The following is a 68,149-nucleotide window of genomic DNA, read 5'->3' as shown; positions in this document are numbered from 1 at the left end:
CATTAAGAACAATAACGATGCTTTACATCTCGTTAAACCTCTGCTTTCTTCTTTAGTGAATCAATAAAACTTTGGCTGGTTCAGGTAAGGATCCGGTCTTTTTTAGGATCGGTTCTTCTTTCCTAAACTCCTTAATACTATTCATTATGAGAAGAGGTTTTATTACGGTGATTTACCTAACATTGCTGGTGCTTCCGATATAGTAAACTACTATCTGTCTATTTCTTACTACAAAAGGGTAACTAACACAGGAATCGCTTAAGATAAGTACACTATCGACGAACTATGTAAATTTACTGGCGAGCACCCATTTGCTTACGCGTTGATATTAAAACCAAGTATTGAGCCCTAGGAGATTGACATTGTTTACCTTTTATTAATTTTTATTTCGGGGCTAGCTCGTCTCTACCCTACTATTAAGTTTCCAAATGCGGAGAATTCTTCTCTTAAAAACTAAATGACCTTAAAACCCACTTAGAAAGCTTACGATAGTTTTATATATATGCGAGATAACACAGAGTCTACAACTAAAAATGATAAGAAAAAGGAAAAAAATTTTTTTAACTCCTTTTATTTAAAGCAAGGGACCCAGGATAAATTAATAAATATAAAAAGGCTAAGTACATCACGTAACCCATTTGGCGCCCTATTATAATCACCTTAACTTTATAAGGAAAGCATCGATTGTAAAAACCTGATCTAGATCCGTCCTTACTAGCTAGGCAAGTATCTCACCGTTCGGAATATTTAAGAAACTCGGTAAATAAGAGCATAAACATGATATTTTACAAGTAAATAGCACTATATATGTGTCTAAATTTTTATTAAAATCCTTCCAGATAGTCAGTTTACTAGTAAACAAATTTTAGTACCTTTACTCGGGTCTAACTGAGATTTAGCTAACCTTCGTACTATTACTTCTGAAATGGGTTGAAGAAGGGCCATCTTAAACTCACTAAAAAATCCTAGTATTCCCTTATAATAACACTACTTCCCTCCTCAGAAGGGTGATTTGTAAAGTAAATAAAACTTTATTCACTAAATACATTCATGCAAACCCCAGTATTTACCATGAGAATGATAGCTCGCATGTAACCCCAATGCAGCCGTAATTTACCTGCCATTCCAAAAGTGCATTAGTGCTAAGCTTGCCTTTAATTAGGGACATATAGGGGAGATATATGAAGGAAGGAGATAGCGGTTAATGTTAATAGCAGTGGCAATTTATACTTAAGCCTTCGTCAGTGGATTTGGAATTTGTGCACGAACAGAGCTTTTAACTTTTACTTGACATGCTAGGTTTGTTCCAGGACTTTTCGGAAACATTAAAATTATATTCCGCGTAGGGAGTATATAAATCACTTTCTAATAGGGCAGAAGGCGAAATGAGAATTATTCCGGCAACGTAATAGGAGACTGTATCCCTGTTTATAATAAGTAAAATATGTAAGCCATCATACCGGGATCGAAACTTGTCGTCATAGTTCAGCAGATCATTGACGCGGTTACTCAAGGTCGTGGATTGAAGTACCACCGACGTTACCCTCTTTTTCGGGCATTAATGGTTTGCGTATTTAACCACGCCCTCGGGGACTATAGTAGGATTTTACCTCGTTGCCCACTGTGGGCGCCATAGTTAAAAATATTACGCGAAAGGCGTCGAGATAAACGAGAAATGAACCAAGTCGTTATGGACTTTATTCCCTGCCTTAGTTCAAACTGTTTTAAAAGAAGTAGATAAATAAATTATTCATATGTGAACAGTTTAGGCGTCTTCTTTAGTTTAAACCTTTTTCAAACTTTACCTTTTTCTTCGTTGTGTTCAGTTTTTTTAACTACTTTGTTTAATAAAGTTTTGTTTTCAGTTTTTTTTATTAATTAAACTAGTGTAAACTCGCATTATTCTATAATTCTACAATTAGAGTTTAAAAATTATACTGCTTTTTAAATTTAATCTATAAAATTGCTTCAGTTTTATTGGAAATGCCAGATTTTGCACACCTTTTTGAGAAAGTAAATCATTTTGTTGAACACGAAAACTATCAAACGGCATTACGTTATGCCTCCTTCGCTGTGGATAGAGCTCGCGAACTTTTGTATTCTATGCATTGGAAAAACTTATTGCTTCAGTACAGAAAGATTTATTCGTAAGTTTTAAGTGTGTTTGTAGACCAAACTAAAATACTTTTTAAAAGTTTTTCTAGTGTTTATTGCGGTATTTGCTATTTAGCTCTTTCTGATTACCAAAATTGCTTGCGCTTTTGCGACCTCTCTCTATTAATGGGGTGTCCTGAGTTCTCTGCTTCGGTTTTTTCTGCTCGAGTTACATTTGTAACCTTTAATTAGTTGTTATTTTATATGTTTCTTTAGTGTCTTCAGATTAACAGCTTAATCTCTTATGCTTATGAAAATATATGTGAGAAAAACTCAGCTGTTGAGAACTGCTTGTTTTTGGGGAAAAATTCACTCGAAAAAAATTCTACAAATATACAGCAATTGTCACGTGAAATTCTCCCTTCAAAGTCATTATGTAATTTCTCTTCCATTGAGAGAATTTCATGTCCTTCTCTGTCTTTCTTTTATAATGAAATATTAAATAAAAAGAAGCCAATTATTTTACTCGACTGCATTGATGTATTATTTTAACTATTCAAACTTTGTTAAAAAGTTTTTTATGTTATATATTATCATTGTAACCTTGTAAAGCATAGTTTAATTACTGTATATATGATATTCAGCATTGGCCAGCACTGTCCTTTCGAAGATGGAGTCTGGCATATTTAAAAGCGATTGCAGGTCATCGCACAGGTTTTTGCACTCATCGCATCCATAGTTTACATTCCTTTTTGCTCTCTTCTTTAGTGCCCATCGAAGTAGGAAATAAGTATACGGACGACAACTGGACCCAAAAGTTCGTGACAATTTCCGAGTTCATTGCCAATTTCATAGAAACAAGCGACGGCAAAGTAATATAACCGCAACGTTGTTTCACTTTTTTTTTTTATTTTTCACTATAGATCGGCTACCTTGCCCAGCATGCTTTGTTTGATCAAATTCCCGAACTTAAGAAGGATATTGAAGTACGATAATGCCGACTCCTTCAAAGAAACCAACTTCCTTACCTCGCAGATCCCTGAGTATTGTTACCTTTCGCACTCGGGGGAAACTGAAGGAGAACCCATAGTATCATAACTTCTTTGTGTGTATTAATATTATCCCGTCACCACTATTTAGGTGAATGCTTGGTTTGGCCCTGGTGGAACCGTTTCTCCCCTTCACCAAGATCCATATCATAACTTGTTCGCTCAGGTATGCAGATAATGTATTGCATGAGCCGCTACGTTGGTGAATCACCAGAATTAGGTAGTTGGTACTAAGTACTTACGAATTTATGACGAAAAGTTTAGTTTGTGTATGTACCCGTATGAGGCAAACTCTCTACTAAGCAACACCAGTCGTGTGAACCTTGAAGTTTTCGATGCCGGTACGTAATATCAATAGTTTGTAGTTCCGTGATATCTTCTATTTGCATTTTTCTATACTAACCATTCCAGCGGACTTTCCTTTGTTTCCAACGGCGCCTTTTCGCGATTGCATCCTAAAAGAGGGCGAGCTGCTTTATATACCGCCTCGCCACTGGCATTTCGTAAAGTCCCTTGAAACGAGTTTCTCTTGCAGTTTTTGGTGGGACGGCTAGCCTTTAGTTGAGTGAGAGGTCAAGCAGAATAAAGAAGAAACTCTGAGCAAACTTTTTTTATTCTTTAAAGGATGTAGTGGACGAAAGTAAAAATAAAATTTCGTAAATATCAGGCTTCCTGAGCGATTAAAATCAAAAAAAACTAATGCACAAACTCTACAGCGAATGAAGGCCGCTTAAATTGCTTTGATCAAGAGTATACTATTCAGATCTTTATCTGTTATGTTTGGTGAAAGGAGAAAAACTAAATTATGGCAGCTACTCTGTCTTTAACTTTTCTAATTTTTTCTAGTAACTGTTCAGTTTTTCTTTCAAATATTAGTTTTACGTCATAGACTTTAAAATATAAAGGGTGATATATTAAATTTGGTCAACAAAAGTTGGTGTTTTACTTAAAAAGAAGCGCAATTTTTAAAATTTAGAAAAATGTCTTCAATTAATTTTTTCACCTTAAAAAATTATTTGGAAATAACAAACCATCAAATAAAGCAATGACCGTACACATGGTAATACTTTTAGAAGTCATACAGTTGTAGAAATTTACTGTTGTCAGGGGAGCTAGTACGACCATCAATGCCCACGGCTTACGAGGTACTAACCCCCCGCCAGTTAGTCTCAAAAATTACACAATAAAAGAATAATCGGTAAGTCAGAATTTCGAAGGAATTAGGAGCTTGCATAATAATATTTGTTGGTTCTTAGGTATAAGGTATCTATAGTTAATTCATAGCCATATTTTCATTACTGTTTAGTAATATGCATTTTTCGCCGGGCATCTTTCTCTACTTTCTCTATGTAATTATCATACCCTATTATTACTCTTTTATTAACAAAAAGCATAATAAAATTGTTTTCTCCAGTTAGTTACTGGTATTTGACTATGATAAAAGCTTGGGTCGTAGCCTGCTTTGCCTTTCAAAATTTTAAACGAGAGTGTCGAAATGCGGTAAACACCAGTATCTATCACATCTGTGGAGCTAGTGACTTATGATTATTTGTCTCTGTTAAAGTGTGCTGCATTGTGATGTTTTTGAGTTTAAAACATTTTTTAGCATTATGACTAATTGTGTAAAATTGACATTTTCAATTAGGTGGGCATTAAAGAAGTATGTTTTAAAGGAAATAGGCTCAAGGAAAAGGAGCACAATAAACAAAGACAAGACATTCTTACTATTATTTATGCTTTACCTCACTAAGGTTGCTTGCAAGTCGCGTTGTTTATACTGGTGACTAACAATTCTGAGTGTAGAAATTTCTCTCTTTGTTTCAGAGATAACAGGTTTAATCTTTCGAAAAAGGAATTTTGCTCTAAAAGAGTATTTTTGAAATAGTTCATGAGTTTGTAATCTACTAAAAAGTAATAAATTTAACTCTTTTTACTTGTAACCTTAAAGGAATTTAACTAAGTTTCTCTTTCTTTTGTACTTTATTTATTCGTTTTTTATTATAATAGGAGGCTCATTTTTGAAAGCTATGCAATTTTTATTTAAATCATTTTTTTGCTTAGAAGATTAACTATTGTTGCTGGATTTTTGTTTAAATACCAAATTTAAACCTTTACCATACGCTCTTAGCATTAGTATAGCAGGGCTTCCCCGTTCTCACGTTGTGTACACGGTATTGTTCCCCTGATCTGCATACTGTTACACAGGCTTTTAAGATGTTAAGATCTTGTGAGGCTTATACTATTTTACATCCGTGAGCAACTGCGTAGTTATTTCCTTTAATACTGCAATCTATTGATGTAAGAATGTATGAATTTACTATCATATTTCTTCGCGAACTAAAGGTCCTCCAATTTCTAGGTGGATTTACCATCAGTGGTTTTTATTTCTATATCGACTTTTTCATGGCTTCTTCAGGGTATTTAGTGTCAATAATGACTTTTTGGAATGTTTAAAAAATTCTTCGATATTCTGATAATTCTCCTAGCCAGAGACACTTCCTTTTTTTTAATATATCGACTTTGGGAAAGAAAATTTTTAGATGTTAATTTTTATTATGATAGAGTTTAAATGTTTAACCTTATGTTATGGTTGCTAAAGTCTGATATAATCGCCTTTCATTGTAACTTAAATGTAAGCAGAAATTTAGCAAGATTTTAAAATGTTAAAAAGGTTTTTAATTCAAGTGTAAGTAAGTAAATATAAAAGTCAGAGAAGATAAGATATAAATTAATGAAATAACCTGGTGCTAATAACTTAGTTAAAGAAGTTGAATAAAAAGTCTAAAAACAAAAAAAAAAGCGATAAACTAAACGAAAGGGCTATACAGACAAGACAGTGAAGGCAAGATTTTAATTTAAGACAACAGCACTCGTCATTTATAACCAACTGGCATTCTATACTGTTTACTTCTCTTCGGGTCAAACTGCGCGTCGCACCTAATTAGGGGCATAATTTGCATTCAGCAGATACTTAAGATACTAACATTTAACAAATGAAATACATTTTCCATCAAAAAAATTATAAAACTGTTATATCTAAAGGGCTGATTGTTATAACGTTACTTGTAAAGGTATATATTGTACCAAATATGTGTATTGTAAAGTGTCATGTGCATAAGATATATATGTGAAGTAAAATATAATATTATACCTTAATAAAAGTTATGTATTAGCGAAGGTGTATATATATTTTAAATAAATATATGCACAAAAAGATATTTATTACTTAGGTTACAAGAACGATTTTTTGGCTGATTTATGATCAGTATTAGGACCTTTACAATATGATAAAATAGTTTAAATTATTGTGCAAATAATTTGTTTTTCTCAAAGACTTTTTGTTTAATGTATTTGTATCCACAGGATGTAGGTGAAATTTTTTTTTGTTATTTGGTTTTTCTCTTAGTTAAACATGAAAGCTGTTTTTTAAAGGTAAAGACTTTTAGCTATACATGGCTACTTTAGAATCCTTCTTTTATAGTTAGGAAATTTTGTGTTTTGTTTCATTGTGTTTTTTTATTATTAATAGTGATGAAGGTGGTGGCTTTTTAACCGATACTGATGCAGAAATTTTCTTACAACCGCAAGTGTCTTCATCAAGTTCCTTAACCACGTAATCCTTGTTAGCCCCTATGTTGTACAAGAACTTGAATAAAAACTACTCTAAGAATATGCTAGACAAAAGAGGGAATTAAATTACGATTTACCCGACTATGTACTGCTGGAAGTCCTTGGTGCCCAGTTGGTATACCATTAGTTTAATAGCTAACAACCGGTCTATGCCGACTTCATTACGCGTTAAGTTGTAGCAAGTGAACGAGTAAACAATTTTTACACCGCTTAATAACGTGCACTAGGATTATTCCATTAATGTAGGATCCTCAGGTTCAATAGTTATGTAATATAGTATAAAGTTGTTTTCTATATAAATGAGTACTGAGTACAATTTGCTTAGGCACATTAAAAATAACTACTAGTTATATTGGAGACACCACCGTGATAGCACTACCTTTTGGTAGTATCCATCTTGCCTATATTGGGAGGTACCGCAAATTATCCTCAGGGTGTTAGGTTACCAATGATAATCCTGTTGGCAGCTTTAATATAGCTAGCTATTGTATCAACTAAATTAAGATTAACATGAGAAATCATGATTACGCAAAACTTATTTGGTAGACCCCAAGGCCTTTTTCATTAAGGTCAAGCGACTGATGCTTTGCAAGTCTAATAAAAGGTAACAGTTCCGTAGTAAAAGGTTTAGCTCACTTTTGTTAGGCATACCATTCTAAAAAGTAAACAAGGGTTTGTGCTTAATTGGTAAAAAAATTAAGTATTCTTTCACTAAAGTTAATACTAATAACTTTATTTTAAGAAACATGTATACGAAATAGTAGTGGTGCTATATAATGTTACAGTTTGATATGTACTTAACAACTTATAAAACGAAAAATTAGTGAAAAATAATTTTAAGATATCAAGGTTTTATTTTTATATATACTGCTAAACCCTAAAATTTTTTTCTTTCCCAAGAAACTCTTTTATGTAAAAAATATATATAAAATGGCCAGAAGAGAATCACTTTAAACAGAAAATGGTGAAGGTATACAGTGTTGTTATTACAAACGCACAAACAGTAAAAGTTAGAATTTTAAGTATGCTTCAGCATCTGCAGGGTATGTAAGTCAGACGCATGGCTGTCTTGGTATTAACAGTATTTAGCCTTACAAAAAAGATGCGGTTTTTATCGTTATAACAATTAGCAATAACGTTATTGCATCTTTTAAAATTTTGAAAAATAAAATCCCCCGTCTATCCTTTTTTAACAACTCCTATTACTTAAAAAAAATTTATCTTGAAATTCAACAAGCGCCTAGAGGAGTTATGTTAGAAACAGAAAGGGAAAACTATGTTCTTTCAAATCGCCCTCTTTATGAATTAGGGTCAGATAAAAAAATGTCTCCTCCCTCTTTATTTAAACTTTACAATACTACTAACGAGTGACCATAGTTAACAAAAATAGTTTGTGAACCAGCCTTTAATCGTCCTTAATCCTTCTAATCTGGTCGTGGTAGCTGCATTAATGAAAATTAATTTTTAAAACTAAACAAAGGTGTCTTCTTTTTAAATGCATGGGTAATAAACTCTAACCAAATTTCTGGGCTCTGTCTTTATAATAATATAAAGGCTTAATTTATCAACATTTCTTGGCAAGCTCAATCAGTTTTACTTAAAAGTATTTAACATACCTTTTATGCCTAAAGTGTGAAGTCAACTTTTTAAAAAATTAACAATATAAACCGCTTTTAATTTACTTTTTTCCCGCCTCTTAAAAAAAAAAAGGAAGTAGCTCTATTGTTTTTGGCGATCTTGTAGTAAAATTTAATGAGGAAGTTCTCTAAGCGAGTAATTGTTCGTATGGCTGTTTTTAAAGTACACAGGTGATTATATATCATAATATATATATATGTGTGTGTTTTTGAAACTAATTGAACAAATATTTTATTATCAAGCTTTTACCTACTCCTTAACTAAAAAAATAATCCCTACTAATTGAGAGAAAAACTTTAAAAAAAATTCAAAACGTAATAATAAAGGGTATCTCACCTAACGAAGGAATTAGGTCAGAAGGAGTCACAAGGGATAAAAAGGGGACACTTTGACTGTTGAATGTTATTAAACGTATTGAAAGCATATTAATATCGTTAGTTTGTGGCCGATAGTTACAAGTAACATAGGATCTGGCCGTAAAACGTTCAACCTATTTTTCCAAATTGAATGTCTGGACAGTTTTTTTAATTATGCTCAATGTTAGACAAATTTCAGCTTATATATTTTTTTATTATAGTGCTTGTATCATATCCTTTGTTTAATTTTAATTCTTTAGAGAATATAATTAAACCTTTAAAGGAATTATAGAGCCAGTTAGGACTAGGGTCATCGTAAAAAAGTGTGCAAACCCTATTAGAGGTTTAAGTTTTGCGTTATTGTTCTATACATTAAATTAGCAAATAAATTTTGAGGGCCACAGCTAGAAAAGTTATGAGAACATCTTAAATTTAACATATATTCCCCGTTCAAGCTCTTAAGCAAACTCGTTGAGTATCTCTGTGTGTGCTTGCTCCTGTCTTGGTTAGTTTATTGCCTTGTCGTTTTTTTTTGGTCTAGTGTTATTGCTTTATTGTTAGTCTCCGTGAAGTGCATTTTCTTAACCTTCATTATTCTTCCTATATTTAGGTTTTTGTAAGAGTACTAGTACCACTTAATTCATGTCTCAAGACGCCTGTTGTCATTTAGTGATGAAATGATAACAACTGTTGTTATACTAATGTAAAGTATTACTCTCTGTTTATGCATAACACTTTTTTAACTTCTATGTCCCCTTGATATATTTCAGGTAGCGTGCGCAACCAGTGCATGAATCTAGGGACCTTCAGGGGAACGTCGTTGTGGTCTCCAAACGCGCTTGGTTACCTTAGTTAGTGAAAGATACGTTTTTACCGAATTCTCAAATGTGCTAAAGCGAATTGTCGTGCCAACTGGGCCTTAAGCAACAGAATTGAAACTTCTAATTTAAAGTTTCTTTAAATTTTTTAGAGATGAGCTTGGCTGAAGCAGAAATGATTATTGAAAAGTGGATGGAATAAAGATTGCTAAAAGAATGAAGGAGAATTATTTTTTAAGTAGTCCAGATTAACCTTATTCAATCCCGATACTTGGCCCTATACCCTCTATAAGCGTAAAAAATTCGTATAAAAACTCATAGGTCCCATTAACTTGCAAAATATTTACAAAGAAGGATCGCTATTGTGATCACTGAAGGGAATGTTGCTTACTAAAGTGTTTGTCCTCTTCCTTGCCCTTCTACTTGTTCCCCTTTGTACTTAAACAAATGTTACTAAGAAAGTGTAACTTTATTATTAATTTACTTTTAGATAACTATGTAGATCCCTAAAGATAAAACTCTCTATTTTGTTATATATAAGAAGCAAGGTTACCATTTATAGACAGTTTTTTTTCCACTGTTCATTCAAGGCTATTATACTATATCACGTGCAATTTAAAAGGATTTTTAAAGAGTTTTCAATAGTTATGATCTGTGGAGGGTGTCAAGAGTCGCAAAATAAATTAACACTGTCACTGGTCTAAATAGAAAGGGAGAAGAGACTTAAACTAAAAAATACTAAAACGTCTAATAAAAGGATGTATGCTAAAAATATTTCATGATAAAACAATAACTACTGAGAGTTACTGCTCTCTAACATACCGATGTGTAACTCATCGTTATCTGTATGTTCAAAGAGTAATTTTCTGATCCCTTAGAGTGGGCGTCCACTTTTAGGCGTGATGAGAAATTTAACACTGTATAAATTAAAAAATAAATTTAGCTTGAAGTGTTTGAAGTACATGCAGATGTGATCTATCAAGAAATGTTTACTTTTCGAGTTTCTGCCAAAACTTATTTTTGTTAAGTGTTGGCTTTATCTTTCTTGAGAAAAAACTAGTGTTAACTTTTTCTAGCATTTAACAAGAATTATTTTCTATTATTAGTTACTGCCACTATTATTTAGGAGGTGGAATGGAAAATGGAAAACTTTAAATATTGGTTTAAAGAATAGAGAAATAGGGATCGGTTATCTGAAGGGGTGTGGAAACGTTTATAATAATCTTAAAAGTATTACTTTAGCGAAACATGTTTCATTGCAGCAATTTATTACTTTTTTTTCGTATCTGTAAACTATTTTTAACCCCCTTGCAGCATTTTTAGAGTTAAAAAATAGTTTGTTAATTATTTAAATTTCATTTTTTTCAACCTTTAAACCATTTCTTTAGGTTTCTCTACATATTCTAAGACTATTTAGCTTCAGAACTTTCTTTAATTTTATAGGTCCGGGATTGCTGGTCTTCAATGCTTACTTAAATCAAGGAAATTTTAATATTATAAGAATATATACACTCATACACATAGTATTAGCGATATTAAAGCAGGAGCTTCTTTTAATTAAAGCATAATCTCTGTAATATTGTAAATTTTTTTTTTACGTGTCCGGTATTACTAAATGCTTTTGTGGCAAGGAAATTTTCTAAAGTTAAAGTGAAGTCCTCCTTGAACACTTTTTATGGGTTTATTATTTTCTCTCCTATTTAACAATTTTAGGCATGTTGTAGCGAAATATTAGCAGCGCGACTTGGGATAAGGTTGTATTAATATAATTTGAATTGCTTATAAAAATTAACCTTTCCAAGGAAAGCATTTAGCATTGACGTGCAGGGAAGAGTGAGGAAATCGCGCTTCCCTAACGATTTGTTTGTGACTTGTGTAAGAGGGTCCTGGCTATTTTTAACACCTTACTTTAAAAAAAATACTTCTTGCTTTGCTTTTTCTGAATTGCCGTGATTGCCTAGGACATCCCGGATATATAATTATTTTTATCCAAAATATGTCTGATAGGGTGTATGCTTAAGGTTGAGAGAAGTGCACTCGGTAGATGCTTTTACTCAAGAAGCCCCTTTGCTTGGTATTGTTTGTTTGATAAGCTATTGACTGTTTGCTAAATTTTTTCTTCTTTAGGGGTGCTGGTAGTGAGTCTAAAACACTTATATTTCTCGGCATTCAAAATTTAAATACACTATTACTAGAATAATAATTTTCAATTTTGATATTAATCTTTTAAGTTTCTGCGTATTTCATAAACCTAAAACTTTTTTTCTGTTCAGCTTCATCATTGGCTGCTTCTGCTTTTAAGCTTTCATCTCACCGGCCAAATTCGGAAAAAATTCTTAATTTAATTTCACTATCATAGATAACGGAGAAAGAATTGTTATTTAAATATAGCTTTGGAAACCTTTACCTTATTAGTATCTCTCCCAATTTAAGCACTTTATAAAAGAATTAAGGTCAATTATTTAAATAGATTTGTAAAATATGTAGTTTTGACAACGAATAGAATTTAATTACAACTATATGCTGTAATTCTGTTTTTTAACTCGTATGTACATTACTTCCTGGGTAATAAGCCCAACTGTTAATATTGTTCCCCACTATTATAAATAAGAATTAAAACACTCTCGCTTAATACTTAAGAGAGTACTAAATGTTACAAATTTAACGTATGCAAAAAATAATTTTGTATAAGATGGCGCAATTATTTTATTTGTAATGTGCCTTTTGTAGTGGAGCGGGTATAGCTTAATTACTTATTATACAAGTTAAGGTTTATTCTCGACTTAACAATTTTATTATACTATCTCTTAACACTAGCTGGTGATTTTGTTTACAGATACATAAATAGGAATTAAGGCGTTAAAAATGCCCATTTATTCAATAGATACCATTTTTATTATTAGTCTAATTACTTAAACCAACTGGATTAATGATCTAATCCTAGCAACGATAAACGTCAAACTTCCAATTAATTTTTTATCGTGGCCACGGGTTTGAATTTTCTATAAAATGGTTTTAAGAGCATTGCAAACAACCTTAATTAAAAAGACCAGCAAAGGAGTTCCAAGCTACCAGAGTAAGGAATTCTTACTATAAGCTTCTAGCAAATATCATTTATGAACATAAATGACTGGCTTAAATTGGTTTATAATAGAATGGTTCTATTATAAAGTGTCAAACTTCATTACTTAGTACTTACCTGTGGGGAAAAAATATATATACCCATTGAGATTAAAATTGAATTAAAAGGTAATAAGTTTGAATTTGCTAAATAGTGGAAGTTCCCCGATTTATTTTTTACCACAACCGCTTTAAATCAATATTTTGCGTTGGACTGTAACCATTATAAGATGTTTGTTAACTTACTATCCCAGTTTCAGCATTATAAAGAACGTAGCTTTACAATAGAGGTATAAAAATTTGGCTAAAGGATAGCTACAACAAGACCCAGCCTTTTTATAATTAAAAGCGAGTTACATTAATACTTACAACGCTTAAAATGAAAAACTGTCTATTTTTTCACTGTTCGGGGTTTTAAATTATAAAGATAATCTTTTATTTAAAATTACTTCTATATCAACCGTTTCTTAATTATTTCAGAAATGTTTATTTTTGCGTATCTATGTTCGTTGTGGGAGCTTGAGAACTTTAACCACCTATACTCTAATATAAAACATATAGCCTACTGCGAAGTATATATTTTTTAATAATAACTTTTGCGATTGCTCGCCATTCTAATGCGATAGCTGCTTGACACTAAGTATGTATAAAGGCAATAGAAGATCAGTGACGGTGCGCATTTTTCCAGGCCCACATATATTCTGTGTAGTGGTTTGCGTGTTACCGCATCATAAGTAGTAGCAGCTGCATTTTGGAAGAAATTTTCGTGTGGGCTATTTTGGTTTCGTTAAAATAGCGCATGTGGGTTATAACGCGTGACTGTCACGTATTTTCTCATCCCTTTGAAAATTAGGATTAAACTGCGACTATACCGGAATATATATATGCATTACTTTTAATAGAGAACTCGATATAGCCCTAAGCTTGTTACTTAATCCACCGCCTGAAGTGTCCCGGGACAACTAATTAAACAACTATTTTTGCAAAATTTAACATTATATTTCAATATAGTCCCGTTAAGGTCAATATAGTAAGTCCAGCACATTTCCGTCATACACCTTTTTTATAAAACAATTTGTCTTTGCCTTCAAAATAGGTCTCTGTTTTGGCGTTGGCTTTTTCGTTTGACCAAAGCTCTTTCCCTGGAACAGTTATTTGAGGTCTGCGGAGATAACAGCCGCCGGAAACCAAATCTAGGGGAGTACGGTGGGTGCGGAATTAAACCGGACTTCAGTTTATGGACTTTTGGCATCGTAACCATCTTGTGACACGGTGCATTGTTTTGATAATGGAGCACTTTTTTTTCGCCATTTGGGCTGTTTTCGTAATTACTTCCTTCAATCGAACTAATTGTGCTATATAGTATTCGCTCTTATGGTTTTTCCTTTTTTAAGGTAGCCGATAAGTATACCTTGCGCATCCCAAAATACAGAGGTCATAACCTTTTCTTTCAGACTGTGGCGCCTTTAATGGCTTTAAGTGGCTTTCACCCATTGCTTTCCACACAACTGACTGCCAATTTGACTTCGGAGTGTAGCAATGGATCCAGGATTCATCCAGCATTATATGTCGCATTAAAAATCCATTTTATTTAGCTTAAACAGCTCCTAACAGCATTCCAATAAACAATACGTTGTTGTTTTTGTTCAAACACGGTGCTCATTTGGACAGAGCTTTCTCACGCCCACGTTCCATTGGTATCTTTGCGATATCGGCTAACTCATGCAACTTCACTTTAAGGTCACCAACCACATCTTTGTGGAAATTTTGATGTTTTTCGGAGTAATTGACTTATTCTGGGCGTCCAGGGCGTTCAGCGTCGTTTAACTTATCATACCACCGATAAATCGTTGTTTTCAACGGATCAGATTCCATATAACACTTTTCAAGTCAGTGCTGATCTGGAAGGCCTTTTTCTCTTCAGGAGACAGTGCTTAAACAAAACACGTAATTCGTCGATAACATTAAAATTTCAATATCTCGGTAACTAGTGGACGAAAATCCATCAAATTTTGACACGTATCATTTGAAGGTTGGTACCAGCTGAGAATGGTATAATTTTTTTTCAGAAGGTACCTGTGGGTTAATCTCAGACCTTTTCAAAAAATGTTTATCATAACTTAATAAATACCTTATATGTAGTGGCGAAATTACCTTATTTACCAGTCGGTGATAAAAACTTAAAGGGCGTAGTGCTGGATGAATCTGTCTTTTCACACGAGACCGGCAAATGTGAAACCTGTCTACAAACGCACTGACGTTCCCCATAATTGATTCAATGCGTTGCTGCAATGCGATTTGTGCATTGTTCTCTTCGACCGAGCTTCCGCCATCTGGCCTAGCGTCAGTAAAAAACCAACACCACGGGCTCATACCCTCCAAGCCCTCCTTGGGACTTTTACTGTCAGCCAAGCCATTTGGCTGTTGAAGAGTTTTCAGTTTACCTCCATCCTTTCTTGTATTACTCTTTGGCTTAAATTTAATAATTTAAGTTTTTTTTTCCTATGCTGGCATTAAACTTTAATAATTGAAAATAATGAAGATTTTGACAAGATGTCAACATTGGTCCGGCACAACGTTTTGCCGAGGACTGAAGGAGTTTATAAAGGCTGGCCCTGGGTTACAACACTTCCTCTCTGGCACAGCCGTCTTGAATTCTTCTAAGTATGATAATGCTTTTTCTATTTTTCTCCCCTCTTAACTTTCAGAAATTTTGGTGAACTTCTGTATTTGTAAACTAAACCCAACTTTCTTGTAATCGTGTGAATATCTCACTTTAAGTTTTGGTTCCCCGTTATGTTATCTTTTAAATATAACTCTTGTAGACCCCCCGTGTTCCATCTTTCTACCCTAATTTTTTTAATTTTAAGCTTTATTTGTTTTGTAATATAATAGGTGATTCTTTACTGTTATGTAATATTGTAGGTTGTCCGCTATTACCTGCTATAATAACTTTATTTAACTTCCTCGTCTTTATTAAGTTTCTTTATGTAATTCTTTTCTATTTTTACTATAATATGGTGTCTTTGAAGTATTTATTCTTGTTAACTACAGAACTTAGTAAATATTCTAGTAATTCAGTTAAGTTAAACTAGGGAACTCTGCATAATAATGGCCATCGACTAAGTTTTAAAAACTTTTAACTGTTTCTGAATGACTTAGACTAATAAATAAGATTGTAAATTTATTAACCTAAAAACCCCCAACGCTGTATTTCAACAACGTCAGGGGTTTGTATTAAACTTAGTAGTTGTAATATACTACAACCTAGGCAAAATTCGTTGACTTGATCTAGAGCTAAAGCTCTAGATCAAGTCAACGAAGTCGGTATCTTCCCCTTCTCTTTATAAAATGTATGATAAGCACCAAAAAGGTCTTAAATTCTATTTCAGCTTTTAGTAGTTTCGACCGTCTTTTTATTGTAGGATAAAGAATTATAAATTTATCTTTTTTTAAGTAGTTAGAAAAGTCTCTTGAAAACCTTTTCTCATTCTAATGCTGCCGTTTTGGTTTACCTTTGGTTTTATTTTTGGGTGTTTAGCCCTCTTTAATACCTTCTAATAGCGATGGAGCTCCCCTACCTGACTGGCTGAAGACCTCTGTCCCCATTGGCCGGAAGTACTTTGAGCTGAAGTCCACTTTAAAAGAACTGAAGCTGTCCACCGTCTGTGAAGAGGCGAAATGCCCCAACATTGGAGAGTGTTGGGGCGGTAGAAGCGGCGGCTTGGCAACTGCAACTATAATGGCGCGTGTTTATTGCCTTTCTTCGCGGATTGCCGGCGCTCGTGATGTTCACTATTGGTGAAATAGGTCATGGGAGATACGTGCACCCGAGGCTGCCGTTTCTGCTCGGTGCGAACCAGCCGAGCTCCGCCGCCTTTGGACCCTTTGGAGCCCTCGAGAACCGCTGAAGCCTTGAGCCGCTGGGGCCTGGACTATGTTGTCATCACTTCGGTTGATAGAGACGGTTCGTTTCTCTTGCAGCGCAGGTAGCCCGCCCCTTTTCTCTTCTAATGTCACTCTCTGCAGATCTCCCTGATGGCGGCTCATCCCACCTAAGAGAGGTCGTAAAGGCCATCAAATCTAAGTATTATCTTTTTTACGTTTCCTCTACTTTTTAACACAACTAGCGTTAACTAAAAATAGAAGTCCTAATCTTTTGGTTGAGTGCCTCAGTCCAGACTTCAAAGGAAACTTCGAACACATAAGAAAGGTGGCCGACTCCGGCCTGGAAGTCTTTGCTCATAATGTGGAAACTGTGGAGGTTAACTTTTTTTAAATGTACAGAGCGCTATTTCTATCAGTAGGCGGTTTACTCCTAGTGTTCTCTTAACTTTAGCGGCTCTCGCCTTTAGTTAGAGATCACCGGGCTTCTTACAGGCAGTCGCTTAAAGTTCTTGAGGAAGTAAAACTCTGTAATGCAGACCTCGTTACGAAGTCTTCGATAATGCTGGGGCTGGGAGAAGCTGATGGTGAAATTGAAGCCACTCTACGGGGTTTTCGCTGATTATTTTTTCTTTCTTTGCTTTCGTTGTTAACACGTTATAGACCTGAGTAACGTCGGGGTGGATGCAGTTACCATTGGGCAATATATGAGACCAACAAGACGGCACATGAAGGTCTACTGATGGATGCGCTGGAGCAATTCTTCTGGCTGTGACTTTGTTTCATCTTTTCAAAAGGTACAGGAATATGTCTCTCCCTGCAAGTTCAAGTACTGGGAAGAGTTTGGAAGCGCTTTGGGATTTGCTTATGTTGCCTCTGGTCTTCTTCTTACTGTAGCAGCAGCACAAATACTTACTTCACTTCCTATAGGCCCATTGGTAAGGTCGTCCTATAAGGCAGGCGAGTTCTTCCTGAAGAGTTTCGTCAAATCTAAAAATAAATCTGGTCTTTAAGTATACACGACGATAAAATTAAAATTAATCATTTTTTCTGCATGTTACTTTACTAATTGTCTGACTATGCAAGTTCTTAATTAAAGTTGCTTTCATGATCCTGCGCGTTACCTTCGCGCTGCCTGGATAGTTGTAAACATTGCTTGAGTAAAACTCGCACGACATAACCAAAAAAATTTTATAGCGTCAGACAATGCCACCAGCGGCGTCTACAATATGGTTTTTGCGGCTGTAAACGGCGAAAAAGAAAAAAAAAGCTGTCAATAACAGTTTTGGACCGTCATTCTGTTTAACTGCCTCTAACTTTGTCTTTATGTCTTCAGGCACTTTACTCATTTTTTAAGCTCTAGAATGAATTGCTAAGATTTAATATAACAAAGTACAGTTTATAAAAATCAAAACTCGAAAATTAAGCTTTTTCTATTTGATTTATTATAAGCCAAATTCACTATATTAATCTTACAACGGTAACACTGGGCCGCGAACGCTCCAAGAGTAAGTCGCATGCGCTGTTTCAAGTGATAAAATGGCCGCTTCAGCACGTGCACTTCAGTAGCTTCATAACTACTGTTGGTGACTTCTTGCTGCGAACTATTTTTTTTTAAACTGAAGGTGAGTTACTAGTGATGATTTAAGTTTGATCCGATGATACTGTTAGTGTTATACTCATTTTAGCAATAGGAAAATACTTTAACAGCACTTGAACCAGAAGGGCTAGCATGTAAGCACGATGAAGGTGAGACTGACTTGGAAGATAAAAACCTGAAAATGGAAATTGAAGATAAAGGTAGTGAAGACGCCGTTATCCAAAAGCATGTGACGAGGCAGATGGGTTTGTTGGAATCAATAGCGAAGCTGACGGTTTCGAACTTGGAGACGAAAAGAGGCTGGAGAACAACTTAAAAATAGAAATAATGATGTTAACGAAAGTAATAAATACCAGTGTTATTTGTGTCAAAAACTACAAGGGGACAAAAAAAATAAAACTACGTTTAGCAGTCCAAAGTCAACGCCACGATGTGTTCTCAAATAATGTGAGTCGTTGTATGGCCCGTATAGTAATGTGACCGTGGGCTCCTGGTTCTGTTTTTCCAGCTGTTAGAAAATATTTTTTTGATAAAAACCCTATAATGGGGATTATTTTAAAAAAACAAACCGGTTATACCTTAAACTTTTTGATAAGCAAACCTCGACAGTCAGTTTTAAATTGTGCCTATGATCGCAATAAAGTTTCGTTTTCTTTATAAAAGAAAAAGAATGTAGTACCTCTATTAAGAAAGAGCATAACGAAGGAACAGTAGCAAATACCGGAAGTTGTTTTATTTTTTTTATACAATCACTATAGGAGGGGATGGATACATATGGTCAACTTTGTCGTACAAAGACCACTGCGAGAAAAACGAGTTCTTGGCCGCTGAGTTTATTTTAAGGTGTGATTGATGGAGCCGACATAAACACTTACACAATTTTAAGAGAAAATACTCTTACTCTTGAAATAAAACCAAATATCAAATTCATACCACGACGCAATTTTTAAAAAGTTTGGCTTTAGCGCCGCTTGTATAACCGCTTATTCGAAGGGGATAATAGTATACCTCAAATCTTCCGAAATCACTGATATGTATAACGAAAGATGATTTAGGTGAAAATGTACTTGTCCTAGTTGCAAAGACAGAAAAAGTAGAGGGAGATGAGTCATTTGTAAATAAGCGATATGCGCTGAACATCGTAATGCTATTTGCCCGAATTGTACTAATGAATTTAATTGAGTATTGTTTATTTCAATAAGCAGTTTTTGTTTATTTTTTTTTGTTTGTAAGAAAGCTATAATGGTATTAAAATCAAAAAAGGTTTTAGTTATATATTAGATGAAATTTCAAGTTTTCTCTATAAATATGTTGTGCCAATTTTACTTATATACCTTTTTATAGGGTTTTAAAAGGTTTGCTTGACAGTTGATACCACTTATAATACTGAAATAATGAAATATTATTAAAAATTTCGATAAGGTCCAAAGGATCTGATGTTATCGTTCAAGTTCTACATTTCCATGTTACCACTCCAGGATTAAAGGATTTGCCCGTGCTCATTATGAAGGGCACGCGTTCATAAAATTATTTTGAATATACTCCGGGATATTAAGAATGGCTATAATGAAAAAAGTAGAATTTTAATCGAAGCAATTATTTTTCACATTGTAGGCGCAAGGAATATTGGGGGATGTTAAAGATGCTTTGAAAAACGTGATTAAATAAAGAGGTTTAGCATTACGAAGATCAACTTTTCTGTGTCAACCTTTGTGTGTGTGCTGGTATTGTTGGTTTGCATAATGTGGCAGAAGTTTCTGAGGGATTTGATACCGCCTTTGTGGCCGACCGACGCATATTATTGGCGCCAATTAAAATAATTTGGAAAGCACCGTAACCCTCACGTTTTAGTATCTAAAGTTTTGTCTATAACAATGAGCGGACTACTGATTGGTTTACTGAAAAAATTAAAACGTTAAAACCCTTGTGATGAAAGATTTTTCTTAAAATAAATTAACCGAAGTTTCGATATACTGAAAATAAAACCATTTAAGATTAATGGAGCGTGGCCTTCCTCTGCAATCTTTTTTCTCACTAACATTTTAAAAAGATCAATTTTAAAGAATCTGGTGGGCATATTTTCGGTTGTGAATAATATTAACGCCGTTTTACTAAAATATAGAGGGGTACACAGACAAACAAGTAGATATACCAGAAAACTTAATTCTTTAATAGGTTGCTGGTTAAGTCGTTCTTGAAACGCTCAAAAAAAATTTTCCTGTGTTGATTTTGCAGGCTTAAGGTTTTATGAACTATATAAAATAGAAAAACAAATGTTTATAATATAAATTTATCACTGTACGAAATAACTAATAATTTGATAATTTTAAGCTGCTTGGGAGCACAAGCGCACAACACAGTTTCAAAAAGTAAAAAAAAAGGGGAGGGGAGGGGCACGCCAACCCCTTTAGTAAAGTAGTTAATTAGTGATATGTGCTCAGATGGTACCCTCACATTACGTACATTCGTGAGAAACAAAAATTGGCATTTTTATAATAATATTATACCTTTACACAATTAATATGCTTTTGGCATTAGGGACTGCGCTCTTAAAAAAAAAGATTCAGTCTATCACTTGTAATACATGGGCCGTACGTATTTACTTATAACTAGAATTTTAACCAGGGCAAGTATCCAATAAATGTTTTTGTCACAATAATTCTAGTTCCAGGCAGCACTCTTGATCACGTCTCCAGGCGAGCGAACTCAATACGAGCCGTGAAACGGGGCAAGTTATCGCAGCCTAAAATGTACTTTAAGCGCTAGTTTTCGTAAGAGCCTTATTAATCTAATATTAGAAATGTCTTTTGTTTGCAAATTACTCCTTAGTGAATTAAATAATTTTTAGACTTTTACATAGTATACTACCCCCTCAAGGATAATAGAAATTATCTATATAGGTAATGGTTTTGTCAAAAGTAGAAAAGAAGGTTTTGCAGCCCTGAAGTAATTGGGGGAAGGCTCACTAAAAACTTTAAAACGGTAGTTTTGATATTTTTAATGGTCCCGAATGCAGTCACAGTATTACGTGTTATAATCTCAATGCCTCTTGCGGATTATTAACTAAATGAGTCTCACACGGGTAACGAGGTAAAGTAGATACAGTTTTAAGTTACGTTGCTAAAAGGACTTTTCCTTAGGCTTTACCAATAAAAACTTAACCCTTTTTGCTGATCCCCCGGCTACCACTAATTAAAAGTCTTATTTCTTAACGGTGTCATTTGTGTCGTGGCATTCTTTTAAAGAGCGCGGCTATATATAGGTGTTAAAGATGCAATATATATATAATTAAGCAATTATACCAATTAAGTTTTGTTCTTAGGTCATAAAAATAAAAAATTTCGAAAATTTACAGCTATAAAAGAAGATTTATAACTATGAAGAAATGTAGGTTCTCCATTAAAAAAAAAAGGATTATTACTAATTACCTATATAAAAAAATTTTAAAGAATGAATGCATTAATACTTTTAAAATGCAGTGAATGCTTTTTAAAAATGTATTGAAAAAATTTAGAAAAACTAGAATGTTTAATTAAATCCACCCACACGTTATTCCTAGTACTCCGTTAATGTCCTCTACTTAAATTAAAGTAATATCTATTAAAAAATTTGTAAATTAAAACATTGCGAGTAATGTGAGTTTATTAACTTAAAAAGATGCCTACTACGAAAGGTATATTAGTAGCACGTGTCAATATCAATACATCAATTATAGTTTTAAGTATAAAAATAAAAACCCTTGAAAATTTTAGCTAATAAAAGGCTATTTTCTTGGTAGTAGTTTATATTTTATTACCTATTTAAATAACAATTTTATAACTTTAAAACCCTTAAAATGCTAGCATTTGGACAGGTTATCTTTCATAAAAACAAAAAAAAATATCCATTTTGTTTACCTACAAACCAAGCTATCTATTCGAAACATATAAAAATATTTCTACCCTTAACTATAAAACTCATACCGTGATTAAAACATTTAGCGGACTTCTAGATTCTGTGTTTTTATTATATCACAAATTTTAGGTTGTGGCCTTATTAACTATTAGAAAACTAAATTTTTCATGTTGACCAACCTCTTCGTTATAAATAAAGTTTATTCTAGACTACTAACTTCAAGAACGTATAAAAAAATAAACATATGATTAGTATTGCTGAGTGGAAGAAGTAAAAATCAATTTAACTGACAATTTTTAGCACTGCTAGAATACTTCAGGGCCCGAAAAAAGTACCAGGTCATTTACTGCTCACTCTTCGTAAACGTATTGCAGTTGCCTCGGTTAAGGAACCCTCAGAAGTATTACACAATGAAGAGAAACTTCAATTTTGTTTCATAATTGGTTACTAAGGCAAGTGTCATCTTAATTAGTGGCTACCCATTTTGCTAAGATGTAATATTACAAAATATTGATGAGGTTTATAATCTTAGTCTTCCTTTTTAAGCATTTCTTGATACCTCAGGGGTTAAAACTTATTTGTCTCATGATAGCGGGGCTTTAAAAATAATGCGTGGTAACTAAGGCATCAACATAGTAAATTCAAAGAACAAGAAAGGCGTTTAGTGCGCTCTGAAATCTGGAAGGTTCATTTATGGCAGGCAATGGTGGGCTTTGTTATTCCAAGTACACCTATTTCTTTGGATCACTGGAAATATTCGCCCGGCGTGAACATATATTTTCTTTCACATCTTCATTCAGGTTCTCCTTTCACTTTATGTTAGGGGCTCTCGTAAACTCAAAAACATGATAAATCGCCTCAAAACTTGTTTTATAGAAAAACACAATAGGAGAGTTTTAATAACTTATTTTTTGTTTGCATAACCTAAGATCACAGTGAAGGACTAAGACCCTCCTTTCGCTATGGGTCTATATATTGTTCTTCAACTACACGTCGACTTTTACTTGAAAGATACCAACTCGACCCTTCGTTAGTGGTCGTCATACTCCCGCTCTGTTGTTAATTAGTTTTGACTACCTTTCTAAACTTTTAGATAACTATAAACCCTGGTGAGACAAGAAGCGTTAGCTTAGATGACTTTGATAAAGAAAAACTAAGTGTCACTGTACGTGCACTCTAGTATTTTACTATTATTTTTCGCTCAAAATATGACATAGGCAATAGATGCTAACCACTGCCCTGGCTCTCTTATGTTTTTATTAGAAGCTTATTTTGGTACGGTGCTGTACACAGGAGACTTTAGGTTTCATACTCAAGCCAATTGGTTTTTTTTTAATAATCTTTTCTTTAAAGGTATGAGAGTGGGATATTAGATGTGAACTTGCTTCAAAATAAAATCATTGATCATATTTACCTTGACAATACTTATTGTCACCCCAAATTCCAATTTCCAAAAAGAGTACTACTTAAAATTAATTACTTGTTAGAAAATTATAAGAACAAGACTTTATTTTGTCTTTGCTCGTAAAAACTGAAACTATCTTAGCTTATTAGACAGAGGCCGCAGCAGAACTGCTTAAAATAATTCATTCATTTCCTAATCACAATGTGGTCATAGGTACTGCACTCAAGCTCCTTTTTCTAGATAAAATTGAAAACCTAATAACGTACATATGTAAAGGCGTTGATTCTCTTGGAAAAGAAGAGCTTCTTGTCGACGTCGCCGTCTCCCTTGAAGTCTTAGTAAAATTCCAGAGATTCGTTTTAAGCCCTCCTTTTTTAATTTTCTTCCTTCAGATAAAAGTGACTCCTGAAAAGTATAGGTTGATAGAAGTAGTGGGTGGCTTGCCTTCGGTTTTCACTATGAACGCCGACGCCACTTTTGTCTCTGCAGTCCCCAAGCAATCGTTGACCTCTTCTCTGTAAAACCGTCTTGTAGTTCCCGCTATACGAATAATAAGGTCGTATACAGTTTGTATAAGCTAAACGAGGAGTGGCCGACCATCGGAATCCTCCCAACGGCGTTTTTGGCCTTTTCTTCCCGAAAGGCTACTGTGCAGCATCCTCTTTTATTCGTATGTACTAGAAAAGTGTAGGGCGGTGGCAGTCTCCTTATAGCAAAGTTGGTGTCTTTCATTACACTAACACTCGTGATTGTGCTTCCTGTAGCGGAGGCCTGTAAAAAGATACGCTCTGGCTTTCTTACTCTTGTACTGAATTACCTAATCCTTCACTGTTTAGGTAGTACCTTACTCTCTCCACTCGCCTTTCACCGAAATTTTAGAGTTTCTGAAAGTTTTGCAGTTCAACTCGATATCTGGCATTATTGGGGATAAGTCACTTGACCCCCGCCGATACTTTCCCTGTAAACGGAAATTTGTAAGTTGGTGAAATACTTTATGCCTATATTATACACTCTCAGTTTCGACATCTAGCAGAAATTCAAAGTTCCGCCCTGTGTGACGGAAGCAATGCAGAAAAGAGGGCGCAAGCCCCTCTTAACTCGAAAGTTCCTAATTCCGCGCAATAAAAGAGGAGTGAAATGGCTGGAAGGGATTAGTCCCCTAACCCTTTCAAGGTACTCGGTTTTATACTATTTAAAAGAGGATCGTTAGTTTATTTATTGAAAAGGTTTAAAAACAAAGGAATTACCTACCTTAAGGAGGTGGAAGTAGCTGATAAAAATATTTTTAAACAAGAAAATGGGGAAAACGTGTAGATTTTAAGGCCTGCTACCCTGTTATAAAAACAGAAACGCTCTTACTTTGCATATAGGGGTTCATCTTATCATCAAGTACAATAAAGCTTAATTTGATACATAAATTGTGTAACTTGCTCTTCTCCTACTAAAACAATCCTGAGTGTTCGAGGCCGTAGTCTCCAAATTTATTCTAAAAACAAAAATTGTGTGAGTGCTCTCTTGAGTAGCAGTAACCTTTCCTAACAACCCCAGTGGAAGTAAAACTACTCGTATATTAAAACTTAGAGGTTTAAGCATTTTCGTTTATGATGTTTGCCCGTTAAGTAAAAAAGCGTATATCAGAAAAAAAGTTTTACATATGCATGTTTACTCAATTTGCTTTAAGATTGCATACACTAGCACTTGGAAGAGGATTTCAGATAATGAGCCAGAAGATTATTATACAGATAAACTTCTGAGTCCCCCAGAAGAGAAGAATATGAGCAAACCATTATAGAACGAACTTTGTTACAAAACGGACAGAACAGGTCACAATGGCATGCGTATTGCTAATCTTATTTTAAGCGCCTTTGCGTGTGCTTGCTCTCCTCGAGCGTGGATGGATTTATCTGTTCTTTAACATGGGCACGTTAAGGACGGGTCCTTCATAGGCCTTGAACCACTTAATCTGGAGATTAGAGTTAAATCACATATTTGAGTTCATACTTAGACTTTTAATTATTAAAAGAAAATTAGAATTTAAGCTGTCTAAAGAGATCCTGTAAATAATGATAAAATACGTCTATGATAAAGATCCTATTATTACAAACTTCTAGGCCAAAACCAATACTTCTGTCAATGTTTGCTGGAAGTGAAGTGCTTTAAAGAGGGATATTATGAAACTTAAGGTTTCTATTTTATTATTAAAGTAAGAAATTTGTAAATTTTAAAAATAGATAAATGTTTCAGTCTTCAATGTTCTTGCAGACTTCCTGAAGGACTCAAAAATAGTGAAGAAATACTAAGCCAGGGCAACCGCCTAGGATGCGGGAGGAAAACCACCTAAAAAAAAAAATTTACCGGGGGCGACCCTATCACCAGACTCGGGGCCTCCTGAAGACACCTGTTAGCATCATCGTTAGCCGATCCCCTGACCTTCAGCTCTTCAGTCGTGCAAAGCAATTTATATCTTAAACAGGATTGTCTTTGGAGTAGGCCTCTTCTTTACTCGCAGATAGGCGGTGGGCTGTCCTAATCAGTTAAATTTCTTTTAATTTATCAAGACTAGAAAATATGAACCGCATCGGCGAGAGCTGAATACTCAACAGTACTTTTGCCCATCAACGCTATTATCACTGAGCTACAAAACATCTTACACGCCTGGCTAATGAATTACGAATACATCTTTTGTTATTAACAAGCAATTTTTTTTTTTGCGATCGCCGAGTTGCTTGTAGCACCAGCGAGTCGTTTTAAACGACCCTTTTTAAAGGTTATGACTATTGTTGCAGTTGCAGCTGCTGTAGGCAATACTATTGTATTCATAGCTGTATTAGACGTTATTGGCGTGTTAAAGTTGATTAACAGTTCTGTGGATATTTGTACTATATGCGGTGTTTGCACTCCGGCTCCCGTCGCAGCAGGCGGCAACAATCGGGACTTTAAGTATTGTATATGTAATGCTTGACTACTATGGCCAAAGCTAGTTTTGATGCCTATTTCGAGCAACATAAATCTTACAATGTATATGCATCCTTTTCTTATAGTCCGCAGGCGCACAACTTTGCTGTAATCGGCTGCTTGGCGGGAGTCGCTAATCTCATATCTTAAGAGGCTCGCTTTGCGGGTGGATAATTATTTCTTAACACGAAGTATTAGAATATATGGGGGCGAGTTTAATATGCATCTATCAAAAGGCCAAAAAAAGGAACCGTAACAGTGAGCATGGGAATTACGATTTTGGGTTGTTCGCGCCTCAACCCAATAAACTACTGTTATTCTGTTATTTTTTAGGTGGTACTATCAGAGGTGGCTAAAAATAGTGTAAAGCAAAAATACAAAGTGGCGAAAAGATAAATTTTTGTAATTTAAATAATGTTACAGTAATTAGACTGTCCTTTTTACTGCTACAGAGTTAACACCAAAAGGCATGGAGCAGGAAAATATTATCAGCTCTTGTTGTAGGGGTTTGTCGTCTCTATTTATGTTCGAAGGTCATTATTAAGGTCTAATGAAATAATCCTTACGGTCAGCACTACGACGAAAACTCTCAATCTCAAGGTGTTAACCCGTAATTGGCGAGGTGGGCTTTGTCATATTCCACTGAAATTAGGAAGTGTTGCTACACGCTTAAAGATAGTGGAGGATCGCTCACAGACTGTAAACCTTTCAGTCAGTTTGCTCACTACCGGTGTAAGTACGCACGCAGTGATAATATTTAATTTGGAACTATATCCATATAGAACCAACTTGGGGTTTGCCAAGTCCCAACCCCTTATTATCTACGTTTCTATTTTTTCCTCAATGTGTGTTGTGACTTCCACGGCGTCAGGACGTGTAATGAAATCAAATGACACCGGTTTTAAAGAAGGGGCGACAAATATTTACAAAGAGTTAGAGAGCGATTATATTGGTGACGAAGGACACATTGATGACCTGGACTTTGCTAATGACCTTGAGAATGATACCGAAGAGGAGCAAATCCAATCTGAGCCCGAGAAGGTAACTTCTAATGATGTTGATCAGCCAACTATAGAAACCAAGCAAATGGTAAATATAGTCTTGCAGAACCCCCAAGGTCCATACTTCCGAATAAGGAAGTATAAAATAATTACACATCTTTCAGAAATTATTGGTCCAGCGAAGCAGAGAAAAAATTATTGTACTCAACTTTTTGTTTGGGAGTCCGCAGATGAAGTTAGAGCGAAATAATTTAACGGACAAGCGAAAAGTTATCGCAAATTGAGCTGCAGCTTTCTTCAGAAGGTAGGTACGATTACAGAGCGTTTCTAGGGGCCTTGAAATATTCTTCAGTCTCCAAATCAAACAAAGATTTTGAAGAACTGTTTGTTACAGATGGCACCGGTCGTCATCTTCCGCTCTGTCTCTCTTTTAAGCGAACACTGGTTATTCTAGCATACTTCTTCTTTGATTAAGAAGAAAGAAATAAAACTGGAGTAACGGCTGCAATATCTTGAGTTTTTTAGGACGTTTGTAATAACGTCCACAATTCTACTCTGAAAGAATACGCTTGCGTAGACGAAATGCTCGTTAGATTAAGGGGGTTTCGAATTTTGCATGTATATGTCATATAATTTCGGAAATCGGTTTAAAAGTTATGGTATTAAACGATGCGAAGATCCTTCACTATTTTTTTTTAAGGCCTATGTTTATTCTGGCTAGGGCAACGAAAGGCTCGCACTTTCTGAAGATGATAATAAAGGGAAGTTCGGCTCAGTCATAACGTTTGGCACCTCCTCTCCATAGAACAAACCGAAGCATTACTTCTAATAACCGGTTCGTCTCTATTTTCTTCTTGTACTGGAATTAGAGGCGGCACTACTGACATTGATTGGGATTTTTGAAATGAAAAAATGACCGTCCATTTCTGTTTTAGTGTCGTTTGTGCCAAGAGGAACAAGGTTCTTTTCCTAAATTCGTCACTGCACCATGGTAGCCGTGCCCAATTCTGAAACCAGAATTCATCAGTTTTACACTTAGACCAAAGGAAGCGTGGATGCTTTATACAAAAAATGCACCGTGTACTCTACTAGTCGACGAGTTAACAGATCCTAAAGCTAATTCCTTTACTCTTCTAAAAATTAGCCTCGTAAATGCTTACGTGTTATTTTGTAGTTTTCTTGAAAATCCTGTGTGGAAGAGATTTAAAAAACCTAAATTCTTGCTAAACAACTGGTAAAGTTTTAACTGAACAAAAGGCTGCTGGACAATCGTCTAACTTATGAATAGCGACTGAACATAATAATCCTCACAAAACCCATAACCCGCCATCGTTTACAACTTTGGAGAGACAACTTAGGTGTAGCAATTGTTCTAAAGACAAAGACAAAAAGACAAGATTCATTTGTGTTGAATGTAGCACTCCAAGCTGCGGCAGCTGTACTGTTAGTCATTGTGTGGGCTGCATTCAACAGATTTTTGACAATAGTTAGTTTAAATATAGTGTTGTTTTATAGTTAGGATACTTCATTAGAAGCGTTATTACTTACACAGCGTTAGCTCATTATACTTCAGTTAGTTCTATTATTTAAATAACACAGAGGCGTTTTTGAGTGCTTTTTATTTAACTTGAAAATTTTACTTCTGTAAGCAGTTCTTATATATTAATTAATTACGTATGCATTCCTAAGAGATCCTAAATAAAAGGAATTACTTTAGAAAGGTTTCTGCCGATTTGTCTCCAAAAAAAACATTTTTATATTTGGGTTTCATCAAACCCCACGTCACCAGTTACAGGTTAATAAAGTAGTTGATCTTCTATGTCGGGAGCTTGGTGTCGTCTCTAGTTAAGTTCTAAGAGAACGACCTATAGTGCTTTCGCCTTAGCATTACAAAACAACCTGCGGTGTTCCTTAACAGGCAAAATAAATAGCTTCCAAAATGTGTGCATTTTTGGCGGAAGTGAGGCTTTTTTGATTCCGGTTTAATTTCCCGTATACTGTTACTTTATTTATCATTACAGCCTTAAAGGTTATTATTATTTTATTTCCAGAACCAGCACCGTGTTTACAGTTTTACTAAAATTTTTAATAAGTAACCGTAGGAGAATAGCCCTGCAGTGGGCTTATGTTTCAGTACTACCACCGTTATAGGTGTTTTCATACTTTCCTAATATTTTTATATAAATATAGAAATAAATTAGCTCTGCACTTGGTTTGTGTTCAATACTACCACCGTAACGTGTAATATTAGCTTGATTGGTTCCCAAAGTAAAAATTTACAAAAGTAAAAAACATGTTCATTTCTTTCATTTTGGCGAACATAAGTGGTTAAATGCGGTAAAAGGTCATGAAATTATTACTTTACAACTCAGACGTACTTTTAGAAGAGTGAATGCTTCCCTGCAATAAAGTAACGCTAAGTTAAAAAGGGACACCAGTCCATTAAACCAGATTCCAGTAGCGAAGGCCCAGTGAATCGGTAATCAACTAACAGACAGCAAACCTCTATGAAAAGAAACACAAACTCTGAAATCTTTTATTTTTCCCTGCCTTTCCTTTGGTCCATAGAAAAGTAATTACATTTCTTGGGGGGTGGTAGCACAGCTTATTTCAGGTCATTCCAATCACGAGCTTTCATATAAGTGCAAAAGCCGTTACTGGCCGTCCCGGATTCAATGAGCCTTTGAATTAGTTCCTCTTGGTGCAGCATTACTTTTTAAAAAAAAAAAAAAGGAGATAATACAAATATGAAGCCAGTTGAAGAGAACAAAATTTGATAGTACTAAGTCTTAATATACAATAATATGTAAGCTTTTCAGTACGTATGCGGTATAACGTTCTATTAAATAGAGTACTGTTTTAATAAGATTCAACAGCGGCAACTACTTTACCCTCGATTTAACAATTACTATCAAAGACTTTTAAACATTGATACGGAAAAAATTTAGATTAATGATTCCGTTAAAAAGACAAGTACTCCAATATTATTTATTACAATAACAAGGCTTTCGCAAAACAAAAAAAAATTCCACAAAAAGTGAATATACCTATATTTAAGATAAAAACAGATATGCAAAATAAAAATAATAAATTAAAAGGGTTTATAGTATAGTAACTCACCATAAATAAAGATTTAATAAACATTTTTTCAGTCATAACTTATAGCGTATATTATCCAGGAAAAAATATTTCATGTTAAGGTTAGGGTACAAAAAATATGGATATTCCTGTTAACCATAATAAAAATTTAAATTTTTTTAAACAGAATTACCATAGAAAAATACTCTGTTGCGTTGAGCGGGAGTAATAACTCTTCCCGATTTACAGAAGCCATTTTTGGTCCAATAGGAAGGCTAACAGAAGTCATTAAAAAAAGCAGAAGACGTATTAAATAATTAAAGTACTGTTTGATAATTAAAGGTGAAATAAGAGGAAGATGTACTGAAATTATAAAAATTCCCTATAATGTATGTTTTTAGTTAAACATAATTTATTTGCTTACAAACTGCAATAAGCGTTGCTATTCGGAGCAATATTAAAGCGAAATCCACCGTGTTAATACTATTGTACATAAAAAAGTAATAACTAGTTATAAATAAAGAAAAATACAACCTTGAAGGTAACTTAAATTACAGCGATTGATAATTTATAAATAACACGTTAAATTGCTTTGAAAAAGAGAGTAACTCATCACAAATAAGACTAGTCTTAAGTAAATTTATACTGATATAAAAACTCTTTCTGAAAGGTTAACCCCCTCGTAAATATTTTTGTATATGTAAAAAGGTAAAGAAAACTTTGAACCAAGGTCAAAACAAATCGTTTTAAGATTTAATACAGATTATTACCCGTTATAATTTATTACAATAGTTTTTTCTACTACTTTATTCGTTAGTCCGTAAATCTATCAAGAATAACATTCGAGCATATACAGCAAAATATACTGTAACTCTAATAATTAAGTGCTCAAAACATACTAATATTACTATAACTACTAAAGTCAAGATGACATGGAATCTTTACAGCTATTATTTTGCTCTTAATAGTTCTACTACTAAAGTAGGTCGCATTTGAGGTTCACAGGAGCAACACTAAGCTTGTGCGGTAACACACTAGATGAATTATTTAAAAAGTTTTGCTGAGTACTTTTAATATACTACTACAATATGACAAAACAGAAAACGCCAAGGTTATGTAAACTTCATATGAAGATCCCTGAGTTATTTGTTTTGTTCAACCTAGAAATAGAAAGATATATGTTAGTTTTCAACCGATACTCAGTGGACATACTAAGTGAGCCGAGAACTTTTTTATCTGAAACCTTAAAGGTCCCGGCCTAAGAAAAATCTCAGCGACCTATACGTATTTCCTTCCAATTATACGGTCTTGATGCTTTTAACTTTAGTATCCCCAATGATGGCAAAATGTTTCTTCTCTCATCATGACTGGCAACTTTTCAAGATAATGGACGCCAATACAACCAGTTCAGCCAGAAGAAGAACGAAAAAGCCCGAAACGTAAATCCAGAAAGAAGATCCGTGTTCATATTGTTCGCGAATATGGTTATATCCCACTCCGTAGTAGGTAAAAGGTTCGTTGAGAAAATAAAATTCGTACAACACCAAGACAAGGAGGTTAAGTACAAGCGCCACAAATCCTAAAACAATTATTAAAGTTTATCTTTTGAAAGCTCCAACGTACCAAGTAAGAAAAGTGATGTTTTATTTAAAAACATTTAGCAAACCGTTGTTCCTTGGGGTTATAAATATTTCAAAAACAAGTGGGAAAGTAGAACAACTTCCTATACCATCAACTTACTTTTACTAGTTTACCTGCTACTTATTAAATACTTGTGTTGTGTAGTTTAGTTGTTATTAAAAGACATCAAACATATTTATTACTTTAAATGTATCTATTTTGAAAACTAGATTAATAGAAATATAGCTTGTAGTAGCGGGACTTAGTTGGGCAAACCAACGCTGAATTACACCTTATTCGTACTTGGAAGTAACCAGATCCCATGGCGTGTATAGCGGTCGGAACAAAACTAGGACACAGTGAAGGCCTCTAGTAGAACTGTGTCATACACAACAAGTAGCAAGCCTCAGTTAACGCGCTTATCAAATAAGGGGTGCAAAACGAGCTAGTCTGCGTTTTTAAAAAGTGTAATAAAAGCGATACGTAACTGTACTGAGGAAGTCGGCGGTAACCACGAGGCTAAGGTTGTTCTCGTTAAAAGAAAGACTATATTGTGAGAAAACTACTGTCCTCGTTAGCCTCCGCAGACTACAGCCGAACCTTTTGCGAGTCAACAGAAGGCACTCAAAACTATAAGTTTAGCTTTTCGTAGTGCTTGATAAATAGCGGATATAAAGCACTAAAATTTGAACATATTCTGCGCTTCCGGGTATATATTTCTAACAAAGTGGAACTAACTTTGATATAAAAACTTACAAAATCAGAAATATTAGCTGACAAGTTAATAGCCCTCAGTTAATCAACTTAATAGTTTTATTTATTGTTGATATGATAAACTGAATAGAGTATTATTGCTCTACAGAAATTTTTAAATTAAACACATTCAGGTTGCTAGTTTTCGTGTTTAAACCGCCCAAATAATATTAACTATAAAAAGTATAAAGAATGTTTTTTAGTTTTACGCAATATTTACTTTACATTTGCCCAGTCGAAATTTGGAAAATTAAAAATAATGAGTACACTGATTTATAAAAAATAATAGAGAAGAACACATATAAATTTAGAGGCATGAAAAAGCAATAAGACCTATAATAGTCATAACGGTTGCCTTTCTAGAGCGCCAGAACAAAAACAGCGGTGTAAGGAAGGTAAACGTGGTTCCACAATAGGACAGAATGTTGCAAGCAGTCAAATAAGAACTGCACACCGAAAAGGAAAACAACCGATCGTCACTCGTGTGCTCAACTTTCGTACTTTCCTAAAAAATGGTATGAAAGTATAAGAAGTTTATACAGAACCTTAAATATGCTCACAAAGACACCCAGTAAAACCCTTTCTTCAATATATATAATTAACTAAATCATATTAGTGGGAACGGACTTAAGAAAACAGTTTCAAGCTGCGTAAAAAGTTTTTATTACATAAAAATAGAGCTGCAAATAGAGCTTTAATTTCCAAAAGAAGTTAAAAATAAATAAAGAAGGAAATTAATAGAACCAAACACAAGAGCACGTTATTGTAGCCGTAGTCAGGAAACTGAATGCTGTGAAGACTAAAATGACTGCTGGGAAGCTCAGTCTTATTAGAGGAGAGAAACTTAAGTTTGCTAACATCCGTATTATCAATGTAGAATGCTATTTAAAGATATAACTTAAACAAAATTGATTTACTAACATAAGTTACATACTAACTTCTTCCTCCGCTAAACGTCCCCCAATACATAGTATAAACGGCCGATAAAAACAAAAATCCAGCGATAATAAAGAGAAAAGAGGCCACCACAAGTAAAGTTTGATCGGCATGCCCGGAATATAAGTAAAAAGGTTTCCATACTGGCCCTAAAAAACATGTTATGAAAATATAAATCATTGACTAACTGCTTTTTTTTTTATAAAAATACCAAAGTGGTCTTCGTTGCTTTAAAAAAAAAGAAGAAGAAAGAAGTTGCACACAAATAATATAGCAAACAGGACTTACCAAAAGAATTCTTTCCCAAAGTACTACTCCTCCTCCTAAAGCAATTTACGAGTTAACAAAGGTAAAATTAATAATAAAACTGAGTTACAGGCAAAAATTAAAAGAAATAAATAAAAATAATAACTAAAAATTATATGATAAATCGCTATGATATAAATACGCTACCTTTTAGCAATAAAGAAAGAGCTCCCCATAGTTTATATCAAAACAAACAGAGTACATAAATGGAGAGGGTAACTAGTGGTATACTTTCACAACTAAACAATAAAAATTATTAGTACCTACATTTAACTTTATAAGGAAGTATAGTTCTCTCGAGACCACTTTAAAGATATTTTTTTTTACAAAACTATTTTCCTTTCAAGTTTAACAATAATTCCGAAAACATTAGAGCTGCTTCCAAAAACGGCTCGTGTTTGGTAAAAAAGATTTAACATCTAACCGCTTTCTAGTGGTTTGACTCATTACATATATATTTGCCTAATTTTGGCACCATGAAGGATTCCATATTTTTTTACAGTCAGTGCCATTGGGAGTGAGGCCTGCACACCTCAACTTCTTACTTTTAATTTGCGATAAATATTTGACTTATTTACATAGTGCTAATTTAAAATATACTTATACGTATTAGAAAATTTTAATTACGTAAAATATAACTACTGACTTTATACTAAAGGTCTGATATGTATATATAATTATATCTTTTTTTTCCTTTTTCTATTTCTTTAAAAATATATATTTATCTTTATATTATTTATGAGCCCCTCCTCTGAAGAAGAGCTTTGGGCCTTCATTGTTAACTTATTGGCTATAAAATGAAGAACTCAGAAAAGATTCTATAAAAGCAAAACTCCTTGATTACTGTAACCACTCAGGACCAGAATAATTCTAAAGGCGAAAAGAGCCTTTTGACAGTATATCTAACAATAAAAAAGTATTTTCGGCCTTACAAATTCTAGATCAACCCGGTGCTTCTGAAGTGATAGTAGGAATAGCGCGACTTTAAAGGTTACAAAAGACGAGTCTATACACAATAAAATAACTTATTAAAAATCATAATAGTGGTAGCACCTATCTTAAGACTAATAATATAACTGTTAGCAACAATAGTAATAATAAAAATTACATTATATACAATAATAAACTATTAGTAGTAATAATAATAGTAATAAGTTTAATCTTTATAATAAAATTAACAATAGCTCCAATAAGGGCAATGACAACTTAAAAGTCTTGAGGCTCAGAGATTCCCTCAAGGGCTTTACACAACACAGTTGACATTGATACGGGCAACGCTTCTGACACTTACCCCTTATTACTGAACGACCACCTACTGCATCAACCTCCCTGCGAACTATTGAGGAAATCCTACCCTTCACCCTTTATGAAAAACAGAGGTGGCCCATTTTTGTACAATTTTGCAAATCAACGGAGCCACGACCCGAGTTCAAGAGATCCACGTCTTAGAATTAAAATATTTTCGACAACGGTTGAAGAATGAGCTACTACAGCGGTAACGCGCAATCATAAATTACACATTCCACCTATTAATTATATGAGGAAATGCCTTTCAATTTTGTTATTGGAATTAATTGTGAAGTTAACATTCCCCCCGTCGAAGCAGACTTGCGCTCGCAAGGCACCACACCCATCGGAGGGGCACAGATGCCTACAGAGCACACGGATAAGAGTGAACAAGAGAAGTGTCCGTTACCTTTAGTGTGATTCATATACCCAGAACCGAACGACAAAGCTATTAGGACTGAAGCTATTTCTTATCTTCAAATCAAAGTAGAAGCACTTAGAAAAGACAATTGCGTTGGCTAGTGCCACCGCTACCAGATATTCGGTGCGTCAAATGCGATGAGACCCATTTGCCCGCGGAGTGTACCCAAACACAAGACTAGCCTGTTAGCTGCGTATTGCAGCGAGACTCATTTCGCCAACTACCAGGGCTGCGAATGTTATCCGCGGAGAACTTTAACGGCCGCCCAATCCTAGCGATTATGACGTCCGATGGCCACCCCGGATGCTACCATTAGCCAACTATATCCTATACACTTCGCTTGAGAGCGAGGCCTAATACGGACTTCGTTACTTAACAACAAGAACAGCACTCGCACCTAACTTTACGCTAATTGTTAGCTATTTGGATGACATATCCCTTGACCATTCTCGAGGCCGTAAAATGCTTAGAATTTGTTTGCACTCCTTTTTAATTCCTTATGCTTAATTACATCCGATTACTGTTTTGGAAAGCGGGAAGACTTTCAGAAGAAAATACACTAGTTGCAGGAATTGATACGCGAAATAATAGATCTTTGTATCGTCAGCGAAATACATAGCTTCCCAATGCCCCTTTTAACATCTGCAACCTTGCGACTTATGACCAGGATCGGTTGTACACCAGTGGTGGATGGTAGCTATCCTGGTCAAGCTATGCATCCAACAAAATTTAACAGCATTATCAGCTTTGCAAGGAATTGAGGCAGTCAATATTACCCTTAAACTGGCTAGTGGTCATGACTGTGATTACAATCTATAAGCCTCCCAGTCGACCTTGTTCGATCTTGTCGCTCTTTTAGCGCATGACTTTCCGCCCACTTTATGCGAGAATCTTAAACCTTAAACGTTTTATGTAGGACAGCAACTCACAAACAGGAAATGCTACATACTCGAGGCTAACGCTGAGGAACGCGGGTTGAGAGTCCTAGGATCTCAGTTGCCAACACACGTGACAAGGTAGACGGGCACAATGTACGTGTTGGGATACCGCCATATTAAAAAATATACCTTCCAACAGCTATTGAGGAGCTAAACGAGTTGTCTTCGGATCATTTGCCTGTTCCGCTCGAATTGGGCGATGAAAGGAGATATATTTTCGGTTTTAGACGAACTGGAACAAATTTACCGAGTTGCTCGAGAGGACGCTCCCACTATACTAACGCCACACGAAACTCCGTTGAACTAAACAGTGCTGTTGTCGAATTGAGCGCGCGGTGACAGAAGCTCACAACAATGCAATGACGACACGTAAATTTGCTTAGCACCTTAAACGCCTTCCTGAGTAATCAAAGCTATTAATATACGAACATCGGCGGCTCTTCCGAGAAGTCATGGCCTTTTAACGCGCAGAAGACAAACTAGTGCTAAACCGCCTGCACTGGCACATCAGGAAAAAGCTGATAGCGCATATGAACTGCCACTGGGTAACAAATTAAACTAAGTGTTAAAAGCTGGTGACATCGGTGGCGCCTCCTTTTCGGTTTTACAAGCAGGTTAGAATTCGCGGACAATCGACTCGGCCACCAATTTGCAACGCCGATACCGTATTACAAAGCGATGAGGACAAAGCGAAAAATTTTGTTGGTCACCTAGCTGCTAAGTGTTCGCTGCCGCCCCTTCAACCGTTGTTAACGCCCCCCTTATGCTTAATCTTACCTTGAGTGATACAACTAATTTTTTGGAGCTGTCTACCACAGCTGAGGTCAAATCAGTTTTCAAACTACCACAGGATCGAAAGGCGCCCGGTCTTGACGGCATCACTAAGCTGATGCCAAAACAGCTGCCAGAGGCTGCTGTGAATCATCTATGCGGGACCTCGTCAACTCGGTGCTGACCTTCGGCTATTTTCTCGGGTGATGGAAAACAGCGGTGTTCGTGATGTTATCAAAGACATCGCACCTGGCATCAGAACCTCCCAATTATCGACCCAACAGCCTTTTACCGGCAGTTGGTAAGGTAGCTGAAACAGTGATGAACGTTTATAGGCGTTTTTTTTTTGAACTTTCGGGATTTAACCAGAGTTTCAGTTTGAATTTCGCAAGGGACACCTAACGGCCCATTAAATTCTTAGCCTAACCGAGTGGACGACTGGAGCCTTTATTTTAAAAAAGACTTTTACCCAAGTATGGCATGGTGTCCTGTTAAGCAAGCTACATGCTCTGGCGATATTGTGTGCCCTTCGAAAAATTCTCAAGTCGGCCGCTATTCAAGTGCGAGTAGGCAGGCGCTACACTGTCGTCGCCTCGCTATCCCACAGCGAAAGGTTCCCATGAGGCTTCTCTTCTTTCACCGCTGTCTTTCGCATTCTATACAAACGATTTATTCCTCTTCCAGTGCACCCTCACAAGCGGGTCGCCATTTCCGCCGATGATACGATGATTCATTCATCGTCAAAGTCACCTGTTTTACTATGTCAGCGCTTACAATTTTATCCCGCCTCACTTTTAGCTGTTGCCGTCAATGGGACTTCTCCATGAACGCAGCAAAAAGCAAGGCGCTTCTTATAACGAAGGAAAAAAAAAACTAGGCGCTGGCGTCTCCGTTTACTTTTAAAGGCATGATAATCCCATAGTGTTCCAGGTAAAATATTTGGGGGTCATTATAGATTCTAAGCTGTCATGGGCGTCCACACGTAAATTACATGACGCCAAGGTCTAGGCAGCGACCCAAATGCTTTATCCATTATTGTACAGCAAAAATAAAATTTCGTTGCGCGATAAACGAAGGCTTAATGTGCTGTGTATTCGGCCGATTCTGACATATACACCTCCTGCCGGGGCCTACAACTTATCGGCGGTAACATTCCCGCTTCAAGTGCGACAAAACAAAATGCTGCGCCTATTTACAAACGCGCCGTGGTTTGTGCGCATTTATACTCTTTACCACGAACTACAGCTTAAGCTGCTGACCGTAATCTTTGAAAATGAGTGCCGTCGCCCTCTACGCACGGATAGCTGTAAAGGCTAATCGTCTTATAGCGGAAGAACTCACTTAGAAGTTATGGGATGGCACACAATACCACCGTCCGCAAGGGCTCCTTCCTTCTGGTGAGGAGCTCACAGTCGGGGAGTACTAGCTGGCAGTGGTGCTGGCAGGTGTCTCCCTGTGGCCTCGGGTCATGTGCCTAAGACTGTCTCTTCCGGTGGTGGTTTTTAGCGCTCTTCCAACACACAAGGCCGAATAGCGGAAGCCCGGGCCCGATATTTCCCTCTTATACAGTCCTTCGGGACAGCCTTGTAGCTCTCTCTAAAGAGCGTACCCTAGTGGATGCTTCTGTCTCTCCCCTACAGAAGGGATTCTTGTTAAGCGGTTTAAGGTCTGAAGAAGACAGGTCATAGTATACCAGTGTTAAAAAAAAATACTGCCATTTGTGCGACGCACTCTTAGCATGAAGGATACGATACTTTTGTACTCGTGTATTCCCGAAATCCTATTTTGAGAGCTCGTGTATTCGAACTTGTTAACTCGATTGAGCACCAGGAAATGCCATTTATAAAATAAATTATATAAATCATTGGCAACTCAGGAGAAATCGTTTAGCCGCGTGCTCCTTTTTTTTTAAAGGGGATATGTCACAGTGTTATGAAACATTTAGTTGTCATCCAGTTTAAACTTACATTAACTTTATCGCACAGCTATTTAAAATTATAATGCTTACAGGTCTTGCTTGGTATTTTTTAAAGCTTTCTTAACTTTGTCGGCCCTATTATGTTTCTTTTTTACGAAGTGTATTCCAATTATAAATTTTTCTTTCGATAATAGTTATTAACATATGCTCACTAAACCACTAGTTATCTCCTGAAATATTTATCATAACTGTAATTTCATAATTTTTTTTCCAACTAAACTTTATGGCTTAAAATGGGTTGTCACGTATAGCAAAAGTTACAATTAAACGGGATCTTTTTAAATATTTTAGCAGCAATAATGATTTTGATATAATTTTATAATAAAAGTTATAAACTTACTAAAAAAAAACTGTGAAGAAATTTGGAGTTACGTTAACGTGAACTAGAAGCATACAACTCCCCGAAAATTTGTATAGGAAGGGCTTTCGTAAAAGTCCTTCGTTCTTACCCTTCCTCTTCTACCCAATGCAATTTATTGCATGTGCAAGTGTTAATTTAGTGGCAACAAGTATACTAAACTCTTAGTGATGATAACGCCAAATATATATAACTGACCAACTCGCTTGCAACATTTAATCCTTTAATCACTGCGTTTGCTCGCTAATTTATTATAACAGTGAAGTGAAGTTTATAAATCAAAGCCGTTGTAAATGGTACACCCCGAAAATTTGAACAATACCAACTCTACAGGTTTTTATCCGCTACGAGTGTTAGTAAGCAATACAAATTCTCCACAAATTTTAATAGAAGTATAAAACATTTTAGCAACAACCCACCCCTTTATTAGTAAGCACTTAAATATGCTCTCGAATTTTAACTGCTCGCCTTTGCAAACAATATTTTTAGCTGATGCGATTGATCCAAATAATAACCTTGAAGAGTACCTAAAAAATAGCAACATAAAAAAATAAATATTATATGTTACTAGTAAATAATAAACTTTTTGCTTGGCTAGCTTGATACTCGTTTTCATATTCGACAAAGGCTACATCATACCTTCCAGCGATTAGCCTAACTTCTACTAAGCCAGGCAAATTCCCAAAAACAACTTTTAATTTTTTTTCATCGCAATCTGGAGGAAGATCCACTAAAAGAAGAATTTTATTTGGAGGATTTTCTGTGCCTAAAAATATTAAAAAGTTCAATTGAGTATAATAAAACAATAAAAACAAAAGAGTTTAATAAAAAAATTAGATATTACAAAAAATACAATAAAGCAATAAAGTTTATACGAGATTTATTTTGCAAAGGTTTATATAAAGTTTGCGGCTGTATTTGAGATGCCTGACTGGCCTCCTTCAAAGTGCGCTCAGCGGGACCCGAAAAAAGAGAGGGATCTTGGTCACCTATTTGCTTTCGGAGTAAAATTCTATCCCTCTCGCCTTTTGGGCGTCGTGGTCGCGGTTGGAAGGTGCCTTCAAGCTTAGCAACAGCATCCGCTTCCTTTTTCGAAAATGAAATCTCCTGTTAATGTTATATGTTAGTTAAGTAAACAATTAGATTTTAAATATAAAAGCATAATTCTTACATAAAGATATTATTAATTAACAATTTAATTTTAAAATAGCATAAGAATACTTTAATACTAAAATTACCATAGGTTTATTGTAAAATTCAAACCCGTTAAGGCTATTTACGGCATGTATGGCGCTATCTAGATTTTCATAACTAATCCAAGCTTGTCCTTTTGTTTTTAAAGTTGTCCTAGCGTGTATATCAAGAATTTTTCCAAATTGTGAAAACATCCCGTTTAAAGCTGGTTTTAATTCTGAAAAAAATGCCAATGTACAAAGTTAGCAAAAATAAAAGTAAGATTCTGTAAAAAAAAACCGGATATTTTAATTTTTTCGTTAAGATTGTGTATATAAATAGTCCTTTTAGGCTCCAAAATTGATTTGCAAACTTCAGGTTCCATAGTAATACAATCTCTATAATTAAGTAACAACGCTAACGAACGCTCCACAAGAGCATGACGGCACTAGGGAAACTTCGCATAGAGAAAGCGTCAAGTTAAATGCTGCTGACTCCCATGAGAAAGGATTGGCTACCACACGAGAACAACATATGAGAGTTTTATTGAACTACTCCATAGTATAAAATTATGAAATTATCCTACAGGGACGAGCGGTTAGTTCAAAGAAAGGTGAAACTCGTTTAGTTAGCTGGGGATTGAGTGGTGCCAAGTGTTAAGGGTCAAACGTAACCTATCGTAAACTTAAAGCCCTGATACCGGGTTGAAGTTGTCGTCATAGCTCAGAACATAAGAGCATTGAAGCGCACATTAAAGGTCGTTGATGGTTAAGTGTACGTCTTCCCCAAAACAATTATTATACGCAAGTAAGAGGGACAATTGTTGGCGGTGTGCACGCTGTGGCGCCTCGTTCAGCTGGAAGTTTAAATATCACCTCCACATTCGGTGGATTTAAAAGAGTACATAAAATAGCTTTATGACAAATGTTAAGAGCGTTCAAGATAAAATTTGGCTATTAGAGTAGTAATATTTTTATTTACAGAAGTTAAAACTTAAGTTCTAAGTTCGATAATAGCTTTGATCTGTCATAAATCCCTTGAGCTTTTTTTTGGTGCTAAAGTGCGTTTTTGCAATGTTCGCTCAATGTCTCTTGGTATGTATTTTTATATTTAAAAATTTCGATATAATGAACCTATGATATAATTTATTTAAAAGGAATAATTATTTATTAATGTTTTACAGAAAACGGCAAAGAGTAAAATATTAGCTGTAATTCTCAACCCCAAGGCGTAGGGAATTATTAGTCTCTTATATTTAAGTCCAGCTAATAAAAATTTAAAAAACTTGAACAGTCTTTCAATGGTAAATTTTGAATTTTTAAGGAAAGGCTTCTGCATACAAAGGTTTTCAATAAGCGTCAGTTATTGGCTTTATTAAATCACCGCCACAAAGAAGTAGTACCATTTGCTAGTTAATCCCAAATAGGCAATTATAGGTTTCCCGTTCCCTGGCCCAATAAACTTTTATAGCTTAATCCTATGGAGAACCTTGTATTGAACTAAAGGCTATAATCTCTAAAGTTCTTAATCTTTTTTAACCTCTCAATTGACAATGAGCGAGGATAGAAAGATACAAGAACTTCGTAATGAAGCTGATAAGGTCACAGGCGAGTCCCTGGAATCGTAAGTTTATTATGCAACTTGGCCAAAGAAACTATTATTTAGTAATTATTCCTCTGTATTAAAGGTCTTAGCGGTATTTCGTAAATTTATAGAATATCGCCAATTATTTTAAATTTTTTTAACTTCTCTTTTCACCTTTAACCATTTAATTCAGAGGAAGTAGCTATTTATATATTTTTTTTTAACAAAAAGGACGAGGCGCATGAAAGCGTTGGCCCTAGAAACGGAACAAGTTGGTGGTGCAACACTTAAAAATTTAGGGGATCAAGGGGGTTAATTCTTATTATAATTTAAGTTATTACTTTTATTATTGTTTAATTAATTTTATCTAATATATAATTTCAAATAAACCTAAACAAGTTAGAGCAATTAAATAGGATTGAAAGAGGTTTGGATAACATCAATCAAAATGTCGCTGAAGCGGAAAGTGAGATTGAGGAACTTGAAAAATGTTGTGGATGCTGTGTTTGTCCTTGGAACAAATCAAAAAAATTTAGTAGGCCACGTTGATATATATTCTGGTATTATTACTTAGATTTTTAACAGAAAAAAGAAAATTTAAAGAAACTTCGAGCGTGCAACCGGAACGCGCACAGGAAGTGTCCCATGGAAACCACGGAAATAGCATTTCCGAGCAACCCGAGAGGCCTGTGATGAGGCGGATAATTGGGGACGCTCGTGAGGATGAAATGGAGGAAAATTTAAACGATATCAGTGGAATTGTAGGAAATTTAAGAGCCCAGGTCCCACCGAAAGTTTATAGAAAACAGAAAACTTTTTTAATTTTAATTAACTTACAGGCTCAGGAAATGCACACCACTCTCAGTCAACACAACCAACAGCTGGATAGAATTGACGCAAAACTATCGCACAATGTGGAAAGGGTGGAAGCTGCGGGCACGCGTACTGCTCGGTTGCTAAAGTAAAAAGTTTTTCAAGAGGGCCGTGATTGTAAAAGTATAGTTGTAGTTGCTCTCACACAAGTTTAAAATTTTTTTAGGTGTTTTAAGGTAGATGTGAATTACCTTAAAAATAAAGGCTTGTTCTTAACGGGAGAATAGAAATCTTCAATAATTTACTTTCTCTCTTGCTAATTTAGCTGTATGAGAATTTTAAGGATCTGAGCACTGTCTTGACGTTACTACATTTCGCTCACAAAACGGATATTTAGTTTTATTCAGTTATCTAAGTTAGATCTTTTTCTCCTCTCATAGCATTGATCTGAAATATATTAGCACGACTATTTACAAGGTCTAGCTTCTAAAATAAGAAATAATACAACCTGCGAGAGATGACTTCAAATAAGTGCAATTAAGTAGTTATAGATAACACCGGTTAACAAAGTTTTATATACTTGTAGGAATTGAACTAGGGCGGGGGGATCCAAGTAGTGTAGCCTTCTTCCGATAAAGACAAAAAGGAATTGCCACGGCATTGTGTGAGAACTCGCTGTCCCGCAATACAGGGCAATAAGCAGAACCAAGCTAAAACTCAAATTTCCGAAGCAGATCAGACGGTTAATCACTGGCTGCGACAACTTTTTAGCATCTTTAGTGACTTCGTCGAGGCCGAGTACCTTCCGCAGAAAGACGGAGACTATGACAGCGATTTCATTGGCTGTAGCCGGGCAGCAGTTAAAGCTACATATGATGCCTTGCTTTTGTAACAACAGCAACCCAAGTTGGAGGCATGCACTGATTATTAAGAAGTGATCGAAGAAGGATCTCCACTTATCTTCATCGCCTTTAAAATAGCCTTCAAATACCATTATTAAAAGCGCTCAGCTCATTTGTTATCCAACTATGTAGGCTATTTAGCATAAAACTGTGGTTAAGAGTTTGTATAGCAGCGGTAAGGCGTATCTATTAGGTATTTTCGAGGGACGCCTAGAGCGTTACATGAGTACCCAGCTAGTGTCGCGGAAGCAAGGGGGCTGCAGCGAACACCCGAAGTTTCAACTGCACCAAATAGGAGAGTATTCGAAACTAGACAGATCATGTGAAAGCAACTTACCAACCGTGGCAGTAAACTCTGCCAGTCTAAGAATGGTAGGGTTGAGATCTTTTTGCTGTAATAGAAAAACTAGTCGCTATTTTTAGTAAACCAGTTTTCGTTAGTATTACGGTGACGCATATTTATAGAATTTCTTAAGAAAAAGTAAGCATTATACATAGTCATGACGTAGGAGACTAAAAACTACCAAAACCCTAAAAATATTTTTTAACCAAAGTATTGCCAAAAATTTTTAATCTGATACCTCATTAAATTATATATACTTAGCGATATAATCCAATATTTATAAATCTCTAATTTTTTCTAGCTTTGTTGCTTTGTAATAAAATGATTATTAAAAATGTTATAAGCAAATCTTTTCTTTAACTATAAAGTAACGCCCTGGGGCACCAATTTTATATTTACTTCAGTAACATGCGGTTTTTAGACTTCCTAGTAGTAGTTAAAAATGCTGCTTATATCCATAATTTTCTTATTTAATAAAAAATGTCATTATATATGACTGGGCGAGTTAAGTTATAAATGTATAATTCTTAACAATGGCTTAAATTTTCATGTGAAGTGTGATATGCCAGTGGAAAATAATACAAATTTTTTTTCCTTTGCGCAGTCTAATAAATATACGAGCATAAAAGTTCAAGGAGCATAAAGAGCGAAAGTGTAAGAGCATCATCTTTTTATATATAAAAACTGAAGACTACAGTCGGTTTTTGGAGAAAATCACTTAAATCAGCGTACCTCCCCAAATAACGACCGTTTGAAAGTTTGGGAAAACATTTTAAATTATCTTTATTATTGGTTACTTTTCTGGAGGTTGATGGCCGACAAGAAAACACCGAATCACGAGCTTTTAATAGGTGATTGCGTACCTTTAGCTTACAGTTTATGATCAAGCAACCTCATAAATATATACATTTCTTTTGTTGCACCAACCCATGAATAATAATTATAAGTCCATTGCGCGGATGACAGCGTGCGCCGTTAGAAATTTCGTAACTGACCTCCTCCGCCAGTAATTAAATGATGTGCTGGTTGAGGCGTTCGTAAGTGGCGTTAGCATCGCGTCGAAAAACGATACGCAGAGGTTCAAACTGGAGGACTTGAGTAAGGCATTACAACAAACAAACCAATGTTATAAGGCGTAGCAGCCTATCTTACCTCACTTGTCGTTACATTAGTTCAGCAAAGTTATTAGTGTAGTCTTTTTACGCTTTTGTGTATTGCTGCTTCTATCTCAGCAATTTCTAATTTTTTTAGAAGCTTTGTTAACAGTTGAGACATTAAACTGTCTATATACTCATGCCTGAAGTTACAGGCAACTTTTATCTGCTATACTTGGAAAAATTCCCTATTAGTGAACTCGACATACCTTCTGTCCTTCTTTAACGGATCAAGGGGAAAAAATTACTGCCTACTTAGTATTATTCAGATGTATCGTTAACGATAGAAAACTATAATTAAAGTACATCACTCTGTCACCACCTTTAAAGCATTTAAAAAACTTGAAAGGCTATTAAGTGGGTTCTATTACGAAGAAGGCACCGAGCACAAGCAGATAGGCAAGCGGGTTATAACCTTGTTAAGGTTGCTGATTTTATTGAGAATTTTGTTATATGATTGTGTTTAATTACGTTTCTATGAATATGTTAAATTATGTTATAAAGTTATCCATTATTTATTGCTAAAAGCACTATTACCGAATTAACATAGGAATATTTAGCTATAAGTTCTTGCATTTTTTTAAGGTAAATTCATTTTAAAATTGATCCTTTGTATCTAGGTTTACTGACCAAATTTTTAGTTAATTTTTATAAAGGCAATGATATTTTAAAGGTTTAAAGGAAAGTTTCAAAGACATAAACGTTAGGCCGTGTAACAGGTTATTCATTTAAATAATACTTAAGAATGTATCCGATGTCAATACTTACATCGAGAAAAAAGGTTTAGGCTTTTGTGTAATAGTTGTGTTACAATTGAAGGTAAAAGGCTTTCTTATCGATTTATAAAAGGTTGCAAAAAAAAGGTATTAACGTACAGAATAAGGCAATTATTATTGTAGATCAAACTGTAAGGTGGGACAAAGTAAACTGAAACATCCTTCTACAAAAAACAAGTTTGGAGTAATTACCCCGAGATCTATAGTAAGGTAAATGGTTTCCTAAAAAAAAGAATCTGAGTAAAAAAAACCAAATTTATCCCACGCGGCTTCCTTGCTAGACAGCTCTATAAATTTGTTATATTGAAATACCCGATAAGTGGCGCTAAGGACGCTAAACAAACTATACTAAAATAGTAAAATATCTTTCCTTATGAATAATTGCGGCCCTATAAAAAACAATACTTTCACAATATTTGTTATAACTTGAGGATCAAAATACAATTTAATTAAATGATCTCCAATTAAAGTCTTCAAGTATTTACGAGACAATACTTAATATTTATCTTATAAGAGCAAATGACACAGTAAATATAATAAAACTAAATATAAAACATATAAATAAAACTAAAAAAAGATAAAATCCAGTAAAACATTGCTGAGGACTTCATTTATATATTCTAAAAAACTTTAAAAATTGGAATCAATATTTGATTGAGCAGGATAATTACGAGCGCTTCCGCGACCCCTCCCCATCTAAGTATACAATATAATAATATAACTATAATGTGTAATATTTTTCCTTACAAAGGTAGGTCTAAAATCAGGGCCTGGACCCTCTTTCTTTTCAGCGCCAATATAACGACGATAACTCTCACGATCATTTCGTGGGCGGTTATCACGCAAGCCAGTCGACTGGGGAAAACGATTCATAGGAACAGGAGGTGCTCTCTTTTTAATGGTGGCGGGTACAACATCGCTTGGCAAATGTAAATATTCTCTATTTGTATATATTAACAAGTACACAAAAATTACTTAAGCAAACAGACCTGAGGTAGTTCACTCCATCGTTGTTCAAATACCAATAATAGTGTCTCCATGAAAATTGTTCAGTAGCATACCCCTTGGAAACTAAAGACTGGCAAGCTTTAATAACATACAAATTTTTAACGCCCTCTACATCAGGATGACGGGGCGCATTAAAATCTTTCATAGCTGTAAGAACACCATCATTAAATAATGTTTCGTATATAGCAGTACGATCTCGTTTCGGCATCAACATATTTTATTATATACTCTAATATAACCTGACACCATAAACAAATTAGTTAAAGGCAAGACAAGTAAAAAAGAGTTGCACGAGAGCCAGAATGCGTGCCTAAGGTTTTTTCTTTCATTCCGAAAACATGTGATATTAGAAGAAATTGCAGCTGAAGGGTTTAGAGGGTTTATTTTTTAAACAAGTTGGTTTTCGTTAAGGTCCAAAGACGCGTTTTATTAAACCTACCGCCATTTCCCCACAACGTTTTTACTATTAGCTATTTTGACGACAAATCAGCTGACCACGATCTAATATAAAATATAATTCTATAGTAGCATATATTTTTAGTCAGTGAGCGTCCCACCACAAGATTTGAAGCAGCGTAAACGAATATATGCATCCGCCGTTAGTGAAATGAAACTTTTTTTTTTATTTTACATTCACATGTTGACCTGTTCCACATTAGCAACGAAGTCGTTTTTATCCTTTCAAACAAAGAATGCTACGTCTTCTAAAAATACTTTAAGTTCTGAAGAGTTTGAAATTATTCTATGCTTTACGCGCGGGGCACCTGTCCATCCTTACATATAAGTAAGCGATGCCATGGGAATACTGAAATTATTTGTTTATTCTTTATAAACTGTAATAAATTTAATAAGTCATTCGAGTTAAGGCTTCTTAGTGTTTAACACTCTGGTAAGCTTTGAGTTTACTTTCGCCAACTGCAGGGATACTTTGACATCCCTCATACCATCTTAACGACCACACAGGAAGTTGCGCGGAGGCTGAACGCGTTATAAGCGCATCTTACGGCCCCAAACATAAATTGGTGTTAAACCCACACAGGTACATTAAAAATGGGAGTTAAAGGCAAATCATAACAGCCTCTGGAAAACCTCACTTAAGACCAAGGCCGCTGGGAAGAGTAATTCAGTTCCAATCAAAATTTGTTTTAAAAATAGCTCATAGCACCTAACAAGTTAAAAAATAAAAAATATGTTAATTACAATACCGGAATCGAGAGTTGTCTTCGTAGCCCACCAATTAAAATTTCAGCACTAAACTCAAGATCAAGGGTTGCGACTCTCTTTTTCGGTATTTAATAATGGAAAAACCGGTGCTGATACTAGCTACTTAGAAAGGTTTTTATCTAAGCTGAGTATATTTCGGTGAGCAAAGATCATACACTGGCCCATCACATTTACTTCGTCTATTGGTACGTTGTTGATTACTAGTTTATGCTGTCTCCCCATCGATCCGGTTATACTGTTATAAGTAGGCTTATAATCCATTTAGGGGTAAGCCCACGTCGTTCTATGAACTTTGTAGGGAGTGTAGAAAAGTAAGATTATCTTAGATATTATAGTAATAATTTACTTGTATTTGTGACCGACTGAACCTTTTTAAGCTCAAGTGTTTGAAATTGAAAACTCCATCTAGCACCCAAAAACGCCAGCTATTAATAAAAAGTCATTGCGTTATAGAAGGTTGATAAATTGGTCAATTTTTTTTAATATTATGGTATTAATCACAGTATTGTTTATCTACGTTATCGCATATAATAAATCATTGGAATGGTGTTTGTAAGTGTTGTTAGAAGGAATTTAGTCTGCTAATGTGAGGAGTCAGTACTATTTCTTAATGAAAGTTTTTATAATTATATTAGTTTTTATATATCAATCTTTTTATTACTAAACTAAAGTATGCTTATCCTAACTAATTATATCCCTTAAGCAAAAAATTTTCTCTATGTTCTATATGTAATATTTATCCTATATGGAGCCCGTTGGTTTAAAAGGTTAAACTTTCGCGCGCTCTACCTTATGGTTTCCTTTTGCACCCGGAATCATATTAAATAACAACTAAGTAACAATTATTTTTGATCTTTGTTTTAATTACGAGGTATCAAAATTAATCACGCCTTGCCTTATTTCGAATCTATGTGGTAAGGAGGGCTGTTTTAGAAAACACCTGACCATATATTACAAAGGGTTTGCATGGTACGTTTATTAAGCATGGACTACAGAGATTTCTTGGGAGGGGAGGTAAATAAATATTTTAAAGCTTCAGTTCTCTTTGCAAAAACTCCTACACATACGTGAATGGTGTCATTAAGTAATTCACAATTTATTTCTCTTTAGTTAAGGCAAAATTGCAACTACATATATAAATTATCTAAGCGTTTCGCTGTTGAAATATTGAAGTCCATTAAAAGAAAATACTCTTACTTTATGAAGGCAACTAGATATTATAGGCAAAGCGAAATTCGACTAGCCTTTTTTTTTTGTCTACCTTTTTTTTCAATTTTTTTTTTTATGTATAAGTTTCGTTAAAGTTCGTTTGTGCAGGGTTGAATATGAGGATAAGAATTTTTTAAGTAACTTGTCTTTAATATGTTTATATTTGTATTTTTCAAGTGCTCTGCCACAGTTTCAATGCTATGAGAAGTGTGTAAAACTGATAATCCAAAGTTATAATGAGGCATTACCTTTATTTTTTCCATTTTGAAAACTACCTTATGCAACAGGAATCTCGCTGAGTTTTAAAATTGTGTTCTATTCGCCTTCAATGTTTTCACAAGAGTTTAAATTGAGTCCCTATACTATGGGGAGTAATTAAGTACCACTATTAAAAAGATTAGCATAAACAGAATTGTTAGAGTTTATTCTTAATGTAAATATTAGTAGGTTTATTCATTTTTTAAGTTATATGTTGATACCTCACCTTTAAAAAAGTGCGGACAAGAGTCAGAGTCAGGTATATGAATGATAGAGTGGTTCAGATTACTCTAGTGCTCACCGGAGCAGCAGGCGTAATTAAATTGATGTCCAGATTTCCTGTAGTTCTTGTATAAAACTTGTATCGTAAGTAACTTTTTAAATAAGCAGGATTCAAACGTACTAAAAAATTTCAATAATTCTCTCTGCTCGGATAAAAAAGATGGGTGGGGCTTCAACATTTCTCAGAATAGGATTTTATATAACCTGGAAGCTGGCAGAATAATGGCAAGGTGGGAAGGGGAAACAATAAGACCACGTCGCAGATGCGTAGGCAATCTTTGGCCTAAAAGTTTTGAGATAGAAGTGAAGCTTGTTTACTTAGAGGGACGGATTACCTGGCAGATAAGTGAATATTATAAATTAATCTCTATATCCTTTTTCTTGTCATATTCAATATTATTGTGACAAAATAGTCTGTTGTCTATGATGAAGCTAAGTGAGGCGATATTTCTAACTTTTTCCTATAAAAAAGCGACCTTGTACCAAACCCTATCGAATGCCTTTACAATATCCACACATATCTTCCCAAACTTATTTTGTTAAAGCTTTTTATTACGTTGTCCCGCTAGATGTACAAGTTATTGCATAATAGAGGGTACTTTACGAAAGCAAAATTGGAATACGACATGGCGTTAAACTTGTCAACTTCTTGCCGAAGTCTTGTTAGTAAAACAGCTTCTTCACCATCTTATACAAGCTAGAAGGCTAAATGGACGGTAATTATTTAATTGAAAGGTGCGTATTTTATATTGATATAAAAAAAATTAAGTCCGCATTTTTCCCTCGATCAGGGCACCTGGGTTGAATAATACGGCCCTTAAGGTTTGGCGTGGCTGGTATAGTTAGGTGTTTCAGCATTGTGTTGGAGATTTTGTCTTGATCAATAGTCTTTAATAATTTTAGTCGAACAATTACTTGTATATCTTTCACCTTCACAGAATTAGCTAATGGGATTGTAAAGTCAATCTCCTCTTTATTAACCACCTCAGAAATTGTGTCATTTAGACCTGAAGTGTTTTTGGCAGTAAGTAGGCGACAGAGCAAAAAACCATGTTCTTCCAAAAATAACTGTCTAACATATCGGTTTTTTCCTCATTAACGTACGCACCGATTACCTTTGCGCGTTAGTATGGCAGAGGAGTCATTAGAAGGGCTCTTTTTTAGTATTTAACCAGATATGAAATTTTTTTTAGTAGTGTTTAACAAGTTAAATACGATAATTCTTCAAAGGGGAATTAAGAGTTATCGTCGTAGCTCAGCGAATAAGAGCATTGACGCGCATTTCTCGATGTTGTGGGTTCAAATTTCCAACCAACACTGCTTTCCTTTTAAATTTTTGGCGGTTGCGTATGTAATTTCTCTCTTATCTAACAGTGTTTGTATTTATTGCGTATTACCTTTTTAAATATATATATGTATTTATGGGGAAAAAACTTAAAAATACTTTAAAACTACTAAAAATTTCACTCATGGTTTAAAATTATTATAATTTCAAATAAAAACAAAGATCCCTTACACGTCTGCCAGAGTTTATCCCTTTCTAGTTTCTTATCTAACCTATGCATAGCTATACATAATGTTGATACAAACTAAGTCGAAAACCACCAAACCGTTGATGCAGTGGTTTAGAGATAAGTAACATATACTCTCCAAACCTTGAGGTAGACTGATAAAAACGTGAAATTATTTGGAGTTTAGAAAGCCAGTAAAGCTGCATAAATATTAATAAAAGGTTACAAAATATTTTAAAAAAAAATATGCACACGTAAAGCTTCGTTGTATTTATACTAAAAAATTTGGATTTGAAGGGTCAATCAAAAGTAATGTTACTGCCAATTAAATTACATAAGTCAAATTTAATGTTTTAAAGGATTACCTTCATAGTAATTTTTCTGTCATAAAAACGGATTTAAAGAATAAATCAAAATTGGTACACCGCCAATAAGAATTATTTTTTTTCAAATTAATTTTGTGGTTATTTTCTTGATATAATAAAATGCAGACGCTAGGTAAGCTGAGTTCAGACTGCTTAAGCTTGATTTGTATGTAATGTGCACCCGTATAATCTATAAAAAAGAATTCTGATAGTCCTTAAGAGTTGAAGGGTATAGTAAAAGCTTAGTTCCATTAACTCTAGTGCACTGTAAAAAAAATCACCTAACATTCACTCTAGTGCACTGTAAAAAAAATCACCTAACATTCCTCACTAAGAGGAGAAATCTCGGTAAATTGAAACTGGGACCTTTCGAGGGCTGGCTAGCATCTCCCTAAAACTGTCATAAAAACATGAAAACTGATGAGTATAATGAAACTTGAGTGAAACCCATGCAAGCGCCATAGAGGGGCTAAACATCGGACAGTTTGTTAGGATATTCAGTCGGCAGTGATAAAAAATTAAGGACTTAGTTAAATTTAGTAGCACTCAGCGCCTTGCAAGTAGTATAACTCGCAGCGTCAACCACATATTATTCATTCACTATTTTATGGGCTCGAAATCTAAGTTCGGTAGTTAAGCATTCGTAATATACCACAGAGGAATAGAGGGCATTTGCAACAGCTTTATCAGTAATGTTGTTACCGTTCAATAAGTTTTAAAAGAGCAACCCTGTGCGGGAGAAGCATAGGTTATATAGGGCAAATTATCGTTTATATACTTTTCCTTCTATGAAAAAAATATAAAATGCTTTTAATTAAGGGAAGAATATAGTATCGCAGTCATCCTTTTCGCTTTGCGTAGTAGGGAATCTATGTTTTGTAAACTCATTTTGCCCTACATAATCCCTTATAAACTTTCTGTATAACACCGAAGGAGAGACCGCATTATGTAATTAAAAAAAAAAATTATCAGGCTGAGTGTGCTACGGCGTAAAGTAAGTAGGCACTTAGTCTTTTTTACTTTAACTATAAACTTAATTTAACACTTTTCTAGATCATATTGAGTTAAAGTTTGCACAAAGCATTTAAAAGAGATTTCGTTAGAGATATAGAGCATATCCCCCGCAAAAAGATTTTTATGCGTATCTTTGGTGAGTGGAAGGTCTGATATACATAGTAAAAAAGTTAATAAGGCAGTAAAAGGGTCTTGAAGTATTCCTATTCAATTTATGCACGCTGGATTGAGAATAGGATAATAAATTATTGCGACGAAAACTTGAAGTAATCTTAATTAAAGCCGCTTGGTTAATAAAACGGAGGAATTTCTGCAAATGCTTAGCAAGTCATACGTTATTAAAGGCCTATTTGACGAACAAGTACTACGAGTCATGTTGTATTCTTAAAGATTAAACCTTCAGTAGCTTTTTCAACTGTACGTAGTATTTGTGCCATAGCTTGCTTCACCTTAAAAATCTTACTGCTTAGAAGGTATTACATTTTTTTGAAATTTTTTAGTCTAGACAAAGTAACTTATTCGAAATTTTTTTTTGAGGTATGAGAGTCAACTACTGGGACGAAATCGCTAATTTCGTGTGAAGAAAGAATAATAAGGGGGACTTGCTACCACGGCGCTAAAGAAAGTAAAAAAATTATTACACTAGTTATTTGCAGAAACCAAGTCCTTTTAACAGTTATGCGGTTTCGTTCGAAATGTTATTCCATCCAGCTGCTTTCTTGGTATTAAGGTCTTTTATAATGCCTTTCACTACTTTTATTTGTGACTGGACTTGGGGTTACATCCCTTTAAAATTTATATACATGAGGACGTATATGTACTGAATAAACATATGTAAAATAAAGCACTTATACATATAAGGTGTCAGAGTTTATGTAAAGCAAGTGATGTTTATGTATATAGTAAACATAAAAAACAAAGCATGAAAAAAAAAATTAAATTTTAATTTTTGACCAGTTTTCCATCTTAATTTAATACTCTTTGTCACTTAGAACACCCATTCGTGACCCTCAAGTTGACTTGAAGTACCTCTCACAATATAATTGATACAGGGCGTAACAGGTTCATTAAACTATTCTACGACTGCAATCAGGAGATAAGGATGAGAAAGACTGGGTGTAGGGTTTAGTACTACCAACAACAGAAAAGGCGAAAACAAGAAAAACAAGAGTTACTTTACTATAATACCTTACAAGGGATGAAAATCATTTTCATCTATGTACCTTTGCTTAAATTAAGTAGATTATTTGAATAAAATACGTTTATCTTGGTTCCATGTAACTGAATGCACATAAAATTACTTAGTTAATTTATATCATGCTCAAAGATTAAATTTATGTTTTTCTCTAAAAATAATAGCTTATAAGGTTTTTAAATTAGGTTCATTTGTGGTTATGTGTTTAAAATATTTACTAGTTTTTGTACTCTAGACTACTAAGCTATTTATTAACATCAACTATAACGTCCGCTGGCCCTCTAAACCAACGTAAAACCAAAACACTAAAGATGCGGTAAAAATCCAAAAAGAAAGAAGGAAAGAAAGAGCAGAAAGACCAAAAATGGACAAGCCACTCCGTGTTTTTTTTCAGGCAACGGCATACTACGGCCGAGCCGATCTTTGTAAGAGACATTAAGTCGCTTAATCTAAATTTCCCTCTTCTGAAGGGGCTGGGGCACGAGTTGCAACCTGTGTGCGCTCTTTATAGAACTGTGATTACTGTCCCGAAGGATTGGAAAAGCGGAAAATATCCTGCCCAGAGTCCCACCTTTGGTCTCGTGTGTCGAGAAACCGCTAAAAACCACCATTGGGAGAGCCTGCCTTAGGCACAAGACCCAAGGTAACCTGGAGACACCGACCAGCACTGCCAGCCAGACCTCCCCGATTATGAGCTCCTCACCCAGCAGGGAGGAGCTCTCGCCCTGTGTTTTATTATGTATATACCGTACATAGTGAAGCAATTAATTTAAAAAAGTATCTGTTAGACAATAAATAGTTTTTCTCAATTATTCAAATTTTAAATCCGCAATGATAGGTGACTAAATTTTAAATAGGATGGATATGTCGATTTTATATATGCCACTATTTTGTGCAGATATTTTAGCCTTACAACGGTAACACTGGGCCGCGAACGCTCCAAGAGTAAGTCGCATGCGCTGTTTCAAGTGATAAAATGGCCGCTTCAGCACGTGCACTTCAGTAGCTTCATAACTACTGTTGGTGACTTCTTGCTGCGAACTATTTTCTTTTTAAACTGAAGGTGAGTTACTAGTGATGATTTAAGTTTGATCCGATGATACTGTTAGTGTTATACTCATTTTAGCAATAGGAAAATACTTTAACAGCACTTGAACCAGAAGGGCTAGCATGTAAGCACGATGAAGGTGAGACTGACTTGGAAGATAAAAACCTGAAAATGGAAATTGAAGATAAAGGTTGTGAAGACGCCGTTATCCAAAAGCATGTGACGAGGCAGATGGGTTTGTTGGAATCAATAGCGAAGCTGACGGTTTCGAACTTGGAGACGAAAAGAGGCTGGAGAACAACTTAAAAATAGAAATAATGATGTTAACGAAAGTAATAAATACCAGTGTTATTTGTGTCAAAAACTACAACGGGACAAAAAAAATAAAACTACGTTTAGCAGGTCCAAAGTCAACGCCACGATGTATTCTCAAATAATGTGAGTCGTTGTATGGCCCGTATAGTAATGTGACCGTGGGCTCCTGGTTCTGTTTTTCCAGCTGTTAGAAAATATTTTTTTGATAAAAACCCTATAATGGGGATTATTTTAAAAAAACAAACCGGTTATACCTTAAACTTTTTGATAAGCAAACCTCGACAGTCAGTTTTAAATTGTGCCTATGATCGCAATAAAGTTTCGTTTTCTTTATAAAAGAAAAAGAATGTAGTACCTCTATTAAGAAAGAGCATAACGAAGGAACAGTAGCAAATACCGGAAGTTGTTTTATTTTTTTTATACAATCACTATAGGAGGGGATGGATACATATGGTCAACTTTGTCGTACAAAGACCACTGCGAGAAAAACGAGTTCTTGGCCGCTGAGTTTATTTTAAGGTGTGATTGATGGAGCCGACATAAACACTTACACAATTTTAAGAGAAAATACTCTTACTCTTGAAATAAAACCAAATATCAAATTCATACCACGACGCAATTTTTAAAAAGTTTGGCTTTAGCGCCGCTTGTATAACCGCTTATTCGAAGGGGATAATAGTATACCTCAAATCTTCCGAAATCACTGATATGTATAACGAAAGATGATTTAGGTGAAAATGTACTTGTCCTAGTTGCAAAGACAGAAAAAGTAGAGGGAGATGAGTCATTTGTAAATAAGCGATATGCGCTGAACATCGTAATGCTATTTGCCCGAATTGTACTAATGAATTTAATTGAGTATTGTTTATTTCAATAAGCAGTTTTTGTTTATTTTTTTTTGTTTGTAAGAAAGCTATAATGGTATTAAAATCAAAAAAGGTTTTAGTTATATATTAGATGAAATTTCAAGTTTTCTCTATAAATATGTTGTGCCAATTTTAATTATATACCTTTTTATAGGGTTTTAAAAGGTTTGCTTGACAGTTGATACCACTTATAATACTGAAATAATGAAATATTATTAAAAATTTCGATAAGGTCCAAAGGATCTGATGTTATCGTTCAAGTTCTACATTTCCATGTTACCATTTCAAAATTAACTGATTACAGAAATATGCTACTACCTAATAATTGGGTTCTATATGGCAATATGCGTTTAACTAGTTTTCCAACGTGCGTAGTTTAGGGTGCGTTTGGTATTGTTATAAACTGCCGACAGCAGGTAAAGGTAGCGAACATCTAAAATTAAAGAATCATTTTTCAAATGTATATAAGCCCTTCTCAAGGGTCAGGAAGAGTCTTTTGGTTTGATCCTCAGGGTTGGCCTCTGTACTGCTGTTCCCCTTTCAATAAAGTATTTTTTTTTATCTTTTATTGGTCAATAAGGTCCAATATGTACCACGTGTGAGGGTAAACACAATCACGTCAACTTTTGCCCAGCACCTTTACGAGAAATTAAAATTATTTCTTTATGTACAAATGTGTTTTAAGTTGTGTTATTATATCATGTTTTTTAGTTTTTTGTTAATGTGTTGTTATTATGTTTTCTTTTGTTTTTATGTATATTGAGTTTTTGAGTTACACTCCTCTTTTTATAAAAACCCATCTCAATACATTAATTTACGAATCCTTATCGTCTTCTGCGAGTATGGGCTTGTACAATACTGTTTGGTATTTTACAAAAGAAGTTGCTTTTTCTTTACTTCCAATGTCATATGATTTTTGAAGGTTTATTTAAAACTGGATGAAAGAAAAATTTTAAGACCATTTTGTCATAGAACTAAGTTTCCCCTCTTAAATAAAGTTATAGGTTTCCCTTAGCGCTTTGAAGACTTCAGTTTAGCTATATAAGGTGCCTTTTATCTGATGTATAGATAGTATTATACATTTACTCCATTTCATCGTAGTCAGCGCTTTTATATCAAATGAAACCTTCGCTAAATTAGTTATTAAGTATTCTTTCCTAGACAAAAATATTAATGACGCTGTTATTTAACTCCTTGTAAATATAAATATGTGCGGAATACTTATAGTAAGTGTAAAAATTGGAGGTGACCACTTTTATTTATAAAGCTATATCCAGTGAAAGGTTACCTTTCTAGGGCTGGTATACCAAAATTCGAAGTGTAGTTTGAAACAACAAGCGCTAGTAATGAAGCAAAGGCACTATAGCTTTTTCTTAATAAAAATAAAATATATAGTATATATACAAAAAATAAGGATAGAAGAGAATGTACTTTTTATTTTTTCAAAGCCCATAGACTTCTATATCGCTCATTATTTAAACAAAACTATATAAAATTTGCCATGATAGGTGGTTTAATTTAACAATAACCTTATCAAAAAATATTAATTATCTGTTAGGAGGTTTATAGTAAAAAAAAATTAAAAAAATTTAAGTTGAAATTATTGTTTCTCTAAAGAATTTTTCCTAGCTGTTACTTGCGCAATTAACTAATGCACTATCACAAAAGGGTTAATTCCTACCTGCCTCGACTCGGATCATGGTGTGAGTGTTTAAGTTTTGTGATTTGCTCATGTGATAAATACCGAGTATCACTCATCTTTAGTAATTCAGTACTAAAACAACTAATTATACCAAGGAGATAGTAACGAGAGCTTTACTTCGTATAAATAACATGCAAAGGTTTAAGTTGAATTAGCTGAAGCTTGTCATAGAAGCGCAAGAATGCAACGGGAGCACTTGTCTTATCGATTTTTATGCTCAACTACCAAGGGGCGGGGTTAATTTCGCCTGATATTAGTAGCCGACTTGAATAGCGCGCGGGAGTGCCAGTCGCGGAATATTATGAAGTTTGGAAAGAGGTTAAAAAACGAATATAGGGAAGGTTGGGCCGGGTAGTAATTTATTTTAAGTATATTTCCTCCTTATTTTTAAAAAAAATTTTCAATTTTTTTAGAAAATACATAAACTACAAAAAATTGAAACAGGAGCTTCAAAGTCAGACTTTTTCTGTTGGGGATGGTAGCAAAAGCTTAGAAGATTCAGAAGAAGAATTTTTTTACTTGCTATGTCAAGAGCTTGAGAGGGTTATATTAGTTTTTTTTCTTTTACACTTTCTTTTTGTTACTGAACACTGTTTCCATTTAAGTTATACTTAGTAAAATAATAAATTCTATACCCTACTAAAATTCACATACCACACTGTCAGGTTCTGGATTTTTTTACTTCTCAGAAAATAATCACCCAAAAAAGACTAAAAACAGCTGTCCAACAAGTCTTTGATTGTAAAGCCGAAGAAACAGAAACGCTTTTACAAGAACTATGCTATATTCGCTCCAATTTTATTCACTTGGAAGAATTTTTGGATCTAAACTATGCTGGTTTTTATTTTGCTTGGCTTTTCGTTATGTTTTAATAATTACGTTTCGGTTTGTTGACTGAGGCCAATCCCCTGCTTTATTTTTTTCTGAATAAATTCTGTAAAAGTCTTTTCAAGCGCACTATATATAAATTTACGGAGCTATTTTAATGATAATATCCTAATATTCTTTTTTGTTAAAAACATGCTTCTCCCTTTTTAAAACTGTTATTCGCTGTAAAGCCAAGTTTAAAGCGGTTGCTTGGTTGGTAAGTTCCCGGGAACTTCTGTTATAATAAAGCTTTCGATGATTCTTTAAGTTTTTATAAGCTACTATGACTTGCGCTTCACATGTGTAGTTTCTCTAACATTTTTTATTCTACTAACTTTAGGTAATAAATTATAAGTATCAACTTTTTTTACGCTATGTGGTTTCTTTAGCTGTTTATTTACTAAATTTATTCCTCTAGGTTTAAACAAAATCTTAAAAAAGTATGACAAACGGATGCACTCGAACCTCTCCTTCAGTTTTTTTTCAAATATGTTACCACGTTATAAAGTGTTCAGCACAAAGAATCTATTTCAGTCCGAATGCAAGCAGATCTCCGAGATAATAGAAAGGTTATTACTCCGTCTCATAAACTTTTCCAGTGTTTTAACTGTCACCTTCAGTCTTGCGGCTGCAGCAGGTTTGAAGCTACTCGACCTTGAGCGCAATCCCGAGGGCAAATGCGTTGAGCAAGCCCTCACCAAGAACGACCCTGTCCTCTTGGCCATGTGTTCGTATCCTTACCGCTTTCGCGTCGCTTCTTAACTTCACTGCGCTGCACAGGCACTAACGAGCTTTCTCTCAAGCAGTCCAGCCTGGAAGGCACTTTTTTAAGGGCTTGTCAACTCAATGCAGTTGCCTGCGTCACTCACTTAGTGGAATCTCTCGGTGTGAAGGTGGATTGTAGAGACCCCGTTTCAAAACAAACAGGTCATTTCCGCTCGCGTTGTATTACACTGTGTAACATACTTTTTATTTAGGCCTTCATCACGCCTGTACCGGGGGTTTTCTGCACCTAGTAAGGTATACTTTCAAAGTGGAAGTGTCGGGCAAATATGTCAATTTGCCGTTGTAATAAGCAGATATTTGCTATCGAAAAACATTGAAGTCAACTGTAGAGACTTTCGCGGTCAGTCACCTCTTCTATGCGCTGTTTTAAATAATCATCCGGAAGTTGTATTGTTGTTAGTGCACGAATCCAACGTTGACCTGCATCTGATGGTACTTTAGTGGGCGCTTCTAGTGCTAACCTGTTTACTTTTGACTTCCGCGCAGGATAATGAAATGAAGACGGCTCTTTACTATGCGATCACGCTGGAAATGCATAACATACTCGATATATTAATTAATAAGACCGACGTCAACCGCGTTTGCCATGGCCTCCACGAGGAACTGCCGATCTTTGTTGCCTCCCGGTAGAGCAGCGCGTTTAGCTCCTCCCTTCCTCTCTGGCATTCCATTTAACGACTGGCTGCAGTTTAGGGAAGGACAGAGTTCTCCAAAGTCTTCTTAAAAGTAATGCGGATGTGAATACCTTGTCTTCCTCCGGCGAAAATGCCCTCCACTTTGCATGCAAGGCGGGCACCGTCGCTTGTTCCTCTCTGCTGATCCAAACAGGAATTGAAATTAATAGAAAAAGTAACCTTCTTTAACTGCGTCTGCGGGCTGGTTTCAATTCTCTCCTTCAGATTTGAAAAATGGGCGAACCCCTCTTATTGTGGCTGCTAGGATGGGCCATGCCGACTGCGTTCAGCTCCTCTTGGAGCACTGTATGTACTTCGTTCTTTATCTGTGGCTGACTTGTGGGTGCCCTGCTTTAATTTTTGGACAGGCACGATACATTAATACTTCTTATTCCAGTCTGCGACACAGGCATACCAGATAATCAAAATCTTACTGCTTATGCATACGCTGTTTACCGAAACAAAAGCTCTGTTGCAAGACTACTCAAACCTTTTGTTTCCCGGGAGTGTAGCTACAGCGATTTACAGGGTACCTTCACTTTTACAATCTCCTTCACTCTACTTATCAGATTTATGACATTAAGACATTCAGTGTACGCCAAAAAAAGAGCACTTTTCTGATACCGGCAGTCATCGGTCCGTTCACGTTTTAAAAAAAGATGAGAAGTGCCTGCAGCTTATTGTCGGTTGCTTTTCGGTTGATTTGCCTTATAAGCGCGGAGGACGCTGAGCATTATTATACTTCAGGACAGCATACAGAAGCCCCCGCCTTCGATTTGTATCGGCTTTCCGATGCCCATTCGCTGAGGGCGCAGATTAGATGCAACGGGGAGATGTGGTCTCCGCGTGTATTATATAAAAGTCTTTACAAGCTAGAAAATAGAGATATACTGACTCTCGAACACCGGGGGCTCTCCCTTTGCCGCACTTAGCTTTTTTTGTTTTACAACACTGAATCGCCACTTTAACGCAGTTCGAAATTCAACTTGCCGCTTGAGGACCCGCTTACAGTCGATTGCCTCGTGTCTGTGCACGTTAGACAGAGTGCTTGTGTGCCCTCGTTGATCTCATGGTTGCTCTTTTCCCTCGGTGGAGCCAGGAGGCGTTCAACGTGGTAGTCGAGATTATTGACCGGGACAGCATGGACTGCGTGGGAAGGTGCTGGATCATGCCTCCCGGTACACCTGCTTGGTGCACGCTTTCGCTGTCTCCAATATTCACAAAGTAGATAAGCAGAGCCACTACATCCCCAATATATCTGTGTTTGTTATTGGAAACGACTTCAAACCCGTTGGAAAGTTTCACTACAGTACATGACGCCCTGAGTCATATTCAATTCATTAATGTAGCCCAACAGCGCTCTTGTTGATAACGCCATTTTTCCACGAGTCAATGTCTTCTGACTTTCGCTCATCTACTTATGAGGTTCGCCCTGAGTTACTATTCTACTTAAACGTTCCGAATTATTCTCTGTAAGAACTTTCCGCTGATTGGTCATCGTGGCTCCGGGTCCAATAAAACGGCTTTGCTGAATACAAGTATGTTTATTTCAACGTATAACTAGGAGGCTACAAGTAATTGTTGCGCAGTGAATATCAGCGAAAACACGGTCTTGAGTTTTGTTACGGCCAATCAGCGGGGTGCTGAGTATGTGGAGTTAGGTCTCCTTGTGTCCTTTGTTTTCTTTCTTGTCCCTCTTCCTTTACCTTTTTCTCGGCATGTAGATGTCCAGCTCACCAAGGACAAAATACCAATCATCTATCACGACTACACCGTGAGTGAAACTGGCTTCAATCTTCCTCTCAGTAGGCTTACCCTCGTAACAATTTGCTTCGTCGCCATCCTAAATTCGAGTGCCCATATGGTTTTCAAGATAGAATTTTTAGCGCTGAAAGACAACAAAATCACGACTCCGCAGCCCAAGACGCTCTCTCGCAGCCGAAGCGAACACAGCCTGCTCGAGCACGAGGCTTTGAAGATCAACGACTCTTTCCCTTCCCTAAAGATGGGCCTGCTGGTTTCTCATTTTTACCTGTACTTCTTAATTTGGGCGCAACGATCAGGATGGCAGAACACGCCCACGAACATTGGCTTCAACATTGAGCTGAAGGTGCCACTAGAGGACGAGGCTGAGCGCGAGGGTATCCCCATGGTGGACCTGGACGACTACGGTGAGAAAGTGTTGGCTTGTGTGTTTGCAAATGCTAAAGGCAGAAAGATCCTGTTCTCCAGTTTCCATCCAGTACCGCTTTCCCCTCCTTTTTTTAGTCTGCGGCACTCTCTTTTTATGAACGTAGGATGTTTGTTCCGTCTTTGCCAGAAAACAAAGCCGCTATCCTGTTTACTTGCTAACATCAGCGGGCTCCGAAAATCATTTGGACATTCGTTGCAATTCACTTCAGGGCGCCGTCCGATTCGCCAAGTCCAATAACCTTAGAGGTAGACACTCTCCGGCTCAGAGCTCCCCTTTAACTGTATTGAGCCTATTATTACCTCGAAGGCATTGTTTCCAAGGGCGAACCTATACTCGAATGCCCCGAGCTCGTCGGCATTGTAAAATCGCTCAATCTTGCTCTGATCACGTGGGGAGACGAAAACAACAACGTCTCCAACGTGAGATTGCAGCAGCTTTTGGGGGTAGACGCTGTCATTATGGACCACGTGGCTTGTGTGAAGAAAGGTTTAGTGGGGTTTCTACCGTCTTAAGAATTACCGTGTTACGTGTTACGTGCTAACAGGATTGAGCTGAGCTACGGTTCTTTAGGAAGCCTGGACAATGAATCTATCTCCTCGCATCTATAATAAAAATACTGTGAATTATGATATTTAGGTCGCACAGAGATCTGTCGTACTACAGCAGGATTCTTTTTCACCCTATAAGTAAACTTAGCAATCTACCAGCAATATGCTTGCTAGACAAAGCTTGCATTCAAGACGGACGACTAGTTTGCAGTTACGCTCTTTTTCTCTCATATTGCTTTGAAGTCCAAAATAGAGCTCTCCTTTTATTGTTTCTTCACATAGTAATTTAAATAGTGCGCGAGCGTTTTCTTCTAATTTTTATTTTAAGAATTTAGCCCTTACGACTATGTTGAAATTTTTTTTGCCGAAGTGGTGACGATAAAAATTGTTTATCAACTCTGCTGTTAATACAGTGTTTGCACTTTTAACTACTTCTCTAGGCATAGCAAGACGCATTAACACCAGAAATTATACGTAAAGATTAAATTAATTGGAAGCATCTAAGTGTCTGCAGCAAACATAAAAGAGCATTTTCGAATGCTGCTTTAGGTTGCGCGGGGGGACCTATTTTACTTGTTGTTAATACTAATTAAAATCAAATAAAATACGTCAAACCTCGTTTACTTTTAGCTTTCGTTAACTATATCTATTTTACATATGTTTCATACCCTTCTAGGGATTCTTTTTTTATTATTATTGGCCTACAGTTGCATGCTGGACAGAAAAAGAGATCATACTATAATATTCTTTAAGCCATCATTAGGAAACGACTTAGTAAGCTGAAAGTAAGATTATTATCATTGCTCCGGTGGATATAAGGTCAGTTCAACTCACCAGCAATTCCTTACAGAGTGCGTGAGTTCCGAAAGTGAAGGCTGGTGGGCGTTGAACACGCCTCCCCACTCATTATTCGCGGTAGATGGCCTCGCATTACAATTTTTGTCAGTCTAAAGTCAAAGCTAGGAGAAACTGCGTTAATATTCTCAAATAATGCGATACAAGTGGCGCTTGAATTGTGTATCTACATGTTTTTATTCATATTTTGATTAGAGCTCAGAGGTACTTTTGTGCTACGGGTCTATTTGTAAAGCGTCCAGGAGCTATGACTGGTCGTTCTTGGCACTTTAACTGTCCTTGAAGATACGCAATAAATTTTGATTTTGGTTTATTCTCGATATTAGACTGTAGTTATTTTTAATAAAGCTTAAAAACTCGTGAACAAGCCTAAATTTGAACTCGATATCTAAATAATGCTTTCTTGCCCCCTCGAAACGGACATCTACTTCTTTACTTCGTTGACTTTTTTAAGTGCTAATGTTCAAGTAAAGCTGAAGCTCAATTTCGATTTTATAACACCACATTGATCTAAATTATATTTGTTAATTGCGCTTTTATCTTATGGTCTTCCTGTATAACGAAACTAATAACAAATCACCCTGGGAAACTAAATACGTTGTCATAAGTAAAAGCTCTGTTAAGCACCATACAATAGAAAAGATTATTAATAAAATTCTTAACTTATATTAATATAATAATTTTTAATAATATTTGGCATTAAGAGCGATGCTTGAATCAGCGTATAAGGTGAGTTTATATTCCTTTTTATTATGTTACAAACATGTTAAAAAGAAAAAATTGTTGGATTGGACATACTACTTCAGAAAAGACTACGAAATCATGTCTATACAGAAACACGATAGCCTAAACACAATTTTTTTTCGGTTAACAATTAATGTGCAAAGTTAATGGAATTTTGAAAGGTACCAAGAACCACGATTACCCTTACTTCAGTTTATAAAGTTTTCATATTATAGGAAAGCGTTAAGTACTGATTTAATTCTTGTTCTATTTTTTTTAGTCTCTCCTTGCCTTATTTTTGTTACATTTATTATTATGTATAAAATTATAAGAATTCAAAAATAAAAAATGTACCTTTTAATAAGTAAGGCAAAACTTTATAAGGGCGGCATGCATTCTTCTCTTGGGTATCCACCTTTTAGTGAGATAAAAACAGATTTTCCTCAGTTCATTATCAAATAAAAAGAAAAAGCTAATGGGAGAAGAAAGAAAACATTACTCGTAAACGTTTTGCTTAACTAATTAACTAATACGTAGACAGAACTTGTTTCCACAGCTTTTATTAGTAAAGACTGTGTTACTAAGCTAAATAACAAAATTAGCCCGTAATCAATTGGCGCTAAAGATTTTGACAATATCGTCTAAGGGAGTGTCTATGTGATTCGCAAATATAATAGACATTCGCCTGAACGTCTAAGGCGGGCGGGAGCGTTTCTTCTAATTTGTAATGACTATCTAATGGCGTGTTGCTTAAACTGCTTTAATATTTGTATATTGTTGGGGATGAGAAAAAGTACCGAATTGTGGTTCATACTAATTTATCGGGTGAATATGAAGGAGCAGTACAACCGTTCTAAATAGAGGTACCATGTGCACCACTTTGTATTATAATTTGCTGGTTTGAAAGGGCGCTGTACTCTCGCGGATTTAATATGATCGAATGTTGAGCTCTAAGTATTCTAAATTTTATTATTTGCAATACATTTCTTTTATAAAACACTGGAGAGTTGACCTATAAATTTCTAAATAGAATTCAATAAGAAAGTTTACTTAACAGACACCATCTTTTAACGTAAATTAGTGACTAAAAAACTTTTGTCTCATTAATGAATTGCTCATTTTCCCTAATATATTGTACTCCAAATATAGAATAGTATTTATTATCAAAAACAAGAAAGGCTTATATATTAAAAAGTTAGGGTCGTACCTTTAATAAATATGCGCCCTATTAGCCCAATGGCTGGCGCTAAGCTTATTAGTGAAGTATCCTACTCAAGTGAAATTTTATGTTGGGGTAACTTATTTAAAGTTTCGTAGAGCTTCCTGCTATCAATTAAATTTATTATAATTAACATTTGACTAGAAGCGAGTGAGTAACGTAGCCAAGCGCTTATAACGCTTTTAAAATACATGCTAAAAAGTAAACACTAATTCTGAAGGGCCTAGTTAGTATTTCAAAGGTAAAACTTTTTTTAAGGAAAAAATAAAAACTGACAAGTTCTTACTGCTTTAACTAATGCAGGGCAATAAGGAATTAAGAAATCAAAACAATCTAGCTTACTTAACTTGAAACTTAAAGAAAAATATATAAAAAGTAAAAACGTACTCTAAAAATTATAGGGGACCACTAAAACAACGACTAAGAGTAACAGAGAAAAAACAGTTTTTAAAAAAATCTCCAAGAAACACAAAGGAGATCTAAGTATAAATTAAAGGTAAATTTTTTGCTTCTAAGCTAGAGTAATGATAAGAACGACATAAATTTGTACCGTTATAAAGATTTAAACCAGACGCTTACCTAAAACACAGCCTAACAAAAACCATAACAACTTTGCTAGAAGTTAATAGCACTATATAATATTCAATCACATCTCTTTAAAGGACATAAAAAGCGAAGTTAACTAAACAATAAAAAATAAGAAATATAAACTGAGTTACTGCAAAAAAAAAAGGCAAAACGAATTAATAATTTTTAATAAAGGTTACGCCCCCTGCAACTAGTAATCATTTTTTTAATGGTTCCTTATGTTTTAGGCTATCTGCTAGTTTTCGACGGAGAACACGGACTTTAAACCGGTCGAAATCAGATAAGTTAGCTCGAACTTTTCGTCGAAAAAGTTTCTTCGCCCAACTTGTTTGCTTCCACTTGTCAAAAAATTCGAGCTCTTTCAAAGGCTTTTTTAACTGCTTTAGATTTGGAATCATGACCAATTTTAATATTAAAGTCCGTCAGTTGAAGAGAACTCAAACGGGTAACATGGCGCCTTACCCCTATTAAATAATCCAAAAAATATTTTAAATAGAAAAAGCAAAACAAACCACCTGGGCCTTCAACTAATACACGCTTTTCATCTAATATATTTATTATTGCAACTAATTTTTCAGAGTATATTCCATTTACAATTAGTGCAACTCTGCCTACTTGCACAAAGCGAGTAAAAACCTACACAAAAAATTTAACAAAAAAATTTAAAAAAGAGCAAAATTGACTGTTACAAATATTAAATCATTAAAAAAAGATTAAAACAGCATATAAGTAAACGGAAAGAAAAAAGGCGAAAGATACCATATCGAAAGGCTTTCAAGACGTTTTAGCGACTACAGAGCTTAAGCGTCATTCTTGATTTTCTTCCTTTCAAAGAAGAATGAAGTTCACATGTTCATTAATTTTTTTTTAACGTTGTTATTGGTTGCCAGAAATTGACTAAAAAAATTGATATATATTTTATATAGTACCTTTTCTTTATAGAAGTACCGATTAGGCCAACTAAAGCTTGTTGACCCTCTTATTAGTGAATAGGATTACTATAATTTTTTTTTAAAAGCAGCAATAATTTTTTTTATCTTTATGGCCCTTGATGCATGTCAT

General features: G+C 35.1%; 7 protein-coding genes and 4 long non-coding RNA genes across 29 annotated transcripts; 7 read left to right on the top strand and 4 right to left on the bottom strand.

The window, feature by feature from the left end:
- The first annotated feature begins 1,699 nt into the window (after positions 1–1,699).
- On the top strand, positions 1,700–2,283 carry LOC135142454 (uncharacterized). Its single transcript, XR_010282534.1, has 3 exons — positions 1,700–1,733; positions 1,973–2,147; positions 2,196–2,283. It is a non-coding gene; the product is annotated as an uncharacterized LOC135142454 (long non-coding RNA).
- Positions 2,281–3,772, top strand: LOC135142475 (lysine-specific demethylase 8-like). The gene is given in 9 exon segments (XM_064074192.1): positions 2,281–2,307; positions 2,605–2,634; positions 2,739–2,808; positions 2,863–2,966; positions 3,018–3,091; positions 3,093–3,183; positions 3,235–3,309; positions 3,364–3,484; positions 3,555–3,772. Coding segments are annotated over 9 exon segments (735 nt in total). The 3' UTR covers positions 3,698–3,772.
- An 11,386-nt stretch (positions 3,773–15,158) lies between these two features.
- On the top strand, positions 15,159–17,603 carry LOC135142460 (lipoyl synthase, mitochondrial-like). Of its 3 annotated transcripts, none has more exons than XM_064074168.1 (10): positions 15,283–15,369; positions 16,163–16,214; positions 16,270–16,450; positions 16,516–16,672; positions 16,735–16,792; positions 16,852–16,969; positions 17,045–17,201; positions 17,254–17,324; positions 17,388–17,469; positions 17,521–17,603. In XM_064074168.1, exons 2-10 carry the CDS (start codon positions 16,201–16,203, stop codon positions 17,601–17,603), a joined length of 921 nt encoding a protein of 306 aa, XP_063930238.1. In that variant the 5' UTR covers positions 15,283–15,369; positions 16,163–16,200. The 3 variants fall into 3 exon arrangements, with proteins under 3 accessions (XP_063930237.1, XP_063930238.1, XP_063930239.1); XM_064074169.1 differs by having other exon boundaries at positions 15,316–15,369; positions 16,166–16,214; XM_064074167.1 differs by lacking the exon at positions 16,163–16,214 and having other exon boundaries at positions 15,159–15,369.
- A 5,139-nt stretch (positions 17,604–22,742) lies between these two features.
- Positions 22,743–24,857, top strand: LOC135142476 (5' exonuclease Apollo-like). Of its 6 annotated transcripts, none has more exons than XM_064074194.1 (12): positions 22,743–22,884; positions 23,014–23,120; positions 23,178–23,249; positions 23,302–23,387; positions 23,438–23,543; positions 23,631–23,702; positions 23,766–23,827; positions 23,882–24,006; positions 24,057–24,159; positions 24,326–24,463; positions 24,523–24,662; positions 24,716–24,857. In XM_064074194.1, exons 8-12 carry the CDS (start codon positions 23,948–23,950, stop codon positions 24,801–24,803), a joined length of 528 nt encoding a protein of 175 aa, XP_063930264.1. In that variant the 5' UTR covers positions 22,743–22,884; positions 23,014–23,120; positions 23,178–23,249; positions 23,302–23,387; positions 23,438–23,543; positions 23,631–23,702; positions 23,766–23,827; positions 23,882–23,947; the 3' UTR covers positions 24,804–24,857. The 6 variants fall into 6 exon arrangements, with proteins under 6 accessions (XP_063930264.1, XP_063930268.1, XP_063930263.1 ...); XM_064074198.1 differs by having other exon boundaries at positions 24,520–24,662; positions 24,730–24,857; XM_064074193.1 differs by having other exon boundaries at positions 24,520–24,662.
- A 5,139-nt stretch (positions 24,858–29,996) lies between these two features.
- Positions 29,997–34,475, bottom strand: LOC135142464 (uncharacterized). 8 transcript variants are annotated; one of them, XM_064074175.1, is made up of 12 exons: positions 34,286–34,356; positions 34,121–34,155; positions 33,835–33,981; positions 33,641–33,777; positions 33,230–33,401; positions 31,767–32,102; positions 31,469–31,683; positions 30,948–31,006; positions 30,850–30,886; positions 30,730–30,798; positions 30,566–30,672; positions 29,997–30,157 (listed from the first exon to the last, which is right to left on the bottom strand). In XM_064074175.1, exons 1-6 carry the CDS (start codon positions 34,312–34,314, stop codon positions 31,885–31,887), a joined length of 738 nt encoding a protein of 245 aa, XP_063930245.1. In that variant the 5' UTR covers positions 34,315–34,356; the 3' UTR covers positions 29,997–30,157; positions 30,566–30,672; positions 30,730–30,798; positions 30,850–30,886; positions 30,948–31,006; positions 31,469–31,683; positions 31,767–31,884. The 8 variants fall into 8 exon arrangements, with proteins under 8 accessions (XP_063930245.1, XP_063930248.1, XP_063930249.1 ...); XM_064074178.1 differs by lacking the exons at positions 30,850–30,886; positions 34,286–34,356 and adding an exon at positions 34,406–34,475; XM_064074179.1 differs by lacking the exon at positions 30,850–30,886 and having other exon boundaries at positions 33,831–33,981.
- A 1,497-nt stretch (positions 34,476–35,972) lies between these two features.
- On the top strand, positions 35,973–38,548 carry LOC135142479 (uncharacterized). 2 transcript variants are annotated; one of them, XR_010282540.1, is made up of 4 exons: positions 35,973–36,862; positions 36,924–37,153; positions 37,235–37,329; positions 37,396–38,548. It is a non-coding gene; the product is annotated as an uncharacterized LOC135142479 (long non-coding RNA). The 2 variants fall into 2 exon arrangements; XR_010282539.1 differs by having other exon boundaries at positions 37,235–38,548.
- Positions 38,549–40,319: 1,771 nt separating this feature from the next.
- LOC135142484 (U1 small nuclear ribonucleoprotein A-like) lies at positions 40,320–41,477 on the bottom strand. Its single transcript, XM_064074203.1, has 5 exons — positions 41,365–41,477; positions 41,130–41,302; positions 40,767–40,998; positions 40,475–40,657; positions 40,320–40,418 (listed from the first exon to the last, which is right to left on the bottom strand). Exons 1-5 carry the CDS (start codon positions 41,447–41,449, stop codon positions 40,348–40,350), a joined length of 744 nt encoding a protein of 247 aa, XP_063930273.1. The 5' UTR covers positions 41,450–41,477; the 3' UTR covers positions 40,320–40,347.
- Positions 41,478–42,595: 1,118 nt separating this feature from the next.
- Positions 42,596–43,673, top strand: LOC135142446 (synaptosomal-associated protein 23-like). Its single transcript, XM_064074149.1, has 5 exons — positions 42,596–42,687; positions 42,880–42,959; positions 43,052–43,183; positions 43,234–43,430; positions 43,488–43,673. Exons 1-5 carry the CDS (start codon positions 42,617–42,619, stop codon positions 43,611–43,613), a joined length of 606 nt encoding a protein of 201 aa, XP_063930219.1. The 5' UTR covers positions 42,596–42,616; the 3' UTR covers positions 43,614–43,673.
- A 3,569-nt stretch (positions 43,674–47,242) lies between these two features.
- LOC135142463 (uncharacterized) lies at positions 47,243–47,925 on the bottom strand. Its single transcript, XR_010282537.1, has 3 exons — positions 47,626–47,925; positions 47,384–47,576; positions 47,243–47,332 (listed from the first exon to the last, which is right to left on the bottom strand). It is a non-coding gene; the product is annotated as an uncharacterized LOC135142463 (long non-coding RNA).
- Positions 47,926–58,925: 11,000 nt separating this feature from the next.
- On the top strand, positions 58,926–63,808 carry LOC135142457 (uncharacterized). 4 transcript variants are annotated; one of them, XM_064074159.1, is made up of 25 exons: positions 58,926–58,984; positions 59,047–59,176; positions 59,299–59,470; positions 59,919–60,069; positions 60,121–60,227; positions 60,281–60,427; positions 60,478–60,520; positions 60,580–60,718; positions 60,773–60,912; positions 60,975–61,135; positions 61,186–61,266; positions 61,358–61,489; positions 61,545–61,646; positions 61,708–61,798; positions 61,934–61,994; positions 62,060–62,138; positions 62,186–62,269; positions 62,318–62,385; positions 62,438–62,498; positions 62,550–62,621; positions 62,685–62,779; positions 62,834–63,202; positions 63,258–63,399; positions 63,461–63,640; positions 63,699–63,808. In XM_064074159.1, exons 1-25 carry the CDS (start codon positions 58,935–58,937, stop codon positions 63,707–63,709), a joined length of 2,868 nt encoding a protein of 955 aa, XP_063930229.1. In that variant the 5' UTR covers positions 58,926–58,934; the 3' UTR covers positions 63,710–63,808. The 4 variants fall into 4 exon arrangements, with proteins under 4 accessions (XP_063930229.1, XP_063930230.1, XP_063930228.1 ...); XM_064074160.1 differs by lacking the exon at positions 63,699–63,808 and having other exon boundaries at positions 62,834–62,977; positions 63,032–63,202; positions 63,461–63,681; XM_064074158.1 differs by lacking the exon at positions 63,699–63,808 and having other exon boundaries at positions 62,189–62,269; positions 63,461–63,681.
- Positions 63,809–67,251: 3,443 nt separating this feature from the next.
- On the bottom strand, positions 67,252–67,889 carry LOC135142485 (uncharacterized). The gene is made up of 3 exons (XR_010282545.1): positions 67,847–67,889; positions 67,603–67,723; positions 67,252–67,551 (listed from the first exon to the last, which is right to left on the bottom strand). It is a non-coding gene; the product is annotated as an uncharacterized LOC135142485 (long non-coding RNA).
- Between the last annotated feature and the right edge of the window lie 260 nt (positions 67,890–68,149).

Source organism: Zophobas morio, unplaced genomic scaffold (genome assembly GCF_036711695.1).
Source record: "Zophobas morio isolate AGI-343-1 ecotype UQ-CSIRO unplaced genomic scaffold, CSIRO_AGI_Zmor_V1 ptg000047l, whole genome shotgun sequence".
In the NCBI taxonomy this organism is placed as follows: Eukaryota; Metazoa; Arthropoda; class Insecta; order Coleoptera; family Tenebrionidae; genus Zophobas; species Zophobas morio.
Note: the sequence above shows the minus strand (reverse complement) of the source record. Positions and strands in the feature narration are given on the sequence as shown.

Bases quoted from the DNA above. Each gene is read 5' to 3' on its own strand.
- LOC135142460 (XM_064074167.1), top strand. From the start codon at position 15,242: ATGAAGATTTTGACAAGATGTCAACATTGGTCCGGCACAACGTTTTGC. The intron at 16,793-16,851 runs GTATTATCTTTT...AACTAAAAATAG, and splicing joins GTAAAGGCCATCAAATCTAA to AAGTCCTAATCTTTTGGTTG. The intron at 17,470-17,520 runs GTCTTCTTCTTA...CACTTCCTATAG, and splicing joins ATTTGCTTATGTTGCCTCTG to GCCCATTGGTAAGGTCGTCC.
- LOC135142476 (XM_064074193.1), top strand. From the start codon at position 23,948: ATGAACGCCGACGCCACTTTTGTCTCTGCAGTCCCCAAGCAATCGTTG. The intron at 24,160-24,325 runs GTATGTACTAGA...TTCACTGTTTAG, and splicing joins TGCAGCATCCTCTTTTATTC to GTAGTACCTTACTCTCTCCA. The intron at 24,464-24,519 runs GTAAGTTGGTGA...TTCGACATCTAG, and splicing joins TTCCCTGTAAACGGAAATTT to CAGAAATTCAAAGTTCCGCC.
- LOC135142464 (XM_064074176.1), bottom strand. From the start codon at position 34,314: ATGGGGAGCTCTTTCTTTATTGCTAAAAG. The intron at 34,156-34,285 runs GTAGCGTATTTA...AAATTGCTTTAG, and splicing joins TCTTTCTTTATTGCTAAAAG to GAGGAGGAGTAGTACTTTGG. The intron at 33,982-34,120 runs GTAAGTCCTGTT...CATGTTTTTTAG, and splicing joins TTTGGGAAAGAATTCTTTTG to GGCCAGTATGGAAACCTTTT.
- LOC135142484 (XM_064074203.1), bottom strand. From the start codon at position 41,449: ATGGAACCTGAAGTTTGCAAATCAATTTTGGAGCCTAAAAGGACTATT. The intron at 40,999-41,129 runs GTAATTTTAGTA...TAACATTAACAG, and splicing joins AATTTTACAATAAACCTATG to GAGATTTCATTTTCGAAAAA. The intron at 40,419-40,474 runs GTTTATTATTTA...GCTATTTTTTAG, and splicing joins TCAAGCTAGCCAAGCAAAAA to GTACTCTTCAAGGTTATTAT.
- LOC135142446 (XM_064074149.1), top strand. From the start codon at position 42,617: ATGAGCGAGGATAGAAAGATACAAGAACTTCGTAATGAAGCTGATAAG. The intron at 43,184-43,233 runs GTAGGCCACGTT...GATTTTTAACAG, and splicing joins GAACAAATCAAAAAAATTTA to AAAAAAGAAAATTTAAAGAA. The intron at 43,431-43,487 runs GTCCCACCGAAA...ATTAACTTACAG, and splicing joins TAGGAAATTTAAGAGCCCAG to GCTCAGGAAATGCACACCAC.
- LOC135142457 (XM_064074157.1), top strand. From the start codon at position 58,935: ATGAAGTTTGGAAAGAGGTTAAAAAACGAATATAGGGAAGGTTGGGCC. The intron at 59,471-59,918 runs GTTTTTATTTTG...TTATTCCTCTAG, and splicing joins TTTGGATCTAAACTATGCTG to GTTTAAACAAAATCTTAAAA. The intron at 60,521-60,579 runs GTATACTTTCAA...TGTAATAAGCAG, and splicing joins GGTTTTCTGCACCTAGTAAG to ATATTTGCTATCGAAAAACA.